Genomic DNA, 57,563 nt, shown 5'->3' with positions numbered 1-57,563 from the left:
CTTACTCTTTTTTTTTATACAAAGGGACTTCAACTCTTTTTTTGTCAAAAAAATTCTCTTTTAAAACACATAACATATTTTTTATATAAAAGAGGACCTCAACTATCTTTTATAACGCATAAAATATAACATAAATGTTAAAATATCCTTAAAAAACATGATATCATAAAAATATTTAATTGTATAAACACTATTTTTTAGGTAAAAAAATACTATTTTCTTTATTAAATTAAAATATATTTCATTATTGTACTTGATTATAAGTAGATTTTCTTATGTAATGATTTTTTTTTTTACATTACTATATATGTCATGAGTTTTATTTTAACTTTTTTTTTACTCATTCGTTTGATTCAATTCAATTTAATACCTATACATCTGTTTATTGAAGTAGAGTCATTTAATTCAGTCATTAGGTTCAATGACCTAGTTGTTCGATCAATTATCTTGTACTTTATCTGGGTTGATAAACGGCTCAGATTTTAGAATACTGGTTTGAATTATATTCAACAAATAACAAATTTGTAGTCATTGGAACTAACCAATGATAAAATTTACTGGTAAGAAAATTAAGCTCCATCACTATTTATGGCCCACCCTAGACTTTTTTCCTAGCTCCGCCACTGGCCACATTGATACGAGTGTGCGACACTGGCCTCGTCGGAGGGAAGGGACCTGGGTCAGAGAAGATGGTGGAGGCAATGAGAAGAGAAGACTAGGGTTTCGATATTTGTTGTTGAGATGAAACAAGGGTTTAACGGAGTAATGGACTGGGTCACGATAATAGGTAGTAGCACAGTCCTAGATTTTTAATAAACAAATTATCAATAGCATAGTACCCGGTCGAGTGACCGGGTACTTGTTTTCAAGGCTGGAAACCTGTCACTGGAACCAATCATACTTGGTTCTTTACGGTTTCGTTTTGACCCAAACCAATGAACAATGAGTAATTTTCGTGTTGGATTATTTTTTTGGTTCATTGGATTTACCCGGTCCACTTAAACCCCTAGCCTATTCCGAAATAGCCCAAAAATTATGATACTAGCCTTGTTTATATCACGATCCAATAAGTCAGATTTCCAACAGAATATAGAAAACACTCTCACACGGACATAATCAATCTACCTGCATTTTCAATTTATTCCCTCAATATTTTCTCAAGGTTCAATTTAGCCCCTGACAAAAGGACTAATTTTTATCCCGAATTTGAAAATGTCAGGGACTAATTTGGTATTATTTTTTGTCTGAGATTAAATTGGGCCGCAACAAAATTGGCATAGACCAAATTGGGTCTTTAATCTTAAGGAAAAGCAGTTAGAAGTTTCATCACTATATAGCCAGATGATTCCTAAAACATTACCTTCGCTACATTGAATTTCTTTGTTTGACCTTAATGCTACTATTTCTCCGATCATATTTTTCTTTGAATAAACCATATCTTAATAAAGTTTACGAATGTAAAAGTGATGATATATTAGTGAATAAAAATTTACAAACCTTATATTCAATTAACGGCCTGACACATTTTGGTTTGCAAGAGTCTTCAAAAAATCTCTTCTGATCAACAGGTTCCTCATCAGCCCTGAATTCATTCACAATAAAATCAAAACATTAGTTAATCTCAATCCTTGATTTGAGATCGGACAGTCCAAATCAAAATCCAAGATTTAAAATTATAAGATGTGTTTGTATTGGAATGGAGAGATGAAAAATGAAAGAAATAGAGATAAGTTTTGAGACATACATGGTGGTGCGCGAGCGAAGAGAGGTTGCAGAGAGTTGGAATTGGTGTGTTTCGTTGTGGTGCTATTTTGCAGAATCGTAATTTGGTATCAACTCAACTATAGTCTCTCTCCCTTATTCTATTCGGGTTCGATCCGGTTTCTCTATTTCGGGTCAAACCATCCTACTTCTTCATTTCTAAATATTTTTAAAGAGTACTGATAAACAAATGGGTAGTGTTAACGTGTACCCTTAAGGCAACCCAAAAAAAGAAATATTTTATAAAATTTTGTGCAAAAATTTATTAAAAAGTTAAAGATTAAATGTATGCGCACGTTCCAATAAATTATTTATATATTTGCCATATTAATTTGTGTCTTAAGGGCACAAATTAACATTTCATTTTCCTAAATAAATATATTCTTTCGATATCAGTTTAATGGACAAGGTGATTCAGGCATACGGTCGTGAGGTTAACTACCCTTGTTAGCTTGAGTGTACACCTCATCGACATGCACTAATTTCAAAATAGTTTTGCATTGTCGTCCAATAGAAAAATATCAATCTATTCATCATCATACAACAGGTTTCAAAAGAGTAGTATTATTTGAACAACTCTTTTTGTATAACTTTTAGGACAATCTTGATATTCTCTCTTCTCATTGGTCAATAACAATAGAGAGAAAAAAAGGAAGAGAGAGAATAAAAAAATAATGTGAGTATGAGAGAGAATGTTGTATAAAAGTTATAGTGATTGTACAAATTTCTCGTTTCAAAATATGTTTATGTTTTGGCAGAAAAAATATCAATATATCATATCATACAATTGGTTTCAAATATATGTAGTAGATGATTTGACACAAGACATATTCATCGGATGTGAGTGTAAAATTATACATGAAATTAGTTTTGTTAGTCATATGGTTAAGTTGTAATCGATCAATAGGACGAAGTTTCATATGCTTTGTGTTATTCACTTCTTCCCTTTGTGTTAAGAAAAGTTCTTTGAGTAGTAAATTTATCTCCAACATATGTGATTATTAATAAATAACCATGTTATAGATATATTCAAAGTTAACATTTCATATTCAAAAACAAATTGATAATATTAATAAATGATTAATATGAAAAATATTTGAAAAAAGAATAATAAATACATCTATCTTTTTAAAAATATTTCAGAAAGTAGGTGGTATAGTAATAGTTCTTTCAAAAAAAAAAAAGAGTAGGTGTTAGATAGGTATCAGATTTTTTTATTGATCGATTAAAAATTGAAGTTGAATTAAATTGATTTATTTTGTTTTTTTAGTTTGAAATCAAAAGTTTCATGTACAAGGAGATTTTAAGTTTAGAGCTGGAGCCCGTTGGTGTGCTTGACTTAAAAGAAGAGTATATTTTTCATTATTTTGAAGAGCATTTTAGGGAGAGGAGTTGACCTTCTCTTTCAAGGTATCAAACCAGCTTTAACGTTCAACCCTATTTATAAATGCAATCTGTGTTGATTTGCAGGTGCTAGAACACATAGTATCTGCATGTTTTTGCTTCAAATATGTTTCTTCATCCTTTTATGCAGGATTTCTTAATTCATATCATCTTAGTTGGAAATCATCATTCACCAATTCTTCATTTTCTAGGTAATGAGGATCATACTAACTATTTTGTTTGGAGATGCAGCTTTGATTTTACAAATAAAATAAAAAGTAAAAATAACTATGTTGTTTTTGCTGCTTCTATTTTCTCTCTGCTTCTAAAAAAACGCTTCATGAATGAAAGGGAAATTCACTAGAATGTTAACAAAAAGGAAAAATGAAATGACTTTGTTATTAAAAAGATTGCCTTTATAGATAGGGCTAAACGCCATTAATGACCCCAAATGGCCATATCATTATGCTATTCAAACTGGCTTAAAGATTGCATTTAAAAATGAAATGACAAACAAAAAACTTATTATTACAAGGGAAAAACATGCATTTTGTCCCAAAAATTTGAATCACCTTAGCAGGAACCTCAAGACCAAATTATTCCACGAATCCCCAATACTCAGTTCAGTCATTCACAAAACAAGCGGAATTTAACAAACCACTGCAAAGGGAAATCAGCAAGGCGGAAATAAATCCAAAAGGCCCGTTTCCAAACACATTTTTCAAACTTGACAAAAACGTTTGGTCTATACCAGCATACTTCCAAACACATTATTAATTATCACCCAATGTCTCCATGGGATCAAAATTTCCCAATAAGCAAAATAAAAACCATACAGGGCATGAGTTTTGGTTACAAAATCACATTTTAGGAGTAGTTGTTTGGGAATGAAGATAAAACAAAACAACATTATAATACCAAAATATTCTCCCCGATTACTTCAGTTTGGTGAATAGCTTTGGTGCAACCTGCATTGCAATATTATGATTTATCAGGCATACAAAAACAAATCAAGTGGATCAATGGCTATTTACAAACTAAACATAAACAAATACTTACACATTTGTCAACGCAATACCAATAATCAAAATATTGTCCAGTGCAGTGTTTCTGCCCAGAATCATCGCCTTGTATCCTTTTAATGCATGCCTGTATAAATTTAAAGAATTAGTTTTCTTAGCATGAAGTTCTTTCAAAAACAAAGATAAGGTGGAATAAAATTTGCCAACACTTGTTTTTATTCTAAATTTGTCTTGGTGGCGCGTCAATAGGAATTGCTATCGTGTTGTGGCTGGTGTGAAGTCAACCTCGGAGCATCAATGGGAGTTGCTATCGTGTGAGTTGGAGTGGAGTCAGCCTCATAACAAGGCGAGATAAGGTAACCTACAATGGGCCTATGGCCTACCCTTCCCCAGAGCCACAGCCACAATGGAGCTGCTTGTTGACTGTCCATTAACAATCACTCAATGTATCTACTATTCAGCTAAACAAAGTCATACAATGTTGGTTCTCTCGAAGTCTCAGCTCAAAAGAAGGAAGGGGGATATAAGAGGCAGCCCCCACTAAAATAAACTTTTATTCAACAAAGCTGAAACCGAGATCTCTCTACCCAATTCCTGCATGCCCCAAAAATGTATATTGAGGCCTTAGTTTATATCAAAATCCATTGTGTCGGATCTCAACAGATAGTAAAGACTCACTCTCTTGGCTATAATCCATCTCCTTGCATATTTATATTAATTTTCCTCACTTGGAAAAAGCACTTAGAAGTTGGCGTGTTGTAGGTCGGCATAATAATTAAGTTTCACGACTACCTAGCCAGTAGCCACCCATTCAGTCTAAATCACTCAGATAATAAGATTGTATAGCCTATGCCATAGTTGTCAAATGCGACCGCGCCGCCCACTTCACGCCATGATAGCGGAATTTTTGGGTTCTCCTCGTCCGTCCGCGACGGCGCATGTCAGTGTTGCATAGCGGCCAAATGCGGCCGTTTTTATCCGGTGCGGTGCGGTTCTGGTGCGGTCAGATGCGCCGCTCCACAAATAGAAACAAAAATACGTTTTTGCCCCAACATTTTAAACCGTTTTAAAGGCTTTTTTGTCATTTTCGAAACCCTAGAATTTTCTGCATTATAACTGCTGCGCCTCTTTCTATTCCTCTCTACCCAAGCAGTGCCTCTTTCTCTTTCTCTTTCTCTTCTCTTCTCTTCTCTTCTGAGATCGAAAAAGAAAGTACAGAGTAACAGAGAGACATCAAATCTCTTCTTCCTTGAGCCTACAGAGTACAAACTACAGATTTATGGTATTTTATTTCAAATTATGAATGCTTCAGATTTTTGATTAATTTTAAGTATTTTAGTATTTCTATCTCAACAGTGTAGTATTTTTAGTATAAAATATATAGGTGTCCGCGCCAGTGAAAAGCGCCCGTTCCACACCCGCACTCCGCGCCGCGCCAAATTTTGGGGTGGCCACGCCACGCCACATTTCCGCATTGATAACTATGGCCTATGCCAGATAACTCCTCCAACAATCAAACATTTCCTTAGCTAAATTGTTTTTTTTTGGGGTGTTATTTTCATTTCTTAACCTTATCCTTACTAGTACTCCCTTCCACGTTCCTTTCATATAAACTCATGACTATAAAATTCTCCAATCACATTTTTCAGTAAAAAATATCATAATAAAATGTAAGAATGTAAAAGGGATAACACAGTTAATCAATAAAAGAAATACCCACTAAAAATGCCTATCTACTATGAATTCTTAAACCTGTAAAAAAATGAGTTCGATTTTCAAGCAGAGTTAGTGTAAAAGTTTCACACCGTCAACCCATCAGAATCAATCAAAAGAAACATTTCTAATTATTTGACAGTTATGATTTATTAACAGTGTTAAAATCCTTTACACCGATAGTGTATATGAATTAAACTCTTTTCTATTTACTGATAGCTTAAATTTAGAAAAAAGATCATCTTTAAACATCTAGCTTATAATTCTACTACTCTTCAAAATAATAATAATTCCACACACCTGATATTCAAGTAACGGTCTCACACATTTTGGTTTGCAAGACTCTTCAAGAAGCTTCTTTGGATCAACAGGTTCCTCGTCAGCCCTGAATTCACAATAAAATCCAAACATACCTTAATACAAAGAATAATAATAAAATAAAATAAAAGCATATACACGTTAAACAAGGGGTGTCAAAATGATTAAATGAAATTCATAATAATTTTTTCCTAGATTAATATTCACTAAATCAACAACAAGCACATAATCAGACAGATTCAGATCATCAATTTCTAGATTTAAACAACATCTAATCGGAGCAAGGTTTCAAAACCCTAGATTTAAAAATTAGGGGAATAAGAAGTATTTGCATTCGAATCGAATATAAATAGTAGATGAAAGAGATGAAAAATGAAAGAAATAGAGAAGCTAAGATACATACATGGCGGAGTGTGAAGAGAAGTTGCAGAGAGATGGGGTGGTAAGCGGGGGTTGTCGTTTCGTTTGGGAATCGCGCAGTCGTGATTTCTAATCAACTACAACAAATAGTGCAACGATGTGGGTGGTATAAAGTAAAAACCCAATGTAGGTTTTTTTTCTTAAAAAAAAAAAAAATCTATTTTTTTTAATGTTTGTTTGGGATTAAAAAAATTATCAAAAAATTAAATGTTTTCATTCCCTTGAGCTTAGCTGGTAGGGATATAACATATTATATGCATGGATCGGGATTTGAATTCTGGACACCTCACTTCTCCACACTTAAACTAGACCATTGACCCGTGCTAACGCACAGGTCATTTTAAGAAGTTAATAAGTTAATATTCACTGGAAAAATAAAACAATGTAGTTCGCTTGAATGTAAAAATTGTTGTGAATCAAAGCATAATGTCAATTACCATAGACATTGTTATTGTTCCATAATTCTAGTACGTAGTTCCTGTTACTTTAACATAACATATAATTTTAAAAGGGAAACTGAAGTTTGTTGACATGCATATAGTTTCAATAAGTAAGAAAATGAATAGTACACAAAAAAGTCCTACACATTTGATTTCCCTACGATTGCATTTTCAAGCTGATATGTACCCCCTTCTTTACCCATGGACCTGAACTTTGCCACCAAATCTTTTCTAGCTGTGGCGTGAATACATCCACCCTATTGACGAAACAACAGCAGTAAACAACTGGTTAAATTACATAACTAAAAAACAACGATGACATTAGTTTAATTTTAAAGTTAAGAGTGCAAACATGTAGAAACCTTTTCATCGACCAGTAACATGTTCATGAAAATGATGCTAGTGGGGACCTTCTTCTCTCGAATCAACCAAATGTGAGCAACTCACACACACATCTTAAGGTTCTTTCTTCCTCCAGAAACAGTTGAGATTGGAGTGTATTTGGCAGACATCATTGGCCGATTTTTTCTTTTCCAAGAAAGAGGATGCTTATTTAGATTGAGATGGTCTGGCTAATAGGTTATGATGTATTATTTATAGGAAAAAAGTGCAATAGGTGTGAGTAGGATATGATGGTTGAGTAATAAAGAGTATTACTTATCACGATAAGCACAAAATAGTGGAACAAAATTAGGAAATGGCCAACATTTTAGGATAAAGATTAATATGAATCAAATGAAATTAATATTGTTGATGGGGCACTTTGTTTGACTTAAGAATTGGCATGTAAATAGGGAGGGGGCGCAGAACAAATGATTACGATAGTTGACTCGGGTGAAATGTAGTAGTTACTTGAATGAGAGGAATTAGAATTTTTAGTTTATTTCCACCCAAAATATATTTTAGAGATGTGGATGAAATCTCTTACTTATTTAAATGAGAGAAATAAGGATTTTAGTTTGTTTCCACCCAAAAGATACTTTAGAGATGTGGATGAAATCTCTTAGTTACTTGAATGAGAGAAATTAGGATTAGGATTTTAGTTTGTTTCCACCCAAAACATATTTTAGAGATGTGGATGAAATCTTGCGAGTTTGCGAGCTTCCACAAACCTTTTCCAACGCCCTCCTATCTTGAAGTGTTCATAAGGAATAGTTGCAAAAGTGGCTACAATTTTTTAGGTTAAATATTAGGTGGAATTAGGGCAACAGTGCTTTGTTTAAGAATAAACCAAAGAAATAAAAATAACAAAATGCCCCAAAATTCCAAAACGAATCGCAAAATAAAGAGAAATTAGATCTGTCACATCCATTTATATGCTTTGCACGTCCATTACAACAACAATTTATCAAACGATAGCATCGTTTTAGATATGAAATGGGAAAAATAATGAAGCCTCATTCATAGGCAATTGGCTTTTTAGTGTAGATAACAACATTGTTCAAGATATAAATATGTATCAATCCTTAAACGGTAGTATTACAATCCTTTTGACCTTTATACTATTTTTTTTCTCTACATTTTATAATTTCAGTTAGAGGACTTTACACAAGGTGTTTATGCAATAAGGTGATCTCAATTTAAAGGACTTCATACACTTTTGTCGTTGAAGACCACTATGTGAATGTAGGCTGAAGTAGAGAATCACGTGTCCAATGAAATTTTGTTCCTCTAGAAAAGGGGATCTACTACCTCATACTCATTTTAATTGTGAAATTGCAGTGACGGAGACAATGGAATGGTTTTTAGAAAATCAATTTTTCTGTGATGACAAGGCTTGAAGAAGAGGAAGAAAGAGAGTTGGAGCAGTCGTATGTTGTTGAGTAGTGAGTGCGAGAAAAAATCTGGCGTTGAGTGTCTATGGTAGAAGTATGTTATCTAACGGTTAAAATTAGTTTTCCCATAGTGGAAAACAACTTTCCTTTCCTATACTAAACCTAACCCCAAATCAAAAGGTTGATCAACTTAGAAAAATCATCATCAATATCATCATTACTTGGAAGATAGACTGTAACTAGCACTTTGGTCTTGCTTTCAATGAATATAGACTATTTTGAAAGATAAATCACCCCATATTTGATTATGATATGTGATAGAGTTAATGACAAAATAAACGAAGAATTTACTAGTCCATTGATAAAAGTTTGTGAAGAGAGGAAGATATGATGGTTGTGCTAACAATCTTTTAAAGTTTCATATTAATAATTGTCAAATATTTAAATTTTCACTTTTCAAGAGTATATAGAGGCATTAGTGACCAAGGGCTTTGTTTGCGAGTTTGGAAGGGAAGGAAATGAAAGACTTGGAAAAAAAAATGAATGAGCAAGTGGAAGAAATCGAGGAAAATGGAAGAAGAGGGTTTTGGGGGGTTAACTTATATTCATAATGCTAAACCTCCTCATTTGGGGAACTAAAAAAATTGTATTGAATGAGGGTTTTGAGAGATTTTGGAGGGTTTATATGAATTCTTCAAATTTAAATATGTTGTTATATTATTTTTAAAATTAAAAATATAGTAATCATATGCATTAATTTATCATTCTCTAAAAAAACTACTCTTTTAAAAAATTTAAAAGATTTCTCAATTCTCCCTCATATTTTCTATCCCTCAAAGTCTTTCATTCTCCTCCCCTCCAAACTCACGAAACCTAAGGGTGCGTTTGGATTGAGGATTTAGGAGGACAAGGGAGGGGAGGGCTCACTTTTATTTTTTAAATTACGAACAATGTAAAATGTTTTTTTTTAAATAAATTAAGTGTTTTTGAAGTGTTATATGATCACTTTTCAGGTAACAGTTTGGTCCTTTATCTTTTTTTCATTTCAATTTGGTCCTTTTTGTCCATTTTTATATACATTTTCAAGCTTCAAATCTAATATTCTTATGCAAACATAGACGAGGATCATAGATTTGAAGATTGAAAGACCATAAGAAAATAAAATCATGAATTTTAAGCTTAAAAATTCATATGAAAATGAACAAAAAGGAACAAATTGAAATGAAAATAAGATAAAGAACCAAACTGTTATGTGAAATTAAGTTAAGGGACTAAAAATGTAATTTTTCCTAACTAATTCACACAAATTCTATTTATGGACTAAAACACTTTGAATTATATACTGTAAATTGTATATTATAACAAAATAGGATGGTGAAAAAGAAACAACTGTAGAAAATAAACTAGCAAAATGAGGAAAGAAAAAACATAAATAAAAAAAAAATAAAGGCCAAGGTTGTAGCAACAGTGTGTTTATATAGACATTTTTTTTAAACAACAAATTTTATTTAACAATCAAATCTCTGTTCAAGACGAAAGAGGCCGGTGAAATTGAGAATACAAATTAAAGGCGTCGTACAAAGGCGAAACACCCAAGAATAAACACCCATAAAAATACACATCACCACCTAAAACAAATTCCTTCTCGGAAACGACCTCTATAAAAACGATATCCAACCACCCATCGTCACTACTCGCCCCAAGAAATACCCTTTAAAAATAAACTTCAATCCTCAACACCAAAGCAGAGCCACATTCGAAAAGCTCCTATCCGAAAAGATTATTCAGCTTCCACCAACTCTCGACCTCCGATCCACTGAAAGAAACCATAAAAATCCCAAAACCAAACTTGAGCCAAAGAACTGACTTCCGATCTCGAATCAAAAGTGATCGGCCCACCAGACTTTAGGACTAAATCAGAAGGGCACCCCTCACCTTTGGTATACCAGAGAAACATCAAATTAAGCCAAAACAAGAATGCAGCTAGACATCGACTCCCGATCTCGAAGCAAAATTAACCGACCCATCGGGAACCAGCATACAAACAGTAAGACAAACGACATGATAGATGGTGGTGCAAACAACAAACATATCCAAAGGAAAAGGCTTAGCTCAATGAGATCGGCTCCCTCCAAACACCATAAACACTTTAACAACCCCAAAAACGCAAACAAGAGCTAGTGACGACGAAACAAGGACCCGAGTAATAGAGGCAACCTCCAGAAGAAATCACCCCCAACAAACACCCGCCTCCTCACCTAACATAACATCAGCAACCCCCTTATAAAGCTCCCTAAAAAAACGAACACACGGTGTATATATATAGACATTGATCATACACTTTTGTTTCAAACTTGAAAATAGGGTTGCCGTCATAATTCTTTAATACCAATCTCTAGACCTGTAGATGATGATGTTCTTGGCCAAGCATAAGGAATCACATATGCGCCTTTCAAAAGATATATGATAAATCCGAGAACATAACATGATGAACTAGAGAATATATTCTCGAGTTTATCATATCACAGTTAATCTGATATTCATGACAGTAAACCTCCCTCGGATACAACATCATTTTTATTTTCTGTTGATCTAGATGGTATTGGCTACCTTGGTGATGGTTATAAGTCTCATAATGTATGGAAATTTTCAACTACTCATTTGTGATTTGCAAATGTTCAAAAAATCCTTCGGGGTTTCTCTGATCTGAATCACACATCATTAGTGATTTGCAATTTGTGGTTTTAATTGAATATACTCATGATTTGTGATTCTCAATTTCAGATTCATGTTTCACCCTAACATAAGCTAGAATCTCATATTTGCAGATTTTAGGTTGTGATGATTAATTTGTTTATGATTTTAGAAACTGTATACGTTCCCGTTCATTATGGTATGAACTTGCTTTTGAATTGGTTCTCTTGTTAACTTGTTTGTTCTTTCTGATGCAATGTAATAGATTGATTGATTACCAATTTGGTTGACCTGGTTGGTGCAATTTGAACTATATTTTTCCATGAATGTCTAGTTGTTGGTGCAATTTGAACTGAAACACTTCATTCAGAATATTGTTAGCTAGTTACCCCTATCCATGAAATCAGTATTAGAAGTAGATGGTTTTTATTTTGGTACATTATCCTTCTATGTTTTCTATATGCTAGACTTGTGATTGTCTCAACAATGCTATTCTCTTTCTTAAACTACTCACATCATTTGCATCGTGGCAGAGATTAGGATCGGAAGTTTGTTGCAGATAAGGTAAAGTTGTCCTACACTGAAAGAATTCAAAATTGCAAGCCTAAGATGGAATAATAATATGAAAGATACAAGGTGGGACATGGATAAGCTATTTCCTTCTGGTTGGTTATTTGAAGACGTGTCAATTCTTAGGATTGGTCACTTTGTTTGAATTATTAGGAATAAAATTTGAATTAAATGGTGCCGCAATAATGTATTATGATAAAGTAGTAGGTACTCCTATTCTATATTGGCTCAACTTTGATAGGGTTATATAGAGCTTCTTTAAAAGAGAAGTTCAACTTACTAATAAGGATGTATTTTGGTTAACGGGAGTAATTCCTAGTTGTTTGTCTGATGTAAGGCAATGCCAAATTGTTGATATGCATTATGAAAATGATTTGAGTATGGTTTGACACTTAATTTGATTCATACTAAATATAAATGTACTTGATTCATACAACATATAAATACTTGATTCATGTTAGTAGAAAATCACACACTCCAACACCTGGAAGCCTCACAAAATGAAACGGGAGCCATCAAAACAATATGATCTTTATGTTTTACTTATTTTCCAACTTTGTTTAACTTGGTGTGTGTTTGGAGTGGCTTTGCCTTTTCAAAACTGCGGCAAAAAATCGTGTTACCGTGGCAGCTAGGAAACCAAGCTTCTTTATTTCCACGAATGTTACTCTTTCAGACGCACATTTTGCTGTCCCACCACCAAACTGAATAGGTACTTAAGCTGACCGTCAAACCAAATAAGTACTTAAGCAGTTATGTTGACTTGATTAGTAGCCCTAGTGTATAGCTCTGTGTTGCAAATGAGTTTTGTGTCTCAATTCAAAATTTTCTCTTTAATCCTAAAAAAAATAAAAAATGCAAGAGCATTATTTCTATTCATTTCTTTCATGATAGAGTGAAATGATATTATTTGTTTCATTTTTACAATGAGCTAAAGCTATTGCGACATAACCCACAAAGAATATGAAAATATAGTGGGGTTATAACAAATTAATAATAGTTTAAGACTAATTATTAAAACAAAATCCTGAAAAACAAGTACCTTTTCATTTTTATTTTGTTAAATAAAAAAATATTGACCTTTTTTGTAACTTGGTATCATATGCGCGTAAATGCAGAGAGTAGTCTCTTGAGGCTGATAGGACTACAATGGGTCAAATCTCTCCTAAAACTTCTAGCATCTTCATTCTGATCATGAAGAGCGTGTTATCATTGCAAAGTTTATGTTCCTCTTCATAATTGTGTCTAATCAAGTTACAATTTCTATTAGTACTCTCTGTTTGCTCAAGCTATTTCCATTCTTTTCAATTCTAGTTCATTCATAGTTTATGTTCCTCTTCGTAATGCGCCTTATAATATCCGCTTTCAAAAGATAAAAATGTTGTTGTATACAAGGTTGTTAACTTACTGAGATGATTGGATCTGCATTGAGGTTGTCTTGGGAATGTATTCTGAAAATCCACTCTTAACATCTCCCCTCTTAATCCCTCCAAATCGGAAATCGAAGAAGTAGAAGAGGAGATATTGACAGTGGATTTTCGCTTCAAGCACAAGTCAGTGCTCAAGCCTAAGATGGAATCATGATATGAAAGATAAAAGTTCAAGCAGGAATCAGTTAGTTCATTCTGATTGATTGTTTGAAGATGTGCCAATTCTTAGGATTGGTCACTTTGTCAGAGTTATTATTGCCATTAATGTAAAGGGAATGAGATTTGAATTAAATGATGCTGCAAATATGCATTATGATACTAAGTACTCCTATTCTATATTGGATCGACTTTGCTAGAGTTATATAGAGCTTCTCTAAAAGAGAAGCCCAACTTACCGATAAGGATGTGGTTTGGTTAATAGAAGTAATTCATAGTTAATTGCTTATCTGATGTAAGGTAAAGCCAAATTGTCAATATGCATTATGAAAGTGATCATGAGTTTGGTTTGACATTTACTTTGATTCATGCTACGTATAAATAATTGTTTCATGTTAATATGATAAAAAAAAGTCAAAGACTGTAGTTTTTAATTTATTTTTTTTGGTACAAAAGAGGGCCAAAGGCCCATTTTTAATTGTTCTCCTTAATAGCATAGACAAAGTTTTAGATTGTTGTCATTATTAGTAACAATAAAATTTGTATTCTAAACAAACAATTTTTTTATATTGTTCATTTTAATAGCATAGACAACAATTTTGATTTGTAAGGTGTCTAGATTTAAACCTCAATCCATGCATATATTATACGATATTTATACCAATTGAGTCAAACTCATGTGACTTTCTCAAAATTTATCTATCTTTAAGAATTGTAGTAATTTTACGCGGTACTTTGATTTTGCTTTTGAGTGGAACTTGGAAACACATTTTTTAAATTCAACGCTTTTGTTATTCCTTCCACTTTTCATTTTTCTTTACCTGCGGTCTTTTTCCATCCCCGTTTGTTGAATTTCTTAACACATTAATCCAATTTTTCTTGCTAACATGTGTATGCTTAGTTTCACTTATAAATTGATCTGAATTGATTTTAGAGAGTTTATTGTTGTCCAGTGGAATTGATTATGCTTTTAGAATTTATTTATAACTTTTAATTTTAATATTTCTTTTGAAGAAACTTTTGCTTTTAATATTGATTTTTACACGTAAATTTACAATTCAAATCATTTACAAATTATCCTTAATCAAAATTATTTTTATCCATAATCCATTTTATCAAAATCAATTATCTCATTTGCACGACCAAACACACGCTTAAACTATATTTCAAATTTTCAATATTAATATTGAATAATTCCATGGGTGCATTGATTGTTTGGTAGATCAATTGATAGAGAGGAGGTGGATCCAATAGGGACAACAACACTTTCGATAATTGGTCGGCACTTTTAGGGCCGACAAGAACATCATAGCCGTCTATGATGATGTGGCAACAAATGGAAAGCACCCTTTAAAAGGAATGGATGGCTGAGAATTTCCGTAGACCCTTAACCAGTCCAATTATTCGGTTTGCTCAGAAGAAAAATGTTACAAGGGCTTACTATCCGCTGTTTGGTTTCATAAAATGAAGACTTTTTTTTTATTTTTTTTAAGGAAAATGAAAACTCTTTTGAATAGTCACAACTATTTGAACATAATAATGAATATATTCACATATTTTATAAAGGTAGAAAAAATAATTATACATATTTAAATAATTAAATATATTTTGGTGTGTGCCTCAGTATTGCGTTTAAATTGAATATGTTCAAATTCATATACAACATGAATCAATTCATTCAAATATGTAGCAGTCCTTTTTCAATATTGAGTTTATGATTCCAATTTTATAAATCCATGAACTCAAAAGTATTTTTTAATTTTTTTTGTTAATATAGTTTAATATTTTTTTCCTGTTGATTTAAAGTTGTTTCAATTCAATTTAAGTGTAGAAAAATTTAAATTGTTGAATTTAGTTTAATTGTCAAAATTTTCATGTAAAACAATATCATTTAATTAACCTCTGGAAAATACTAATTTAACAACTACCATACGTCATTAAAAAAAAATACTTAAAGATATATTTTTCAAAAATTATTTCTAATGGACTCAATCATTCGATCCAAACCAACAAACTCATCATCATATTTAAGTTTGTTCAGTTTGACTTAAAAAATATGAGTTTTTAATCAAACTCAAATTAATAAAATTTGATTGGATCAAATAATATTAATATAACAAAGTACTTTATTAAGTAGTAACTACTAACATTTTCAGTAAAAAAAATAAAAATTAATTACTCTATAATGGTATTTTCTACACTGGTAGTAGCCAGTAGGGTGTAATTTTCTTTCCCTTTGTTTTCGGGATAGGGGTTTATCCGAAAACCAAACGCAATATTCGGCATTGTCCAAATTCATTTGCATTTGAGTTTCATTTGACTCTCATTTACCTCACTCTTCATATATAAACCTTGTTCTCTCTGACACACTTTCCTGTAACACTTCCCACTCCTCGCTCGCTTCTCCACCGCTCTCCGCTGCAATTCCTAGCGCTTTTTCCTTCTAACAAGGTGCTTTTCGATAATCGATTCTTCGATTCGCTTTTTTAATCGATTTTTTCGTTTACTTAGTCTTTTTTGTTTCTGGATCGGTAAATTCTAGATCGAGATTTTTCTGACTTTAGTTGCTGTTACTGATCTAGATCTACTCTGTAGCTGTTAATTTCGACTGTGCAGATTTGAATATTTTGCTTAATTTTGTTGTAAGCTGCTTTTTGATGCATCTGGATTTGATTTTTGATTCTTTTTCATTTCGATTTGTAAGCTGTTTAATTTTGTTGTAAGCTGATTTTGTTTGATTTTGTGATCTGTCGATTTTGTTAATTATGCAGATGATGTTCTTAATTAACACCTTCATATGCATGTTTCCGATCTGTTAATTTTGTTGAAATTATTTACATTGCATATGCATGAAAATGACGATTTTTTTTTTACATAATTTCGTGTTTGAAGGATTATGAAATCACGTTGCGTGCGTAGTAATTGATCTTTTTTTTTTTTTTTTTTTTTTTGTTCTTTCTGTTGTATGTATAGGTTTTGAAAGATGGCTGATGCTGAGGACATTCAACCTCTTGTTGTTGACAATGGAACTGGAATGGTCAAGGTTAGTGTATATGATCTGCAAAGTTGATTTCTTGTTGCGTGCATGATTGTTATTGTATTACATGAGTTTTTTGTCTGCGCTTTTATATCTGAATTTAAAGGATAAAGGATAGTTGTTTAATCTGTATTGTTTATCTTGTACTATGTTTGTTTGCAGGCTGGTTTTGCAGGCGATGATGCTCCTAGGGCCGTGTTCCCCAGTATTATTGGGCGACCTCGTCATACCGGTGTAATGGTTGGGATGGGTCAGAAGGATGCTTATGTAGGTGATGAAGCTCAGTCTAAGAGGGGTATCCTCACGTTGAAGTATCCTATAGAGCATGGTATAGTTAGTAACTGGGACGATATGGAAAAGATTTGGCATCACACATTTTATAATGAGCTTCGTGTTGCTCCCGAAGAACACCCTGTGCTTCTTACTGAGGCTCCACTCAATCCTAAAGCCAATAGAGAAAAGATGACCCAGATTATGTTCGAGACTTTCAATGTGCCTGCAATGTATGTTGCTATCCAGGCTGTCTTATCTCTGTATGCCAGTGGACGTACCACAGGTTTGTTTTTGTGGATGATTTTAGTTTTACTATTTTGTGATCATGTGTCTTCAATTGTATTAGTTCACTTAATTTATTGCTTTATAATGCTGAGTTGACTAAGTTCAAATCTTAATGAAATGTTGCAGCTTCAACTTTACATGTACACGTCTTTAAACTTAGGTTAGCTGGTTGTAACCTGAAATTCTATATGCAGTTTGATTAAAATGTTGCTATCTTCAACTTGTACATGTCTTGAAACTTTGGTTAGTTGGGTGTAACTTGAAATTCTATATGCTGATCTGATAAAATGTTGCAATCTTCAATTAAGCATGCACAAACAATTCTATATGTATTGGTTTTGTTTGTGCATGCTTAATTGAATTATATTCACCTTGCATAATAACAAATCTACAAGGATGATAATACATGAAATTTTATAATGATTTCTTAGGACTAGCTTGTAACGCTATTTCCTTCATGGTTTGAATTGTTTGTTATGTAGGTATTGTGCTTGATTCTGGTGATGGTGTGAGTCACACAGTGCCCATATACGAAGGGTATGCTCTTCCCCATGCAATTCTTCGGTTGGATCTTGCTGGGCGTGATTTAACAGAGTACTTGGTGAAAATTCTCACTGAGAGAGGATACTCCTTCAGTACCTCAGCTGAGAAGGAAATTGTCCGTGATGTCAAAGAGAAACTAGCATATGTGGCCCTTGATTTTGAACAAGAAATGGAGACTACCAAGAGTAGTTCTGCCGTGGAGAAGAGCTACGAGTTGCCTGATGGACAGGTCATAACAATAGGTTCCGAGAGATTCCGTTGCCCCGAAGTACTCTTCCAGCCTTCTCTAATTGGTATGGAAGCTACTGGAATCCATGAAACTACATACAACTCCATCATGAAGTGTGATGTTGATATTAGGAAGGATCTATATGGAAATATTGTGCTTAGTGGAGGTTCTACCATGTTTCCTGGAATTGCTGACCGTATGAGCAAGGAAATCAGTGCTCTTGCTCCAAGTAGCATGAAAATCAAGGTGGTTGCACCTCCTGAGAGGAAGTACAGTGTCTGGATTGGTGGGTCTATCTTGGCATCACTCAGTACCTTTCAACAGGTATGAACTCACGCTTTCTCAATTGTTTTTCCAATTTGTTTTTTCTTTTCCAATTGTCATAATAGAATGGGCCATTTTATGGGATTCATGGGATGATTTCTTTGTTTTCTTCTATGCAGATGTGGATCTCCAAGGGTGAATATGATGAATCTGGGCCAGCTATTGTTCACCGAAAGTGCTTCTGAGTTGGGTCAAGTTCCAATGAGTTGTGATCAAATTCTCAGTCTTGTGCCATATTTCAGTCAAGTTTGGTTGACTTATTATTTGATGCTTTGGGTTTTTAATAGAAATATATCTAGTTTAATGAATGGATTTGTAAGTTGAATATGCTATATGTTTCTTCTTTAGGTCCTTGGAAGCCAGACTATTTTTATGCAATTGGCGGGATGGTATTGAACTTTGTAGGTTCTGTTTGGTTTGATTTTCTTTTATTTGTTTTTCATGCTGGTCATGAATTTAGGTGCCTCTAGTTAGGAGGAGGGTGAGTTTCAGTATCTATTTCTCCCAGACAGGGAATTTTGAGTCATTTCTGTTTATATTTATTTTATGCTTAGTTGGTTTTCAGGTTTGCTGTGCAATTTCAGTTTTTTTGTATGATTAATCCTTAATCTATTTGGATGAGGTGATGGGCTATAGGGCTTGTTTGATTTGCTTAAAAGTAAAATCAAGATTTGAACAAAATTTTAGTTGTATCATGTTATTATGAATTAATAAGTATTCTCTATGTTATTTTAATTGTGTTTAAAACATAAAATAGGATATCAATATAATAAATTATAGTAGTAAATTAATACTAGTAAAGGCAAAAATAATTTGTGGCCATTTATCTTAACTGTTTTGGCCTTTTTAACTTTCAAAATGTTACTAGGTTTTCAATTTTTTTTTCATGAATATCACCCTCTTGCTATTTAATACTTTTAAAAGAAAGTTTTGAATTTTCTAAACAAAATCTAAAATTTATGAAGTATTTTTACAATTGTGTTTAAAGTTATGATGTTAATCAGATATCATTGGGGACAATTGTAGAGACTAATCACACGCTGTGATGGACGGTAGGTTTAAGTTTAACTAGGTGACTAAAAATTTGAACTTCACAGTCCTTGTTGAAATTTCATATTGTATGTAAGAAAAAGGTGAATATATTCATTGCATTTATTGTTGGAACTTTCAGGTTATTATTTGAGTGAATTGTTTCACTCCAAGGTATGAATCATTTCACTTTGAGGTAAGGTGTGAATTGTTTCACACTGAATTGAATCGTTTCACTCCTTATTCCTCTCTTTTTTAACCACTTCATTCACTTTTTTTCTTCCAAAAACTATACTTGGAGCATAACACTGTTTCTAAACACACAATTTTCACTTTCTCTTCTCACATAAACTCATCTTTTGCATTTCACTCTTTAAAAACGCTTAGGCTTTGGATGAAAAAAAATGGAAGATGTTGGATGAAAAAAAAAACTAGGATTGACTATTTATTTGAAAAAATATATATCCAAGAATATACTTATATATATAAATATATATATATATATATTTTTTTTTTGGTCAAGTAGCCTAGTGGCTAGAGCTCACACAATTTAATTGTGGAGAAGCGGGGTGTCCGGGTTCAAACCCCCGATCCTACATATAACATGCAATATCCCTACCAACTGAGCTAAGCTCACGGGGATGAAATATACTTATATTTAGTGGCATTATTTAAGGAGTTTTATAATTATAATAAGGAATGGAGTTTAGTAGTATACGGTACGATCTTTAATTACATTCATTTTACACCAAATCGAGCAAATTACTGAAGCCCCCTCACTAATGTTCATAAATAAGTGGAATGGATAGTCAAAGTTATATACTTTACTGGGTAGGTACATGCGGTGAGGGTTCGATAGATATTAACTCACTAAAATTTGTATAGAGATATTCACATCGAGAAGGCTGTAAAATTTTATGTAAGAAATTAGCATGACAAAGGGTATTTATTTTATGTGCACAGTTGTAATGATTTTGATTATAAGCAGTTGTAGTAATTTAAATTATTTGGGGTGTTTGTTTCATGCATTGTAAATGTAGACTATACATATTTCACATAGTTCTAAGTTACACCTTAGGTGTTAGCTCAATGTTAAAAGATCATTATGGTAAAATTATAGTTTATTGCGTCAAAAGTAGTATCAATTGTTGATTCTCTTGGTTTGTGTAAAATATCAAAATGTAACAATTAAAAAGAAACGGAGGTAGTAGTTTTTTCTATTTTATAAAAGACATGGTCTTTTTTTGTTTTGTTTTTCATACCGGTCCATTATTTGTTGAAATTCACGAGTTCTAGAAACTTTATGTAAGTCCTTTAATTTTGTAGAATTCATTTGCATATTATGTTATAAAATATATTGTTAAAATTTCTTTTATTTGCTTAAAATTCAGGAAGTTGAAATATCAGAGCTCATTTGTTTTCCATGTTTGATATTTTCATTTTCAGTTGAACTAATAAAAATAAGTGCCTTGACTCTTTATTTATTAATTTTTTCTGGGGGTAGTGAGGATGTTAGGAAATTGTCTTGGATTAAATGGGATACTATTTGAAAAGGGAGAACGGAGGTTTGGAGGTGAAAAGGTTGCGGAAATTTAATATTTCTTTATTGGGAAAATGGGTGTGGAGGATGTTGGAGGACAGGGAGAGTTTGTGGAATGTGGTGCTTCGTGCGAAGTATGGAGAGGTTGGAGGGAGGGTGCGGTTTAGTGAGGGGGTGGGATCGATTTGGTGGCGTCACATAAACCAAATTTGATCTGGTGTGGGGTTGGCGGATACTAGGTGGTTGTTGGACAATATTGTGCGGAAGGTGGGAGATGGGTGTCACACTTTGTTTTGGGAGGATCCGTGGTTGGATGACGTCCCGTTAGTTGTGTCTTTTTCTAGGCTATTTGAGTTGTCAAATTACAAATTAATCACGGTGAGGGAGATGTTTATGTTAGGATGGAGGGTTGAAGGGGGTGCGTGGCAGTGGAGGCGGAGATTATTCGCGTGGGAGGAAGGATTGGTGGGGGAGTGTGTGGGGCGGTTGGCTAACCCTGTTTTGCAGGTTGATGTCTCAGATAGGTGGTTGTGGAAACTCCATCCGACCAAAACCTATTCGGTGCAATCGGCTTATTCGTACTTAACGGCGGTGGACACTAACATTTCTGAAGATTTTAATCAATTTTTATGGTTAAAAGCGGTTCCGTTGAAGGTTAACATATTTGTTTTGCGTCTCTTTCTGAATAGACTTGCTACAAAAGATAATTTGTGTAAAAGAAATGCCCTTGACCCTACTCTTATGCCTTGCGAGACTTTGTGTGGTAAAGAAGAGGAAAGGGACCATCTGTTTTTTCACTGTGCTCATTATGGCCGCCTTTGGCTCTTGATTTCTCAGTGGCTTGGTATTGTTACAACTTTGCATGGTAATTTACACTCACATGCTACCCAATTTTGTGCTCTTGGAGGTTTTTCAAAAAACTCTAGGACAAGATTTACTGTTATTTGGATTTCGGTTTTATTCTTCATTTGGAAAGATAGAAACAGGAGAATTTTTTCATAATCACTTTGATCATCTTGAAGCTCTCTTTGAAAGGGTTAAACTCCAAATGTATTGGTGGTTGAAAGCGAATTACATCATGCTCGATTTTGACTATCCCTATTGGAGGAAAAATCCTTTAGTTTGTTTACAGACTGCTTTGTAATGTCTGCTTCTGTTTCTTTGACTGTTCCTAGCCTTACTGTCTTGTAACTAACATTATTCAGATTTCTTAGACATACCTTATGCTTGAGAGACTGTTTGTTTCTCTAATATATTTAGCTTAGTTTCTTAAAAAATATAAAATAAGTGCATCTAAAAAAATCTAATAAATATAAGAAAATATTTACCCTCTTCTTTTAAAATATTTGAAAACAAAATTTTGAAAAAAATAAATTAAAATGACAAAATTTTGTTTTGATTATTTTTTAAAATGCATTCTTCCTAACTTGCTTTCCACCTTCTCATTATCACATCACACATGAACGCTTCATACAACCTTTTAAAATTCACAGTATTTTTTTATGCAAAAATTGTCTGTCATGCGGCAGAATGAAAGTGAACTAATCATAGATTTTAGAGAGTTGTACAGCTTTTTGTACGGTTCCAAGCCAATAACCCAAAAAAAAAAAACGTAATATATTATTTGGTCCCTTAATTTATTTTTCAGTTTTTAATTTGGTCCCTCAACTATTAAAATGAATAAAATAGAACCACATCGAATAATGAAAAGAAGATAAATGATCAATTTAAAATGTTTAATAGTCAAGGGATAAAATTGAAAACCGAAAATAAGTTAAATGAACAATAATGTATTAAGCCAAGAAAAAAAAATCCCATCGTTTTTTCGACGGCCAATATATATATGAGCAGGCTATGTAATAAACTCTAATAAAACAAGTACTTTTTGTCAAAAAAATAAAAAATAAAACTAGTACTTATTGGTGAAATATCTACTAATCCACCTACATTAGTTAACGCTCCATATTCAATTATACTATTATGACGATTAGATTATTATAATATTCATAACATAATAATGAAACTTTTTTTTAACATAACAATTAGAGAAATTCACCTTAAAAATAAATAAGTGGAATGTATGAGTTCGAACCCCAACCCCTGTACCACACAAACAAACAAACACATACACACACACATATACATTATCCTTTATTAAATGAGATAAACTCAAAGGGACATGTTCACGGAAGTTTATTAATAAGATGAAGACGCCAACTTAAGTATGTGTGTGTGTATATATATATATTACCAAAAAATTATAAAAGAAAGATGACAATGAGTGTTAGCAACATACTCTCCGTCACACATATTTCACCACACTATTTTCTTTATTGATTAAAATTTATATAGATTCTACCAAAATTTATTCGTATGAATTTCAATCAACCAAAAAAACGTAAGTTTGATCGTGTGTGTTAGAGATTGTGTTATAAGACAAAACATATTATCATGAAAAGTTCACTAATAAACCAAAATCATGTAAAATCTTGTTTAGAGAATAATCTATACATATATAGCATTGAACTTTTTTTAAGTTGTAAAAAATATTGATTGAATACCAATAGATATATATACATCATGGATTTGTCTAACATGTAGAATGTTGCACATGTTAAACTAACTAAAAGTAGTAATTTATTTTGTCAAAAAAAGTAATATTTTATTACTAAAAAACAAATTTTATGTAAAATGCACAAATTCCAAAACAAAGTTACTATTTTGATTTTTCTTAACATATGCAATTCACACATGATAGAAAAATCCATCCATTATATTTAAAAAAATATGTTGTTAGTTCTATTACAATAAGACTTACTCGGATTCAATAATTTTTTTATAGAATACCCCAAGACTTTATTCTAATAAAAATGTCCTGTGAAATCTTTAAGACAAAGAAAATGAGTTTTTTTTCTTATATTTTGGAACGGAGGGAGTACACCTCTAAGACATTAATATTAACAAACTTCCATGAGCACATTGCGAATATTATAGTTAATGTGTTTGAATATGAAGATGAATACGTATTTTTTTTTTTCAACTAGTTTAATAGTTAAAATTTTACGTGAATTGAAGTGCGAATAATCTAGGTTGATTAGTAGACATTTCACCAATAAATACTAGTATTATATAATGTAATTTATATTACTGAGTTTATAACTGATATTGAAGATAGGATTATTCTTCTCTTTCAAAAGTGTCTGGGTCATTGGCTTGGAACCGTACGAAAAGTCGTAGTAGTCTAAAATCTATGATTACTTCACTTTCATTGTGATAGCACGAAAGACAAATTTTATAATTTTTTTTAGGGACAAATTTTATAGTAATTAAAAAAACCATGTGTATTGGATTTTAAAATTTACGTAAGATTGTGATAGATTATAATATTTTTCGAGAAAAGTCTGTAATTTGAGTTTCAATACTTTTATATAACAGTATTAACATCCACAAAAAATGTTTAATAGCCATCCTAATTAAATTGACACATTTATATAACAATAACCAGTTGCATGCATACTCATAACAATATATTAAAAACCTATTTAGATTCAACAAGTAGTGTTGTGTTGGATTTTGGAGTGTGTTCATCTCAATGTTTTAGATTCGTTTATCTTTAATGTTAATTTCAATGAGTTAGTCAGACTTCTTCAAAAATTAATAATATATAAAAAGAAGTACAAAAGAGTATAAATTGAATCTAAACAATAAGTTGAAAGAAGTCTGTAGGTCACCCCAAACATACAAACAATTAAAACAATACAAGTAGATCATAGAATGAACACTAATCAAATATTATCAAACTGATGATTGGACCGACCGTCAACACGGAACAAGCAAAACAACTCTTTTAAACCAAACAATCCAATGCCAAGCAAATAGAAGAATGATGAGGATATCGAACCACTTTCAATAAATGCACATGAAAAGACCATTTTAAGGTGTTATTTAGAAAAATCTATAAATAATTATTCGTAATTAAAAAGAAAGACTGCATAAAAAAATTTAAAAAAATAGAAAAAACATTTAATAATTTCAATAGATAGTTCATGTAAAAATACTCCGATCTTTTATATTTAGTATGTATTCATTTGTATTTAGACATTAAAAAAAAATATTTATTTAGAAGTTACTTCAATTATTGAGAACGATTTGATAACGATATACTTTTTTTAATTATATATTTAGCAACGATTAGAAGTTACTTCTTGTATATATATTTATATACATATTAATTATCAAATTATAACAATTATTTCTCAACTATCAAAGTGATTTCTAAACAAATACGAACACATACTAAATAGACTTAAACATATTTTTGATCCTTTATCTTTAATTTGAGGTTCATATTACTCCTCTAACACAAAAAGTGCTTATTGATCCTATAATTTGATTAAATGATAGTAAATTAGTCTTTTTGTTTTATGTCTACATGACGCTGTAATTGAGTGCCCACATAAGAGCATGTGTAAACTTACTAAATATAAAAGATAGATATTTCCATACTCTAATAATAATGTATTGCAATATCTTTTAATGAATTTAAAACTGAGTTATGAAAAAAATTAATAAACAATTAAAATATTAACAATCCAAAGTAAATAGTGCAATCACATAAAAAAAAAAAAGAAAAGTGTAAACAGTGTAGTAGGATAGACGTAATGAGATGAATTGATCCATAATAACAGGTCATGATCTATGTGGTGTTCCTATCTCATCTCAGTCGTTGACTTGATCCTTAGGAAACGCACAAGCATATATATATAAATATTCATATTCATATTCTCATTTCTCAACCCAATTCACCACTTGTTTTCTTATGATAAATATTTCTTTGAATTAATTTGTACACTTTGTTCATAATCTCAAAAAAAATATGGATCACCAAGCAGATGCTAACAGAACTGATTTGATGACAATAACAAGGTTTGTTCTGAATGAGCAATCAAAGTATGCTGAATCACGTGGGGATTTCACCATTCTCATCAATCACATTGTTCTTGGCTGCAAATTTGTTTGTTCTTCTGTTAACAAGGTACACACTCTCATGTCATTCATTTTTATTAGACAAAATTCACAGTTACTTTTGTTTTCTATTTTTACCATTGATTGAACGTTTATAATTTTTTTACTGTGACAGGCTGGATTGGCAAAAATCCTAGGACTTGCTGGAGACACCAATGTTCAAGTCAGTTTTGTTTTTTTTATAATATTTTTCTTTTATTTAAGAACGTTACGTGTTCGTGTTAATATGTGACTTTGTCACACCATCTAAATCTTTTTTGTGTGATAGCGATACCATCTAAATCTGAAATAATATTATGACAAAAAAAACATTATTTATTTAATGAGTTTAATGGACATACCATATAATTCTCTCAAAAAAAAATAAAAAAATTCTCTCATATAATAGTACTAATTTCTACTATCCTTATAAAAGTGGGTGATGTGTATTGAATTTTCATTGGATTGGATGCTAGTGTAAAACAATTTTACATTAACATTGCATATCCTTTTAATATTGTATTTTCAACTGTATCTCTTTTAGTGTGTGTTTGGTTTCATTATGATGTGCCGGAATCTTGGTGATCTACCGTGGTTTTCTAAAAGTTAGACCTTGTAGCTTCCGCAAAATCACCATAGATCAGTGTGATTTTGGCACATCCACCGTGATACCAAACATATACTTAGTTGTTAAAATTCACATGAATCAATTTTTGTATATGATGATAATTGCTGAAATAATTCTAAAGTATGCGTGGACACACTAATTAGTTTTAAATTCAATTTGCCTCCACCGGTTTATGCAAACTTGATGTAATAGAGATAAGGATAACTGTGAATTTCCTTGAAAATATTTGGATTTGTTGAAGTGAATCACACACTCAAGTTTCAAGCGTATCGATAGATAAGATTTTAGAGAATAAAGTTTCATCAATTACTCCCGTGCACTAGGGAAAAGAAGAAATAATTTAGAAATGATTTTCACTTAACCTTTTGGATCATGAAAGTATGAATTTTCATATTGTTTTTCATCCTTTAAGTGTCTCTATTTACGTAGAAACTTATAATACTTGGTGAAAGAGAAATATCAAATAAAATTTCACAAAGTTTCAAGAGGTTAATATAAGTACATGTAACATTCCGAAATTGATAGTAACATTTCTATTTTATTATTCACCACTGTTTAAGGGGGAGGAGCAAAAGAAATTGGATGTGATTTCTAATGAAGTATTTGTGAAGGCCTTAATCAGCAGCGGACGCACAGTAAGTCTACACACTCGATTAATTCATATGCATTTTATTTGGCATTGTTTTGCCTCTGATATAGTAAAATGCAATTTTTTTTTTTTTGCTTTGGCAGTGCCTTCTTGTTTCAGAAGAGGTTGAAGATGCTATCATTGTGCCACCAGCACAGCGTGGCAAGTCAGTTCCAAAATATTATATATTTGTCAAATTACACATGATCATATTAATATTCATGTGACATTAACATATTTTCTTTTTGATTTTGAAGATACATAGTTGTGTTTGATCCTTTGGATGGTTCCTCAAACATTGATTGTGGAGTTTCAATAGGAACTGTAAGGATTTTTTCTTTTTTTATTTATCCAAAACTTAATTTCTATTATTTTAAATCATCAAAATAGAAATCATTACTAATATCTAGCATTTTCACTATTGCATATAGATCTTTGGTATTTACACAGTGAAAGATACAGCTGAAGTTAGCGTTGAAGATGCATTGCAACCTGGGAGCAGTTTGGTAGCAGCTGGTTACTGCATGTATGGAAGCTCTTGCACGGTAAAACTAGCACCGATTATGCAAATAGAATGTTATAAAGTTTTTCTTTTTAACTATTTGATATTTACATTTCACAATTTGGTTTCATTTTTAAAATGGAACTGCAGTTTGTGCTTAGCACAGGAAATGGAGTGAATGGTTTCACACTTGATCCTTCCCTTGGAGAGTTCATATTGACTCACCCAAACATCAAGGTACATGCATTATGTTTGCAGCTAAATTGGTAAATGAATTAAAATAAAGTTTATTAGGTTTTTACTAAGGCAATTCTGAACTTTATTTGCTGTAACGTTCGTGTTACTTCCATAGATACCAAAGAAAGGAAAGATTTATTCTGTGAATGAGGGAAATGCTAAAAACTGGGATGAACCAACCGCCAAGTAAGCTTTGGAAATTCTGTTATCGAGTACTATTTCAGACCTGATTCTTGAGTTAACATGTAACAATTGAGCTAATTTTCAAATGAATCCTTGGAACTTTGTTTCGTAGATACGTAGAAAATTGCAAGTTTCCACAAGAAGGTTCAGCACCAAAGTCTCTTAGGTATATTGGCAGGTATATGATTCTGATCTTTATGTAGTTTTATCTTGTTTTTCCTTCAAGTTTCTTCATTTTATTTGCTAACGAAAAATGCATAATGCAGTATGGTAGCTGATGTCCATAGAACATTGCTATATGGTGGTATATTCATGTACCCTGCTGATAAGAAAAGCCCAAATGGAAAGCTAAGGTAAGACTATTATACTTTGGTGTGTCTATTTGTAATTAACAATTGATCTAGCATCCTTAGGTCTTAGGAGAGTTAGTAAAATGATTCTCCGATAGAAAAGTAATCTGAATTCTCCTAAGACCTAAGGACATTTTAAAATCGGACATTTCCTTGCCGACTCAGGAGTTAGGTCCATAGCAGGTTTGAGGACCTAAATTATTGGGATATGTAGTCTTGTTTGCAATACTCCATACATAGATGAGAGCTTGGCGAATTCTTATCTGTTTTAATTGATCGAGTTGTGTTATATGATATGTTTAAACTAATAACTGATGGATATGAAATTTGACTGTAAATTATCAGGGTTCTGTATGAAGTTTTTCCAATGTCATATTTGATGGAGCAAGCAGGAGGTCAAGCTTTCACAGGAAAACAAAGGGTATTACACTTTTTCATTGCACTATTCGTTTATATTGCTACAAAACTCTTTAGTTGCAACACTTCAATTTATTACTCTCTCATGCATCTCTGCATCTTCAATATGGTATACTGTATCTAAGTTTAAATAAACACGAATCATACATTTTTTTTATACCATCATGAATCATACTTTATACCTTATATCAATTATTTAATCTTTGAATTGGTCATTTGATATTACATCTGATGGATCTCATGTTCATATGATAATTTTTTGGCAGGCACTTGACTTGGTTCCTAAGAAAATACATGACCGATCGCCAATATTCCTTGGAAGCTACGATGAAATTGAGCATATAAAAGAGCTATATGCAGAATCCAAAGAAAATGGTGCATGAAAATCAACTCAATTTCTGTTTCTTTTAATTGCTTAGGTTCCAATTCTTGGTCTTTTTCACTCTTTTGGCAATTAGTAGGGGAGGAATGCTATATGGTACAAAGTGTCACGAATTTAGAATCATCATCTCAGGGTGGATGAAGATTCATAGCCTTTTGTATAAATAACATTTGTACTATCAATCATTTTAATTGTTTAATATTAATTAGTAGGGTTACTCACTACATCAAAAAATACTTTTAGCCACAACTATTATACATTTGAGCAAATATATAAATAGATATTGAAATAATTGTGAATTTAAGTATCATTGCATATAATAAACACATCAAACTTCATATTTAATATTAAAAGCATCAATGAGCGATTGGGCAGCGTCGAATTGAGGTTGTTCGGGTAGCGAGGTTTCTCGACGCTGCTGAGTTTTCCCCCCGGGCAGAAGAATCGTCTTCTAGAGACAAAAATTGACAATGTGTCAACTTTCCCGCATTGCAATGTAGTAAGTTAACTCAGTGTTAGAGTTTATTGCATAAATCAGATGAGCTGGTTGCTGATGGTGAATGCATAGCGTACAACAAAGATAACTAATAACATAGATAAGCTAGCTAAACTGTGGTAAATTTAGTGGTTGAATTAAACGATAAATAGAAAATGATATAAAGCACTAAATACATTTTTATTTTATTTTATTAGAATCAACAAATTTATTACGACGAGTGTGTACAAGTAACACAACAAAACTCGCAGCTAGGAACACCATGGATAGCACTTCCACCATACATAGGGTACTCATATACCAGAAACCCTTCTGCCGTAAAACAGCAAAAACAGAAAACCGAAAAGCTAGAAAACAACCGAATAATCAGAACCTCCTAGCAGCTACTGTCAAGAAATTGAGGCCGCCATATACCAAAAAGCCAGCATACCAGAAAGCAGGAAGCAGCAAACCAAAGCATACCCCAGCCTCAACCTCCTAAGCGCAAAAACAGTAACACTAACGCATGAGACAATCTCCCGGGTTCCATCCCCAATCATAAAACATACAAGCCGGTACCTTCAACCGAGTCAAGGTCCGTCCAGGACAAAACCTTAGTTTCCACAATCTCCTCCACCTCGCGAACTGAATTATTGAAGATGCGGTCGCTTCTCGCCCTCCAAATGCTCCACACTGCCGCATGCTAAATTAACCGGTAGCCCTTAAATAAACCATCCCACACCACTTTAGCAAACACACAGCGAAGAAGCAAATGGTTTGTCGGTTCCAAAATCCCCTCACACAACACACAGTTTAAGGAAGACTCCAGAGGTAAACCATGCCTATACAGTTAGCAATGTTTACCGATTTTGAAAATAAAAGACAAAACTTACGACGGAAAAGGTTACACAGTTAGCAATGTTTACCGATTGTCAAAGACAGTGGAGCTCCCTGTCCAGTTACCTTTTTTGGATCTTATTCGACATTGGATTGACATTACCGCGGTTAATCCATATCGACTATCGGACCATTTTCTTCAATTTGCTCATACTAGTAAATCTTCTTAAAAGTTTATGCTTAATTTCATATGTTTGAGTTATTTAGAAAGAAATAAATAATAAAATCTTCAAAAATAAGGAAGAATTGCTGCAGCAACTAGTAAACAAAATACAACTCCTCTCTTTTTGGTGGTTGAAAGTTCGAAATGCTACTCTTGTTTTTCGATTATCATATATGATGACTTAATTCCCTGTTGTATTGCGGTTTTGGCATATAACTTTGTTTTTTTTTTTCTTCTATCGACATTGTAACTTTTGTAAACCATAAGTGTTTAGTCTTGACACTCGTTGTATTGGGTTCAATGTTTTGTTTGTAAAAATATATTTTATTTTGACTTATTAAAAAAAAAATTACCATGGAAAAAAGGTTCAGTGAAGTACACATACATAATTTTATTTTTTTTGGTTCAAACATAATATCTTTTTGATAGAACATACATGATGATTTACAGAGCATGCATACATAAAAATAATAATGGGCAGACTATGAAACACAAACCATAGAAACCGTTTTCTATTTATACAAATGGGACTAAAACCATAAAAATAAGAGTTGTGTTATTTGAACATCCATATATGTGACAACTTTTGTGATAATTAAAATTTTACAAAGGAAATGAGGTAGTGGCACAAAAACCAAAGCAATAGAGAGATAAAGTAAAAAGATAATTTAAGTATGAGAAAGAAAGTTGTCATAAAAGTTGTAAAAAATGGTTGTTCAAATATTATTTCTAAAAAAATAACGAGGTATTATCATTTTCATATATCTGTCATGAATAATAAAACCAAAGGAATTGTTGGATTGACAAGAGTCCAGGCTGTGATCGTGAATGACACAACCCAAACCTCTCAACTTTGTTTAAAAAATGAACAATTAATAGCATTTACTAAATATAAACTAGAAATTAAACTAAAAACAACCGTTAAATTCCTTAAAACTTTCCGAGCCACATATTGAACTTCACCACCCAAAAAAAAACCAATGCACCCCTATATAAAACTCATGTAGAGAATTAACCATCCTTTTATCATTCTTTGCTCAGATTCAAAGGGAGAACAAATCAAGAACAAGACCAACTTACTTGGCTTGTTCTCCCACATTGTACATTTATTAATAATAATCATTGAAAATGGGCAACTGTGCTGGCAACCCTAGGACCGACGAAAGTGACGCTCCAGTCCCTGTCCCTGAGCCTGTCACCGAGGAGGTTAAGGTTGAACAGCAAGCCAAGGAGACCAAAGCTGAGGAGACCGTTAAGGCCTCTGACGATAAGTCTCTAGGCACCTTGCTCAGTGAGGTATGTATTCTTATATAAGCAATCATATTCATGCACATAAATCCGATATTGAATATCCAACACCATATAGTTAAAAAAATGACTAAGTATAAAATAGTCATTCGTGAAATTTTCGGTATTGTTATCTCTCGCCATAACTAGCAATTTCCTTTGATGATACAAATCTATTAGTATTGCAACATTATTTATTTCATTTTTCATCATCTTATTTATTTGGAAGGCATGATTGATTAATTTCTATTGATAGAATAAAGAAAAGGCTGAAGTGAAGGGTGAAGCCAATGAGGAAGCAGCCACCGTGGAGGTGAAGGCTGAAGCCAAGGGAGAAGAGAAAGCCCCCGAGATTAAGGAAGAGGCAAAGCCTGAAGCCACTGAAGAGAAGCCTAAGCCTGAGGAAGAGAAGCCCAAAGCTGAGGCTGAGCTAAAAGCCTAAATGGGATGTCAGTCAATTTGATGCTTCAAATATACAAAATTGTTATGTGATTCTTTTCCATTTTGTGCTTCAAGACAATTCATTCAATTATTATGGAATTTGACTGATTATTTGAATTTTTTTCTTGGATTTTTTTAACTAAGTGCACTTTAATTGGGTAAACCAAATTAAAATTACTCCAAATCATTAAATCATTTGATTAGTTTAACATATAGTTGTATACCATTTTTTACTAGGTTTGAATCACTCCATTAATCAAATTTGGGGAGACATTGACGTTTATTTACTCTCTATTTCAAACCTTTAATTTTTTTTTTGTTTGAAAAAAAAAGGGAAATCCCTAATATTTGATTTTTCTTTTGAAGGAAATCCCAAATATTTGATCGTTTAACGTTGTGCGTTTGATTTGCTAAAAAATAAAGGACATGACAGGTAAGAGACAGGACAAAATCTCATATTTTTGTCCCTCACCAAACCACTGCACAACTTTTTGTCCCACGTACAAGTTGTCTAAAATAGCATTTCGTTCCCCAAAAATCGTATAAAATAAAAAATTATTCAATGCCATAAAAATTTGTCTTGTACTGTACTGCTTTGTGTTGTGTTGTTCTGTCTTGTACTGTTATGTCAACTACTTACTTAAAAACTTTATAAACCAAACGCACCCTTAATTTTATTTAAAAACTTTGGCAGTGTTAGAATTTGAAGTCATTTAACAAAAGTATTGAACTAAAGTGGTCAATGAGCTCCACGAAATTAGAAATTGTTAAGGGGAATATGAGTTCCACCACGGTGGAACAATTTTTAGTCAAATTTACTTACCTTCTAGCCGAACTTCGAATTACTATGATCCATTTTCCGAGGAATCAGAGGGTTAACACAAAAAAATAAATCAAATCATATAATAAATGCTCTTATTCTTGCAAATCTATAATTATCATATTTTTTTATGAGTTTTTATGAGATATCTATAAATCATTTATTTATTACAATAATAGTACTAATTTATCACGTGGTCTATCACAAATAGTTGTTAAATAAAACTACTGTCCCGTTGATTGATAAAAAATCGACTTTTACCCTTCACTTATCTCCATAGTGAATACGACAGTGATGATATCTTTGGTGAATACTCTATCCGTTCTCTAATATAGGTATTCATTGTCTTTTTCACATTTCTTAAAAAAAGTTGTCAGTATAATTAACGTGTTTGTTTTGTGTGTTAATATTATGAAATTGTTCTTTGTTTGTATGTGTATTAAATTTGACTTTTTCATATTTCAAGACAAGATAATAGTATTAATTAGGGGTATGTTTAGAAAAATAATAATAAATGTATTTAGTAATTTGAAAAGTGGTTTATATTTAAGGGCAAAAATAAAATTAAATGGATGTTTAGATATAAGGATGGAGGGAGTAATAACTAACAAGTATACAAACAATGATTATTTGTTTTAGCCGAGAAAATGTGGCCTTATACTCCGAAGTCCAAATCAAAATGTGTCTCCTTCCTCAATCACTTGTAGAATGGTAGTGTGTTGGGATGATCTTGTAATGAACCAAGATAAAGTTTTTTTTTTGAAGAAGTTAAATATTGTTCCACCGAAATTGACATTAGGAAGAATTGTACCCGTAACCTTTGGAAGGAGCACACTCTCAGACCCCAAGCCAATACCACTACACCAACCTAAATTGGTTTATCTTGTTACGCCTATGGATTCCCTTCTTAAACTTTAGGGTGGACATTTCTAATCTTAATATTAGACTATTACAGAGAACTTTTTAGATACATTTTGACAAGTGTCAAATTTTCAAGCTATCCACCTATATCACAAAAACTCAAAGATAACTTTTTTAGCCAAATTTAGCTTTCATGGAATAGGAGGGAAATCTTTTCATTTGAAATTCAAATCCACTAAAAGACAAGTGAAAGATGCTATCTGATCCACAATTTTAGCCAAACATATCATAACTCAAACCATTCCCATGCGAATTTTTTTTTTCTGCCCTTATTTAATTCCAAAAATACAAAAATGCCCCACTTTTGAAAAAAATTGCATAAATGCCCTACTTTTCAGAATTTTCTGGTACCTTGCAACCCCCACTTGCGGGGTACCTTAAAAAAAATTTAAAAATTAAGTACATTGCTACCCCCACTTGCGGGGTATGAATTTTTATTTTTTTTATTTTTTTTATTTTTTTTTAAAAATAAATAGATTGCTACCCCCACTTGTGGGGTAAGCTTAATTTTTTTAAAATGTTTTTAATACACCCCGCAAGCCCCACTTGCGGGTTAGTTTACACTAAAAGACTTTATAAGGATTGCACGGGTCTGATCACTAGTACGATCTCATATTTGTAAGGATTGACTTCGATCTCGCTTTCAATGAGATAAAATATCATACTTTTTCATGTTCAGACTCTACATGCACACTTTCTCAGGGTTCAATCTCATGTTGTATCTTTGGACCTCTCGAAAGACTTTATCCAGATGAATTCTATGGTTAGAGAGTTCACCCCTCCATGTGAGATGACTCATTATTTCACTCACTAATTTGCTATGGACTTACACACTGCCATAATTTGAAATCAAAGTGTCATTGCAAAAACATCTTTTTCACTTAGAGAAGAAACATACAACCCGATATATGAAATTTAAGCATCCGGCGTGAAGACCACATCTCCAAGTTTCGGTGATCAACTTCGTGTATTCACACACGAACAATACAAATGCATAAAAAATAAACATCAAATAGATGTACTTTTACTAGACCTGCATTAAATGTCCTCGTGAGCTTAACTCAGTTGGTACGGACAATATATAATATATGTTAGGTATAGGGTTCAAACCCCAACCACCGCAAAAGAAAAGACTTGCACTAAATAACTACACACGAAAACAGATCGTTCCCAAACACAGCTATGCATTAATATTTTGATGAAATGGTTAATTGTTGTTGTTGTCAAAAGTTTTTAAATTCAATGTTCAATTTTTTTTTTGTTAGGTAGTCTAGTGGCTAGAATTCACCTTTTTCAAGGTGAATAAGTGGGGTGTCCGGGGTTCGAACCCCCACCCCTGCATATAGCAATGTATGTCCCTGCCAACTGAACTATGCTCACGAGGACAATATGTTCAAATTTGTTTAGGGTCTATTGAATCGATAAATGTAAACAAGACGAAATGGAACTCAAATCAACTAAGGTGAATACTCTTTGTACTCTCAAGCTTTGTCAAATACTTATCCATTATTCAATAATAATTTTTTTCTCCAAATAGCCTACTACTAGACATTCATCTCTTAATATGACAAGTAGAGTATCTCGAGTTTAAACTCAAGCTCCTATATATAGTATGCATTGTCACTATTAACTGAGTTATGCTCACGAAGACAATTTATTTTTTTGAAATCCATTATTCAATATTTAATATCATGTTATTCATTTATAATTACCTGAGTTTTTATTTGGTGATTGTATTTGAACGTTTTAATTTGAAATTAATTTTTCTAAAGACCTCTCATTAAACTGTAACATATCTCTTACCATGTGACCTAAATGCTACTGTGCTATTATAGGACACATGCTTGAAGTTGAAAACTATGTCTGATGTAAAGACCGCATTTTCTTTTCTTCTTTGATTAAAGTGACACGCATGCAGCACTTTTGCAAATTTGAAGATCGATGCGCACTAAGATATGACCAAGAATTAAATAAGCAACTTTTATGCCTTCGGTGCTTTGTCTCTCTATATACTACTACTAATAATCTACTAGTCATTTTAGTGGCATTTGAAAGCATATGCAAAGCAGACACTTATATATCACCACCAATCAACAAAATTCCAATTGGAAGCATGTTAGAAACTGCGCGAAAGGATGGCTCTAAAGTCACGTCATTTTGTTTTTTAATAGGGTCATACTATGATGCTAGGGTAGGGTACTATAGTGTTAGTCTCCATATCGTATTTGTAAAAAATGTTTGCACCCCAACCAATACTTTCGAAAAATGTTCCATCAGAAATCGAACTCATGTTCTCCTGACCAATTAATCATTAATGGTACTTATTAACCACTTAATCATTTGCTTGATTATTATATTTTTTATAAAGGTTAAATATGTAAATGGTCAAAATTTTGGTGTTAGTTCTTGTAAAACTATGTTTTATTTTTTGTTTTTTTATTAATTCTTGCAATATATGACTATTTGTTTTTAGGGTTAATGGTGCTTTACCTCCCTGTAATTTTTTTTTTTTTGATTTACCTCCCCCCAATTTTTTTTTTTTTTTTTTAAGGGGATAAATCAAAAAGAATATTTTACAGGAGGGAAAACAAAAAATGACCTATATTACATGGGGGTAAAGCACGATTAATCCTTGTTTTTATTGTTGTTACTTTTTTTTAAGGTTTTTATTGTTGTTACTTTATTTAATCATTATAAAATTTATTCGTATTGAAATTTATCATTGTGTATGAATTATGCTAGCAACATACTCTATATATACAATAAACTTTGATTAATCAATTCAAATTTAAATAAGTTCCATTAAATATATGTGAGCCGTCCCATAAGTAAGTGTAGCTCGGTTAGTACTACCATAGATAATTTGTGTAGAGGCCGGAGTTCAGACTCCTAATTTCCCACTTCTCCACACATAACGTGCCAAAAAAAAAAAATATGACAAAAAAAAAAATGTGGAGCCTACATATTTCATGTGTACCATTTTAATTTCAACCAATAAAAAAGTGTGTTAGAAAATGTGTTCTACTTTACTAACACTCATAAAATATTTGATGTTAATCCATCAAAATAAATACTCCACATGACCACTTTTTAATATGAACTTATTTTATTGTGACTGTAACAAAACACCACTGATCAAAACCAAGAAATTGAATATTTTTGGTGGCGTGAGGAGGTGTTGGTGGATGTTCAACAACTGGGTTCGATCATAACATTTTCATCCGGTTCGACTACTACATTATCTGGTGGTTTGTCGAGATGGATCGATGATGTTGCTGCTGTGAAGGTGGATTTTATTGTTGCGATGGTTGTTGTTGTTGTTGCAGAGGTGGATTCGTTAAGGTGACATCGATTGTTGTTGTGGCGCGAAGGTGGTTGTTGTTGTTTCAATCGTTATTGCTACCAGTGGTTTTTCAAAGGTTGTTGGTTGTTGTGTTGGTTCCTGACGTTGTTGTTTGGGGGTTGTGTGCGAGCAACAGATTGTAGGTGGTTGAAGTTATTTTTTGTGGCAGCTTGTGATGTTGGTTGAGGGTTTTTTATGTATGTTGGGTGAGGGTTTTGGGTACAACTTTTGTTTTCCTTTGTATGTTGCTACCTTAGGAATCCTAGTCTAGCATTCTTTGTGCTGGTTAGAACTCATTGTGATTTTAATCAATTCAATTTTGCCTTCTTAAAAAAAGAAAAGAAAAAAAGACATTGAATATTTTCAAATACTACCTACAAAAAGTATTTTTACAATGGCTTGGCTAAAGTATAAACCTTGTACCAAAAAATAAAGTATGCTTAAACCTTTAATAAATTAATTGATTGATCTTGAGACCCACTAAGCTTTTACATGTGCCTTTCTGCAACTTTCCTTGTTGATCATTCGGTGTGGTGTGCGTTCTTGCATAAATTTCTATGCAAGTATTAACATCCAAAATGACATTTGCTTCTTACGTTTACGTTAGATATATGTTGAGCTTTGACGACAAACTCTAACAATTTCCAATGACCGAAAACACTTTGACAACTACTACTATAAAGCAATAAATAGAAAGGGAAACATGATGTTAACTACATCTTACAAGAATTGATTTTTCATAACTTCCTTTATGAGCAATTGCATCTACAATGAGAAGTCAATTTCAGAAAACTTGTTTCACTTATATTGGATGAGACTGCCCCATATATGCAAGAAGATATCAAATAAAGTATAACTTAACTGATTTGAGCTGAAAGATAATATGTTGGAGGTCCTAAATTCAAACTATAAGAAAAAATATTTTAATAACAGGCTACTAACACTTTCAATTCAAAAAATAACACCAATGTAAAAGATTTTTTTGAAAGGATTTCTACGTAGAGTGATATTAATCTTTGATTATGCTAAAAAAAACGTCTCAAATGATTGCAAATGGACTAAAAGTGACCCGAAGACACAATTTAAGAAAACTCGTATAATATTATTACCTTAGAAAGTATGTATTAATTTTTTTTATGATTTAAAAATTACGATTTCAAATAAAAGTTTCTACTTTATTTTTTCTAACAAATATTTTTCATATTTGTTAGCAATAAGGAAAAACATATTGTCGAGTGGTGTGTAAATATCAATGACCGGTCCTAAGATTTTTATGCTTTGACGATTCAGTAAAGTTGCGTTCTTTTAATTATTTTTTATGGAATGTTCTTTCAATTATTGAATGTCTTTGTTCTTGCATTTTTTTATTGAAAAGATTCGTTCGTATATAAGATTATCTAAAAATATATTTTCAATAGAATTAACCAAAGTGAGTCAAAAGGAAATATATGTATATTTTACTAAATAAGAAGTAAACATAATAATTTTGGTGCCTAAATACTTGGCAGCTGCCTCTCTCGACTCTCATTTGATTTTTATACAATAAAAAGAAAGATTACACACTACAAAATGTCCTTCATATAGAAAACTTGTTACATAGGATTTTTTGTTAGAGTTGGAATAAAAAATATTAAAAAATAAATATAAATTAATTAAATAATAATTAAAAACAGTATAAGTAAATATAGTATGGAGTAATTATTTGAGTTTAAACTTTAAACAATTTCAGAAAAAATTCCTGTTAACGGAGAGTATGATATTTTATTTCTTAATTTTATTTTGGCCAATTCAATATCGTTTACTAAATATTACTTTTTTTTTTTGTTGAATATTGATTGGTAATTATTGTTCAGGTGAGCGTTAAGTTGGTAGAGGGATATATATATATAAGGATTGTAGTTTAAACCTCAAATTTCTTAATTATTCGAATTTCTAATCACCGTACTGGTTTGACAAAAAAATTGAGTGGTAACTTTTTATTTATAAATTATTTAAGGAGAAATTATTATTAAAAACTATGATATTAATGATCAATTTATCATTGAAGTGACATTTCTTAGACTTGTCAAAATTAAATAAAGAATCTTTAAAAGGAAAAAGTAAAGCTAAACGTAACAACACACAATTAGATTCCTAAAAAGAAAAAAAATACACAAGTAGACGAGATAATCAATTCTATATATAAGAGAAAAAAAAGATGACATCAAGTTATTTTTGTATAGGTCATATATATTTATCTCTTTTTTAAACCCTGGCCAATAACTTTTCTTCTTGATCTATCGAAGAATGATAATTTTTTCTATGTCAATTTTTTTTTCCCACAAATCTAACAATATGTTATAGGTTATGTTTGACATAACCATTTTCATTTTATAGTACATAACTTATATATTATAAGCTTATATCATTAAAGTAGATATGTTTTATAAGCTCGTATGTTCAAAATAGTTAAGGCATTGAGATCAACAACATACAATTATACTAATACTTTAAAACTACAAGAGAGATATACACATTTCTATCCAAAATCTTACAATATAATGTATTATATGAGTCGTCTCTTTTTCTTTTTGAGAGGTCTCATCTCTCATAATCTAACATTTAATTCATTTATAGTCAACATAGGATTAAACTACCCATACTTGAAGAGTTTGCAAGCCAGCCTGCCCTACTTCGCTTTTTCAGCATGTTAAACCGGACATACCAACTAAAGGGATGAACTCAAAACCTTAGCATAACCTGTCAAAAATAACGGGTCATAAAAGGTAATTTGACTGGTCGAGCTCTTTTTGCCACCCTTGTCTATCTACTTATTGATTGTTTTCGAGTATGTTGATCACAATCTATGAAGCATGGATATAGACACAAACACGACACGGACACGCCGACATCATTAATAATTTAAGAAAATCATATAATCATGTGTAATTATATGTGTCGTGTCGGTGTCCGACACGCTACTTGTCTGATACTGAGACATGTGTAATCTGAAGAGTTTCTGTGCTTCATAGATTGCAATACTACTACAAGTTGATTATCATGGAAAATGAAATCAGTCCTCGCGCAGAGAGCATGAATTAATATATATGGTGGAGTTATTGAAGAGGTGGAAATGGAGAAGTTACAAATAGAGTAATCAAGTTAATATCTCACTGAGTTTCATGCATAGCAGCATGCAGTAGAGGCAAACCCTTATTATTGAGGCCCACGAAGACCAATTTCGCACGTGTCAAATAAGAAGCTAAAACGTGTAAGTTTTTCTATAGTAACAACGTAGATGATGACGTGTAAGTAACCAAACAAACAAACACTGCCGCTTTAATTCACCTTTGGAATCTTCTTCATTCACTATAAATACAGACACACCCTTCTTTGTTTCATTTCATCTCATGCATGTGTCACTTAATATTCACTCTCTTAATTAAGTGAAATTTCAACGTAAATATATACACACACACACTCGTGGTGATGATGATGAAGAACAATTTGTGTAATGTAGTGCAAGGTTTGAAGCCAACGTTGTTAATGGTTATGGTGCAAATAGCATTTGCTGGTGTTAATGTTCTATACAAGTTAGCTGTAAACGATGGCATGAGTTTAAGGATTGTTGTTGCCTACCGTTTTATATTTGCAACTGCTTTCATAGCTCCAATTGCTTTCATTCTTGAAAGGTGATTTCATTCATTCACTCTTCTTTGAACATAAAGATTTTTTTTTTATAACATAAATATATTTGTTTAAGAGCTTATGATCAAATCAAATCAAATCAATTTGTGAGAATATATGTTTTTTATTCTAAGCTAAAAATATTTGAGAACGTTCTTTTGAAGATTCGATCATTTCTTTTCATACATATAGCTTAGGAAAGTGGAGAAGCTGGTAAGAGCCAATAATGACAGTAAATCACATTAACCTAATTAATTAATTACCCCACTTGCTTTTGTTAATTTTGCTGCAGGAAGAAGAGGGCAAAGATGACTTGGACAATACTGTTTCAGTCATTTCTATGCGGTTTATTTGGGTAAGTGACACATTTATTTTTTATAACATATGCTTGGTCCTTAATTATCGTTTGCATGAAGATTTTCTTATGGTTATGTTTTGATTCAATTAACAAGTTTGAAGAGAAACAAATGTCAAGTACGAATGTAGTAGTGGTGAAAATTCCGAATTGTCCTAGCCACGTACTATAAAGCATGTGTGACTCTTTCTTGACCATTGATTTGTATTTCTAGTCACTATATTTACGTCCACTTTTCAAGACTTCAACAAACAAGCATATACTCCAACTATTTTAAGTGGACATAGTCGATGTTTCAAACTCAGTATAATTAAAAAACTAAATATAATATTGGGAATTATATACTTATATTTTTTGGTGGTGGCCGAGGTTCCAGATCTTGTATATATTATGCATTGTCCCTATCAATTGAGTTAAGCTCACGAGAACGAGAATTATATACTTATTATATTATATGTAAATTTGCGCATGCTAAAGATGTTTAAAAAAATAAGTTACATTGCAACTTGTAAATTTAATAATAATATGTATATTTTTAATAAATAATTATTGTTTAACACGTACAATCTTGCAAATGATATGATGCTGATGTTTGTTTATTTGATGCTGATTCTAACTATTTTACTTTTTCCAATTACTATTGTTGTGTCAACCTCCATTTATATATTTCATAGTTTACATATGTATGTTTTATTTTTATATTTTTCATGTAGGGGATCATTAGCTCAAAACTTTTACTTACAAGCCCTGACTTTAACTTCAGCAACATTTGCATCCGCAATGGCCAACCTTATACCAGCTGTAACCTTTATCATGGCTGTTTCCTTAGGGTAAGTATTAAGGCTCATTTTGTCATCCAATTATAATTTACAAGTTACTATTATATGTGTTGTTTTAAATTTAGAGTTAGCATTAAAGATTAAACTATCAAATTTGTACTACCTATATATAGACACATACATAAATAGAAAATAGTCTTTATAGAATTAAAATGATAAATTTTCATAGACTTTAGATACTAAAATAAAATATTTGAGACATTATTTTTTTGGAGAAGATCAAGAATTTACCTGCTAAATCGGTCATTTGTTCCAACATTAAAATAAACAAATTTTTTTAGAGAAAAATAAACATTTTTTATAGTGTAGTAATAATTTATAAATAGTATACCAAATAAAAAACTACCTCAAAGCATCTTTTTGTAAGAGGAAAAAAAAGTAAGAACATCATCAGAAGAATTGTATCTCAGTCTACTTTAAGATATATACTTTAAGAAAAGTAAACATTTGCTTCTTCAAAAAAAGAAAAGTAACCATTTCTAAAATTTATCATTGGATCAATTTCTTATTATTTATTTACATTTTTTACAAAACAAATAAGTTCTACGAAAGTTTGAATCACAAAGTTAATATATAATTTGCTGATCCAATGAAACTTTTTTAATTTCAGTATGGAAAAATTGAATTTGAGAACAAAAGCAGGGAAGGCAAAGATATTAGGTACACTAACAGGAATTGGTGGGGCAATGGTATTGACATTCGTTAAAGGTGTTGAAATTAAGATGGGATCATTCCATTTAAATCTTTTACATCATCAAAATGGTGTTGTAACACACACTATCTCCACTGCTAATACCATTTCGGGTTCTCTATGTGCCTTGGCTAGTAGCATCTCTTATGCACTTTGGCTTATTATTCAGGTTTGATATTTTTTTGGTTAATAAATTATTTATACAAATATCAATCAATCAATGAAAATTATTTTAATTCAACAAATTTTTTTTTATTAAGTAATTAATTAATTTTTGGTACAGACAAAAATGAGTGAAAGATACCCTACTCATTACTCAAGCACAGCGTTGATATCTTTTTGGGCGTCACTTGTTTCCATTGTGCTTGCTCTATGCTTTGAGAGAGATTTGAGTCAGTGGAAATTGGGTTGGAATATTAGACTTCTAACAGTTGCTTATGCGGTATGTTAGCTTAATGCACTTCTCATCTATGCGTCATTTTTTTATAGTACTTCAACAAAGGTTAAAAAAAGAAGAAGCATTTAAATGTGTTTTTTACATTATAAAAATAGTCTAATATTCATTCTACACGAGGCTCAAGATATACCATTACCATGTAAATTGAATTGTGCAGGGTATAGTGGTTTCAGGAGCAATGGTAGCTGTAATTTCATGGTGTGTACACATGAGAGGTCCATTGTTTGCCTCAGTTTTTACCCCTTTAATGCTTCTCATGGTAGCTTTGGCTGGTTGTACCATATTGAATGAGAAACTACACCTTGGAAGGTATATTTGCTTTTCTCAATTTTATTAATCATTCTAAGAATGTTTTTGAAATACTAAGTTGTTTAATTGGACCCTAATTTTTTGAGGTAAAATCTAATACTTACTTTATTGGCACACTTAAAATTTGTTACCTTTGTTAACAATTTCAGCATTATTGGAGCGGTGTTGATTGTATGTGGCTTGTATGCGGTTGTATGGGGTAAAAGTAAAGAGATGAAGAAAAAGAATCAATTAGTGCCATCAAAAAACCCACATGAATTTGACCCAGTTGAAATAGTTGTGAGGTCTATAGAAAAAGATAAAAGCAACCTCAACAACAATAATCAGATGGTTAAGGATAATGAAGATTCACAAACAGATGAACATGAACAACAAAGTCAAGAAAAATGAGGAGGGGTAAAAGAAGTTGCATGTAATGCCTAAAATATGGAGTATCAAATTATTATATATCACACTCCTACATGTTGGTCCAAAATGAGCGTGACATCGTTCTAGATTGGCCAAAAATGCTACCAGCGGACCCTATTTTGATTCTCCAACTAAAATACATTTGAAGACCAAAATGAAGAAAAAGGGAAACATTTTAAAGAACAGAAAGTGTTTAATTCAGTGAACTCTTAGCTGGACTTGACTCTGTTATATACAATTATAATTTTGTTAAACTGCTTAGATTTATATATCTCATGGTTGTTAAAGATGTTATGTTTTGTTCTGATACTCATAAGCTTCTGTTACATACAATATATGCAAAGTACTTCTTCTAGTTCTTTAAGATGTTTAATTATCATATTTGGTTTTGGTTCAATCTTTACAAATTGAAAAAATATTGTTTTTAGTCCCCTAATGTCAACTGATATGGCCCCACATATGACGTTAGGGACTTAAAGCAACAACTATATCTAATCAAACAAAAAGAAAAAAGACTTACATGGACTAAAACAAAACAAAAAAGTTATAATTGTCATGACTACAATCATATCTAAACTATAATCTTTTAAACTTACAATTATAACTACACTTTTGTAAAAAAAACAATGTAGTACTAAAATCTAATACATGCATATTTAACATATTTCAATTGGTTTACAAGAAATGTAAAGAGAGCAAGGGATAGAGGTTCGAAACTAGGATAATTTATACGGATTAAACCCTATCGTCTTTATAGGGGATCTAATCTTGTTCGATGAAAAATCCACCGGATTTCTTTCTTTAACTACTATTGTGATGAATAAAGTGTTGTAAAATATTTACATAGAATTCTATCCAAATAATAATCAACATATAAAAACAAGAAATAATTAAGTATTAAAGAGAATAAACAAGAGAGATATCAAGTAAACTTATCTGTGCTATATATTAGTCTATGACTTGGCCATCGATACAGGTCCATCGTTATCTTCCACTGACAATTCTATAAAACCTACACAGTAGTAAACCGCTATATAACCTGAGGTGTGCGGATTTATCCGCCTCATAAGCGCAAATCCTCCAGGATTCAGCAGGCTCTTCTTGAATTGAAACCAAGGATTCAGAATTATCAAGAAGAAATTCTTTCAGGAGGATGTAACCCAGAATTATATGTCAGACTCATGAAAATCTATTCATGTATAGTTTGAAGCATAAAATGTAAAGGAGGGATTTTTGTTTCAAAATATTGATCAAAGCAACAAGTAAAAAAATGTAACTTCCTTCTTCTTATTCTTATGCTGTACGTGTATCATTAGGCCAAATGTAGTTGTTTAGTCAAGCAAGAAAGAAACCTTAATAATAGCCACATTTAAGAGATATCAATAGAAAGGCAGTTACAAAATATAGAATTAAAAACATGTTACAAAACCAAGTCAAAGTTTATAATTAACAATAAGATAATTATTTTCTATTAAAATATTTTTCTATATTTCTCAATAGAAAATATGAGACACAAAATAATTGAACTTTTGAAATACACTCCAAATTTACAACACAAAGTGCTACAAAGTTTATGTTACAAGTAATTCCATCATCCATCTATGAGTTTTGCTACCAAAATTCTACGCTTTTTATCTACTTGAACAAGAACAACTCTAATTTCTAAAATTCGAATTAATTCCTAGAACTTTTTACCTCAAAACGTTCAATCCCTTTGCATCGTGTAGTCCTTCAACAATCTTAACCGAATATTATTTCACTACCAACGGAAAGACTAGCATTGGCGTAATGTAATTGTATGTATAATTACACTCCTCTCTATCTCTATTCTTGCAGTTCAAAGATAAGCATCTCAGTAATGTTATTCTGTATGTATACTTAACATTCAAAAGAAATGTGAATTGGAAATCAAAAGGTTTGGCCTAGCTCTATAGAGACTAAATGCTCTAAAGAGTGACGGAGGTGGTGGCTCCGGCGCCGGCGAGAGGGGGAGTGATGATCGGTGACGAAGAGAAGAAGAAGAAAGGAGACTGGTGTGTTGCTTCGGATACAAGAGAAGAACTAGTTTGTTTTTTCTAAGGTTTTAATCTTAACCATTTATTTTATTTTTGCCACGTGTCACACATCCATGACTTCAAATGGGGTAAATTGAGGAAACCTAAATGGAGAAAAATAGACTGGTAAATTGGAGGGGGGATTAAAATGTGATAGGTAAATTGTACCAAAAAAAAAGTAATTGAAATACTAAAGGTATTCACCAACTATATCAAATTGAACTCTTATTTTCCATCTTTAGGTAGACTTGGTTCCATGGGTGCCAAACCCATCAACAGTACCAAGACCATCATGCTTGAGTTGAATGATTAATGGAATACAAGTGCGCTGAATAAGTTGCTAATTTTGGAAGAGAGAGTAAAAAGCCTATAATGGAATTAGAGAGAGTACGTAGAAGAACAAAGTTACTTTCACTATCATTGATTTGATGCTATTCGCCTATTCCAAATACATAAAAGCAGAGTGGCTTCATCCATAATTTCCATTCCACCATCATATTTAGGTAGCAATTATACAAGGCTGAATTCAACATGAGTTAGTGTTTATATATATATATATATATAGTGGATCAAATTGGCAATTTTCTTTTGCTGCTTCTAATATGAGCTATCATCCCTATATGGAAGTCCATGTTAATGGTAAATTACTAGCAATGAATATTAGGACAATGTATTCATCATACTGTCAATGATGGTATATAGTTTAATTTATATATAATGCATTTCAAGAAAGCTTAAAAGCAGTGCACTTAAACCAATGGTTAGTTCATAAGATAATGTATTTGGTCAGTATATTAACATTAAACAGATTTTAACCTCGTGTTCTAATGTGTGCGGAGATTATTATTTTTTGATAACTCTCTCTATGCGTAATTACTTTTGTACTATTACACATGCTTGTATTATAATCACGTATAGTTGGAAGCACCAATAAACTCAAGGATGCAAAAGATAGCAAGTTTTGCAGGTTGCGGAGTGATTAATTTATGCAAAAAAATAAAATATATGTTTAAATATAATTTTAGTTTATGTAATTATATTAATTTTTTGATTTAGCCATGTAAGATTTATGTTTAGGTACAGTCTATGCAAATTTAGAAACATTATTTTTTTTTTTTAATGCCAAATCTGGTCCAATATAATCACGTCACGTGACCTTAGAAACTAAAAACAATTGGTTTTTGAATTTGTAGAAAATGAATTCAAACAAAAAAAGTTGTAGGACCAAAACAAAAAAAAAGTTATAATTGTAGGACTAAAATCATTTTTTATAAGAGGCCAAAAAGAAGTGATTATATTAAACAAAGAGTGAAAACCAAGTTATGCACAAGATGTGCCTAAAAATGACTTAAAACAGAGTCTTGTTAGCAAACAAAAAACAACGAACTTATAACGACACTACAAAATAACAACTTCTAGACGGTAGGATGGATTTGTCCACCAAACATGAAGCTCGAAACAAAAATTACGTGAGACTAAAATCATATTTAAACAACTAGTATTTTTTTTTAATCAAGTAGTCTAATTGCTAGAACTTACACAATTTAATTATGGAGAAGTGGAGTGTCCGGGATTCGAACCTCAACCCCTGCATATAAAATGTGATATCCTTACCAACTGAGTTAAGCTCACGGGGATAAACAACAAGTATTTTACTAAAAAAAGACTTTAAATGTGTTTATTGTTAGTATTTTTTTATCCCATCTCAGTTCTAATTTGTCCTTAGAATTTATTGATGTATATGCAAGCAATAACAACAAGATTGTAATGCAAAACCACAATTGAATCAAAGAACAATTAGATAAAAGAGCAGTAGAGAATCAACACACAATATTGTTTATCCAGTTTGGTCAAAAAAGACCTACTATAGAGGATAGAACAACTATCCATTCCACTAATCAAGAGAGTAACTTTACGCAGAGATTCCAAAAGAAATTACAGGAATAAATTTTCAAACCTAATTCTATTTTTTTAATACTTCGTTATTTCATTCTTAAATAAAAAAATATTTTTCTATCTTTTATTTGTCACATATCATCTTGAGCACCTATGATGGAGTTTCACATACCCACAATCCTGCACCCCTATACTCATACACAATTTAAGAAACTAAGAACCTCAAAGAAGTGAAGTTTTCATAATCACTCTTCAATAAGCATCCATTGTGGGTTGTACTAATGTTGTTTTTGACCTCCTACTTTTCATCCTACATCAAACAAGAGAAGAGAACAATTTTATTTTTCTTTCCTTTCGATATCTTATTGATACCAAACCAACTAATAAATCAATTAAATTTCTAGTCTTTTTCTTTCCATTCAATTTGTTTTCTGCTTGCTTTCTTTCCTACTACTATCTTCCTTGTATTTTCTTTGCACTTTCCTTTATTTTCAAGAAGAAAAACAAACATATAAAAACAAAGCCATTTCAAAAAGTTAATTAGTGAAAGGAAAATGGAAACTGTGTACTATATGGAAAGGAAAATACTGCCGCCGAGGTTTGGTGAAAAAAGTACCAAAAGGCCGCCGGCTGGCTGAGCCTCCATTATTAGTTGAATGTAAATCCCCACGCTTATAGTGGGATTAACAGTAACAATGTTTCCTTTCATTCAATATTAGCAATAGTTAATAAAGTTTGGATTACAGTAACTATATATACATAGCCACTCATTTAAGTTACTTTAATTAACGTGTTAGCATATTATAATTCATGTGTTTGATCTGCTAAAAAAATTAAGAGGATAGGACAACTCCGGTTGTACAACGATTTGTAAAACTGTTTTTGAAACAAAATAAAGAATAAATGGGAGGAAAGGAATAGGACAAAAACTATTCTTTTTGTCTTTCACTAAACCACATCTCAACTTTTTGTCTCATGTACAAATTACCTAAAATACAAAAATATCTTTTTGTCCACCAACAATAGTATATGACCAAAAATTATTCAATATAATAAAAGTTTTATTCTGATGATGTTCTGTCTTATTTTGTGTTATTCTGTCTTGTGGTGTTCTGTTTAGTATTTACTATTTAACAAATCAACGCACACATGGAGTTCATGGGTCATGCATTATAAGTGTTAATTTATTTTACACGGACAATCAATAAACTTTGGGTTAATTAAGTTTTTGTCCCTATAAATATCTTCAGTTTTGTTTTTAGTCCATATAAAAATAAATCACACTTTTTAATCCCTACAAAATTTTCTGTTAGAGTTTTTAGTTCTTACCGTTAAATGAGACTAACAGATGCTGACGTGGCAATGACAAATCATTATTATTACTATTATTAAAAAAACAAGTCAGAATTTTCTATTTAATTGTTTTTTCCAAAAAATTTATTGTAAAGTGTGAAACTACTAAAATGCCCTTAATGTTTAACTAAAAAAACCCAATTATTTCTCTTATTTTCTTTCCCCAGCGAGACCTTCTTCTTCCATATTTCTTCTTCATCTTCAACTTCTTCATTCCCCAACCTTCTTCATGTTCGTGTTCGTGTTCTGGTAGTGGCTCGTCTTCGATTTCAGTTTCAAATTCGTTCCAGTTCAGTTTAAGCTTTTGATTTCATCTTCTTCGTTTAGTACCTTTGGATTTCTTTTCGATTCAATTTTGTTTTCGTTTCGATTTTAGTTTCAGTTTTCGTTTTCGTTTCTAATTTAAGTACTCTTGGTTCCATCATACAACAAATTTGGGGATTCTTATCGTGTGAACACCCGTACCCACCACGATGATCGTGGTGGGTACGGGTGTTCACACGATAAGAATCCCCAAATTTGTTGTATGATGGAACCAAGAGTACTTAAATTAGATAAGAAGTAAACAATGAATGAATTTGGGTTTTGGTTTGATGGAAAGAAGAAGAAGGTGAGGGAATGAAGAAGAAATCTGGAAGAAGAAGAAGAAAAGGTCTCGCTGGGGAAGAAAAGGAAGGAAAACTAATGGTTTTTTTTAATTAAACATTAAGGGTATTTTAGTAATTTCCTTATTTATCATTAATTTTTTGGAAAAAACAATTAAATAGAGGTGACAACTTGGGTACCCATGGAAGAATGGTGGGTAATTTATCCCAACCAATATATATTAGCCAGATAAGCACATTTTTAAGTGGTATCCATGAACTATCTTGACCCCATCAACAAATTGTTCATTTTCATTGACAAATTACCTACCATTCTTTAAAGGTAATCTAGAAAAAACCTTAAATAGAAAATTCTGACTTGTTTTTTTAATAATAATATTAATGACTTGTCATTGCCACGTCAGCATCCGTTAGTCTCATTTGACGGTAAGGACTAAAAACTCTAACGGTAAATTTTGTAAGGACTAAAAAGTGTGATTTATTTTTATAGGGACTAAAAACAAAACTGAAGATATTTATAGAGACCAAAAACTTAATTAATCTAATAAACCTTTATCATTTTGTCAATCCTTACTAATAATTAATTGTAAAATAAATTTAAGAGTGAAATGATATGACATAATAGTAATTTTTATTTTTTGGAGTTTAACATTAACTAATCCCCGTCAGAAAAATTGTGGAGTTTACAAGATTGATTCTTCGAACCCAACCAAATTTTCTCTATATACTAGAATCAATGATCACTAGTTAAATGGTACAAACTGCTTACCATTCAAATCAATTCATTATTGATCAGTGTAAAATATGTGTACCAACATTGCACATCAAGTAAAATTGTATTCATACACATACTTTTCTTTGAATTCGAAATTAACCATCTATACCATTTTTTTTCTTTTCTGTGATTTTGTCGTCTAAACATGACGATTTTAATTTGTTTTGTTCACCGTCTTGATGCAGCGTTGTATGGTTTTACGTCTTGTTGTTTTATTTGTTCTATTTTAGATTGAAGAACTTCCTTTGCTTGATGTTCATTATAAATTCAAGATATAACTTTAACATTTTCAATGTTACATAGTAAGGGCATGTGTATTTTGAACACTTTTATTTTGCCACATTTGGAGGCTTTTTACCATTATTTTGTTGTAACCCTAGGTGCTGTTAATTTGTTTGACTTTCAATTTTTTTTAACAACAAACAAATTTACTTATTCAATTAGATAATATAAAAGTACAAGTGACACTAAACTCTTTGCTAGAGATGAAGCATAAATAGTACTTTATCCATCGAAATAAATCTATTTAAATCTACATCCCAATATATATATATATATCCCAATATATTCTAATGAAAAAATGGAGAAATAAATTTTTTGTTAATTAAAGTGAAGACCATTTTACACTAGGATTTTGAACTTTGTACACGTACAAGGTTAGACTCATATAACTAACTATATTTGAATTATTATTTTTATATAAACAATGCTGCCCCTTTTTAGTAAAAAAGAAAATAAATAGTGCCCCTTCAAAGTCATTTCCATTTTTGAGTTAACTGGGAAGTAAAAATTTTCCACTTTGAACTCTAACTAGTGGTCCTACTCCCTTCCCACTAAAGAAACAAACTCTTGTATATGAGAATGCAATTTGCAAGTTTTCTTTAAGAAATTTCAATTAAATTATTTAATTACAAAATTCTGAGTGCTAATTAAAGACTTGCCACGCAAATTTCTGATGCTCAAACTTTTTTCTTATATCGTGTGTGCTCCAAACCCATAAAACAATATATTTCTATGTGCTTGTTTGCGCATATGGTAATAGACTTATGTATATTTGGTTCCAATAATTTTTTATCACACCCAAACCATGCCAAAAAAATATATTAAATTGTTGTTGTTTATTTTATTAATAAAAAATGCAATGCCTTAAATGATAAGTTTGAGCTTTAATTTAGATATATCTATCTAGACATGAACATATTTTAAAGTCACGGAAATAATCTTTTTGCTTATCAAATGTGGATCAAGATCTTCTCTATTTCTTGAAGAAATGGAAGATTACATTTATAATATAGAAAAAACACATTAAAGAGTTTAGTATATCATCATGTAAATGAGCGAAAAATATATAAATTCTAGTGATTCACAACAAAAATGCATTAGGACATCCAACTCAATTTAGACATATAGTAAAAAATACTTGTAGCATAACATAACAAGGAATATAGGGAAAATAGACTAATGAGTTAAACATATATGTTTTATATATAGTTGAAGTGTTGAATCCTTATTTCTGCTCCTAGCACTAGCCACACACTATGTCTAAGTACACCACTTGATCCCATGTGTGATAAATGATATAGTTGCACAAACACAATGTTACAAGTTGCAACAAATTAGGATTTTAATTCATGAACCCCGCGATATGTAAATTTGTAAATCAAAGGTCCAACCTGAAAACACAATCAGTGACGTATATGTCTATCAAAATTGACTAAACTAAGTGGAATAAAAAGAAAAGCATGCCTTTTTATTTGAAATTGGAAATCTGTGTTCTCCATTAAGTACTTTTGCTTTATATGTGTAAAAACTACCCATCAAATAGAACTTATATATAACTTGATATCATTATACTTTTGCAGCAGCTAACTAATATTGTACGTGATATATATATATATATAGAAATATATATTGAAGAAAAGAAAATGAGAGATATAAGGAAAGTAGTGCATGGATTGAAGCCAGCCATGATGATGTTGATGGTTCAAATTGCATTTGCTTCAGTAAATGTCCTCTACAAATTTGCTATAAACGATGGAATGAGTGTTAGGGTTCTTACAGCTTACCGTCTCATTTTCGCAGCAGCTACCACTATTCCACTTGCTCTTATTTTTGAAAGGTCCTCTATATTACTCCTTCATATATTTAAGTACGGGATATATGATTAACATTTTGTACTATATTTTTATTTTTCAATTAATTACTTTGCTTTTCCTTTCTTCTTAATTTACAGGAAGAATAGACCACAGTTGACTTGGAGGGTAGTTTTTATGTCATTCTTTTGTGGTCTATTTGGGTAAGATTACATAAACTTCATCACCCTTTAATTTCCACTTCCTTTTTAGCTAAATAATAATAATGTATTATAAGTAAACATTAATTTAACAATTTCTTTTATATGATTATACAATAAAATAACAGGGGAAGTTTATTCCAAAACCTTTATTTTGAGTCATTGGCGTTGATATCGGCAACATTTGCTTCAGCGGTTTATAATCTCATTCCTGCCGTCACTTTTATCTTAGCCGTTTCTTTTGGGTACGTACTCAAACTCAACTCAACTGTTAAAGATAATTTGAGATTTGTTAGAAATTATTGAATAATGCGTAAGGTGTAAGTTAGAAGTTAGTTTCTAGTTAATTATATTTGTCACCACCACAAACTGGCCCGACCTTTGGGCTGTGCAAGCAGCTCAACCAAGCCGGGCCTTCAAAAAGGCCTCAAAAAAATAAATTAAGTCTAATACCACACCCCACTTAAATAAAAAAAATATATATGTTACTTCTTTTTCTTCGGTACACGTTTGAGTTTTTTCTAGACTCTAATTCTCCTTTGGACATAAATCTGATGCTACCAAACCACCCTCAATTTATATAATCACTCAATCAGACAATTTGAAAAGTTATTTCAATAAAAAGAATCACAACAATCATTTCTTTTTCGCATAAACCATTTGTTTTCCTACCCCACAACGAAGGAATCATAAATCCAAACGACATCGTTAGGTAAATTTCATCTCTCTTTCACTTAATTTTTTTTTATTTCGTTTCATGTTTAGAAGTTCTTCTAATTCTGATTTTTTTAATGAAGTTTAGCTACACAAAAAAAATTATGTTTTTATTTTAAGGGGCCTATTTTAAAAAGAGAGTCGAGCCTCCTATTTCATAGGAACGGCCCTGTATACACGTCATCATCATGATTATATGACATAGATCATAGCATATAACTGACATTAATTGTTTTTGTATAATTTCTTTCAATTTGCTTAGTTATGAAAGATTGAATTTCCAAACGGCAGCAGGCAAAGCTAAGGTGTTGGGAACAATAACAGGAATTGGAGGGGCAATGTTGTTAACATTTCTCAAAGGTGTTGAAATTAATATATGGACCTTCCACATTAACCTCTTGCATAAGGGAAAAAATGGAACACTAGATGATAACTCCGGTAGCAAATTGCTGGGTATTTTTTTTGGTCTTGGAAGTTGCTTCTGCTTTGCCTTATGGCTCATCATTCAGGTAAAAATCATCAAAATAACTTGTATAGAATTTCTTTCAATTTGCTTAGTATTACATCACACAGACATAAAAATGTTGTATCATTTTAATCTAATATATGGCATCACTACAGGCTAAGATGAGCAAAGAGTACCAAGGACATTATTCAAGTACAGCATTGATGTCTTTAATGGGGGCAATTCAAGCAACTCTTTTTGCCCTTTGTGTTGAGAAGGATTTGAGCCAATGGAGGTTGGGTTTGAGTATCAGGCTTCTAACTTCAGCATATTCCGTATGTTAAATGTTAATTAATTTTTTCATAATTATTGATTAGCATAATTTGGTATGTTAAGTTATAACATGGTGAATTCAATTTGGTGTTTTTGCAGGGAATTGTTGCCTCTGGAATAATGGTTATCGTCATTGCATGGTGTGTAGGGATAAGAGGTCCACTATACGCCTCTGCCTTCAATCCTCTGATGCTTGTACTTGTGGCCATTGCTGGTTCTTTGATGTTGGATGAGAACCTATACTTAGGAAGGTATATACACATTAAGTATACTTAAGTATATTGTAATTTACCAAAGTTTTGCAAAGATGCATTGTTGAAATAAATTAGTTTTATATTATATTAACATCTAATAAGAATGTGTCATTTTTCTTGTCAAAAAAAGAATGTGTCATTTATTTTGGATAAAAGAAATAAGAATGTATCATTGTTACATAAGTACACTTCATGAGTGCATTTTTTGAAATAATTGTAAAATATTGAACTCTAACTAAATGTTTGTTTAGAGTTAGGTTGACAATACATTTTCTTATTTCCCAAATTATTACTTGTAGTATATGATGACTAATGTCAAGTACTTATATAGATCTGGTTTTTGAAATATTTATAGTGTAATTGGAGCAATTCTAATAATGATTGGACTGTACATGGTGTTATGGGGCAAGAGCAAAGAAACGAAAAAAGAGACTCATTTAGAAATCACTTCAGAACTCCAAGAAATTCAGGTTGTTGTCACGTCCACCATAGTAGATCATGATTGTAGCAACAACAACAACACCAATTGTAAGAGCATCATTGTTGACATGGATAATAAACATGAATATGATAACTCATCAAAAGGTGAACAAGAAGGACAAGGAACTTAAAGAAGGGGAAGATAAGAATTGGTTTCAAACCCTCAAGTGAAGCTTGAATGATGGCCTAAAATGTGTAAATAAGAATATTCTAAATTGACCTATTCCTGTATTAATATGTTTTAGTTAATTTTACAATCTAATTTTGTTCTTTGAAGATTTCATGTTTACATATTTTATATCATTTCTAAATTGAAGCTTAAAATGTGTTCTTTGAGGAAAAAACTTATATCATTTCATTAGATATCATACCGGTAATACATGTGGGTACATCGATAAAGATGTGGGAACTAGTTTGAGATGTGACTACCCTTGTTAAAGCATGAGCTCTCTAATTCACATGTTTCCGATTAAACTCAATATGAGAGTTTTGAAAAATAAATTACACGAGTGATTTCTATAATTTCCCCAAACTCTGTAATATCTATGTTAACTCTCCTAAAGTAGCCAGGTGACAACTTTTTATGAGTCCATCTCAAAATCAATGTTTGTCTGTCGTAGTCTATTGGATCACATAATATCATGATAGAGTCCCAACGTCTCTCCCGTCTCCACTAAACACACAGAAGAGAGCCATAAAATTTAGCAAGTACATACGTGCCAATGTCATCCCAAGTGCACATCCATGTAACTACTATGTTGCGTGCTACTTAAAAGGAAACATCAATATTACATTTGAACCTTCCTAGCGCCGACCTTTGCCATCGTTGTGAAGAAGGAGATGGCTACTAGTGATGTTGCACCATTAGAGGCGAATTGGTTACTTGTCTTGCAATAGTAATAAAAATTGTAATTATAACCCCTCTAAAAAATTGTAATTATAAATCACTGAAACACACTTATTTACGGTTTTTTTTTTTTGTTACACCTATTTACAATTTGATGAAACACAATAAAATATAATAAAAAATAATATTCACCTTCCATAGCATCGAGAGCTCTTGGCTTGATTAATTGAACATGCATATATTTTCCTAATTCGTCATCGTAGAGAATAAAGAAAACTACCAAGTTACCTAAAGGGGATGAATCTGCATACAGTGGTCAATGGTGGAATAAAGAATTTTTTTACATGCATTTTCTGCTTTTAATTGATATGTAAGACAAGTTTTATGAAAGTAGATATTAGAGTGGTCAATGGTGGAATGAAGAATTTTTTTTACGTGCATTTTCTGCTTTTAATTGATATGTAAGAAGAGTTTTGTGAAAGTAGATATGTTATTGATGGAGGTAGAGTAAAGAAAAGTGCTGTCTTGTACCAAAAGAAACCAAGAGTACCGTCAACTATTGGTGCTAAGCTGATTTGTTAGGGCTAATAATATATTGAGTATCTTAACCAAGGATAATCTGAATATGGGCAAAAACAATCTTAAAAATTTTAGGAAAATTTATTCTTCACAGAAATTCGTCGTCCATTTGAATAATAAAATGTTTGAGAGATTATTTTTCGCAATTACATAGATACTTTGTTTGAAAAAAAAAAACTCCTCCACTTCTAATTTCTTCTGGTAGTGTCCTCCATTTTTAATATTGAAAGTTGAAACCAATATTAAGATTTAAAAAATGAAAATAAAGATCTAATATATATTTATTTCTCAAAAAAAATCTAATATATATTTTACCTTCTTTTTAATGAAAGGTATTTTTTTCTTTTAATGTTTTTGTATTTAATATTTGATGGTGACAGTGAAATGTAATCATTTCTGAAAAGAAAATAATAATAATAATAATTATTATTATTATTATTGAATCTCTCCTAAGAAAAACATTGAACCATTGTTTTATGACTGGTGCTAGTCACACAAAAAAAAATTACACCCAAATTTATTTAGAATTTTACAATAATACTAAAATTGCTCTCTTCATGTAAATTTTTAAAAACTCATCTTTTATGATC

The 57,563-nt window shown here is 31.6% G+C and overlaps 6 protein-coding genes across 6 annotated transcripts; 5 read left to right on the top strand and 1 right to left on the bottom strand.

The window, feature by feature from the left end:
• Positions 1-3,813: 3,813 nt before the first annotated feature.
• On the bottom strand, positions 3,814-6,759 carry LOC11428528 (cytochrome b-c1 complex subunit 6-1, mitochondrial). Its single transcript, XM_024775898.2, has 4 exons — positions 6,601-6,759; positions 6,180-6,264; positions 4,204-4,293; positions 3,814-4,112 (listed from the first exon to the last, which is right to left on the bottom strand). Coding segments are annotated over exons 1-4 (210 nt in total). The 5' UTR covers positions 6,603-6,759; the 3' UTR covers positions 3,814-4,079.
• Positions 6,760-15,980: 9,221 nt separating this feature from the next.
• LOC11428527 (actin-101) lies at positions 15,981-19,031 on the top strand. Its single transcript, XM_003593074.4, has 5 exons — positions 15,981-16,133; positions 16,656-16,725; positions 16,882-17,275; positions 17,760-18,373; positions 18,493-19,031. Exons 2-5 carry the CDS (start codon positions 16,666-16,668, stop codon positions 18,556-18,558), a joined length of 1,134 nt encoding a protein of 377 aa, XP_003593122.1. The 5' UTR covers positions 15,981-16,133; positions 16,656-16,665; the 3' UTR covers positions 18,559-19,031.
• Positions 19,032-25,718: 6,687 nt separating this feature from the next.
• On the top strand, positions 25,719-29,522 carry LOC11430747 (fructose-1,6-bisphosphatase, cytosolic). The gene is made up of 12 exons (XM_003593073.4): positions 25,719-25,977; positions 26,083-26,130; positions 27,135-27,209; positions 27,307-27,368; positions 27,460-27,526; positions 27,634-27,747; positions 27,855-27,941; positions 28,057-28,127; positions 28,237-28,302; positions 28,391-28,477; positions 28,820-28,895; positions 29,158-29,522. The coding sequence occupies exons 1-12, from the start codon at positions 25,819-25,821 to the stop codon at positions 29,272-29,274; spliced, it is 1,029 nt and encodes a 342-aa protein (XP_003593121.1). The 5' UTR covers positions 25,719-25,818; the 3' UTR covers positions 29,275-29,522.
• Positions 29,523-31,729: 2,207 nt separating this feature from the next.
• On the top strand, positions 31,730-32,653 carry LOC11425128 (UBX domain-containing protein 4). The gene is made up of 2 exons (XM_003593071.4): positions 31,730-32,104; positions 32,352-32,653. The coding sequence occupies exons 1-2, from the start codon at positions 31,937-31,939 to the stop codon at positions 32,535-32,537; spliced, it is 354 nt and encodes a 117-aa protein (XP_003593119.1). The 5' UTR covers positions 31,730-31,936; the 3' UTR covers positions 32,538-32,653.
• Positions 32,654-41,009: 8,356 nt separating this feature from the next.
• On the top strand, positions 41,010-44,709 carry LOC11424904 (WAT1-related protein At1g68170). Its single transcript, XM_003593069.4, has 7 exons — positions 41,010-41,291; positions 41,579-41,641; positions 42,355-42,471; positions 43,091-43,340; positions 43,455-43,613; positions 43,786-43,937; positions 44,087-44,709. Exons 1-7 carry the CDS (start codon positions 41,089-41,091, stop codon positions 44,325-44,327), a joined length of 1,185 nt encoding a protein of 394 aa, XP_003593117.2. The 5' UTR covers positions 41,010-41,088; the 3' UTR covers positions 44,328-44,709.
• Positions 44,710-52,896: 8,187 nt separating this feature from the next.
• LOC11423583 (WAT1-related protein At1g25270) lies at positions 52,897-55,823 on the top strand. Its single transcript, XM_003593067.4, has 7 exons — positions 52,897-53,147; positions 53,262-53,324; positions 53,450-53,566; positions 54,298-54,544; positions 54,657-54,815; positions 54,913-55,064; positions 55,423-55,823. The coding sequence occupies exons 1-7, from the start codon at positions 52,954-52,956 to the stop codon at positions 55,676-55,678; spliced, it is 1,188 nt and encodes a 395-aa protein (XP_003593115.1). The 5' UTR covers positions 52,897-52,953; the 3' UTR covers positions 55,679-55,823.
• Positions 55,824-57,563: the final 1,740 nt, after the last annotated feature.

The sequence above is a fragment of the Medicago truncatula genome, chromosome 2, assembly GCF_003473485.1.
Source record: "Medicago truncatula cultivar Jemalong A17 chromosome 2, MtrunA17r5.0-ANR, whole genome shotgun sequence".
In the NCBI taxonomy this organism is placed as follows: domain Eukaryota; kingdom Viridiplantae; phylum Streptophyta; class Magnoliopsida; order Fabales; family Fabaceae; genus Medicago; species Medicago truncatula.
This window is presented reverse-complemented; position numbering and strand designations above follow the sequence as displayed.

What these genes read in the sequence shown, in the direction of transcription:
- LOC11425128 (XM_003593071.4), top strand. Translation starts at nt 31,937, where the DNA reads ATGGGCAACTGTGCTGGCAACCCTAGGACCGACGAAAGTGACGCTCCA. An exon ending in TAGGCACCTTGCTCAGTGAG is followed by an intron (nt 32,105 to 32,351) that starts GTATGTATTCTT and finishes TTCTATTGATAG; the next exon opens with AATAAAGAAAAGGCTGAAGT.
- LOC11428527 (XM_003593074.4), top strand. Translation starts at nt 16,666, where the DNA reads ATGGCTGATGCTGAGGACATTCAACCTCTTGTTGTTGACAATGGAACT. An exon ending in ATGGAACTGGAATGGTCAAG is followed by an intron (nt 16,726 to 16,881) that starts GTTAGTGTATAT and finishes GTTTGTTTGCAG; the next exon opens with GCTGGTTTTGCAGGCGATGA. An exon ending in TGCCAGTGGACGTACCACAG is followed by an intron (nt 17,276 to 17,759) that starts GTTTGTTTTTGT and finishes TTTGTTATGTAG; the next exon opens with GTATTGTGCTTGATTCTGGT.
- LOC11428528 (XM_024775898.2), bottom strand. An exon ending in GACCGTTACTTGAATATCAG is followed by an intron (nt 4,294 to 6,179) that starts GTGTGTGGAATT and finishes AAATTTATACAG; the next exon opens with GCATGCATTAAAAGGATACA. An exon ending in GGTATTGCGTTGACAAATGT is followed by an intron (nt 4,113 to 4,203) that starts GTAAGTATTTGT and finishes ATTGCAATGCAG; the next exon opens with GTTGCACCAAAGCTATTCAC.
- LOC11423583 (XM_003593067.4), top strand. Translation starts at nt 52,954, where the DNA reads ATGAGAGATATAAGGAAAGTAGTGCATGGATTGAAGCCAGCCATGATG. An exon ending in TTCTTTTGTGGTCTATTTGG is followed by an intron (nt 53,325 to 53,449) that starts GTAAGATTACAT and finishes ATAAAATAACAG; the next exon opens with GGGAAGTTTATTCCAAAACC. An exon ending in TTCTAACTTCAGCATATTCC is followed by an intron (nt 54,816 to 54,912) that starts GTATGTTAAATG and finishes GTGTTTTTGCAG; the next exon opens with GGAATTGTTGCCTCTGGAAT.
- LOC11424904 (XM_003593069.4), top strand. Translation starts at nt 41,089, where the DNA reads ATGATGATGAAGAACAATTTGTGTAATGTAGTGCAAGGTTTGAAGCCA. An exon ending in TTTCTATGCGGTTTATTTGG is followed by an intron (nt 41,642 to 42,354) that starts GTAAGTGACACA and finishes TTTTTCATGTAG; the next exon opens with GGGATCATTAGCTCAAAACT. An exon ending in ATCATGGCTGTTTCCTTAGG is followed by an intron (nt 42,472 to 43,090) that starts GTAAGTATTAAG and finishes TTTTAATTTCAG; the next exon opens with TATGGAAAAATTGAATTTGA.
- LOC11430747 (XM_003593073.4), top strand. Translation starts at nt 25,819, where the DNA reads ATGGATCACCAAGCAGATGCTAACAGAACTGATTTGATGACAATAACA. An exon ending in CTGGAGACACCAATGTTCAA is followed by an intron (nt 26,131 to 27,134) that starts GTCAGTTTTGTT and finishes CCACTGTTTAAG; the next exon opens with GGGGAGGAGCAAAAGAAATT. An exon ending in TGGGATGAACCAACCGCCAA is followed by an intron (nt 28,128 to 28,236) that starts GTAAGCTTTGGA and finishes TTTGTTTCGTAG; the next exon opens with ATACGTAGAAAATTGCAAGT.